We start from the raw sequence: 72,089 nt of genomic DNA, 5'->3' as shown, positions 1-72,089 counted from the left end.
ATTTCTCTCGGTTTTTTTCTCTCTCTTCCACTCTCCCTAAAAATCAATGGAAAAATATCCTTGGGTGAGGATTAAAAAAGAGAGAAAAGAAAATTGAGAACAAGGAGGTCTGAGGAAGAGGGCCAGCTGGAGGGGAGGATACACAGAGGATGGGAACCATTCTCCAGGGTGCAGGCTATATCCTAAATCAGCAACCATTAAATGCCAACACGGAAGTATAAAGGTCTGGCCTGCTCACTCCAATTCGGGACAACCCTGAAGGGCCACCCAGCCTCAATGCTCCCTGTGGGATTAGCTAAGGCATTTTTAAAATCACTATACGTAGTTGAACTTCTTCCACTACCCAATCCTGCCTCCTTCACTCCTCCAGTCAGCACTCAACAAATCATCTGCATTCAACTTCCATCTCAGATTCTGTTTCCTAGAGACCCCACCTGAGACAATGGCCACGTGGGTTTTCATAACTGCCATTTTTACTCACAGAGCTCCATACCATTTTTAGTCTGACAGGCAGGCTAGTGTAAGTTAAGCTAATAGGGAACATGAAAAAAGTCAGGAGCTATTATTTGGCCTGCCACCTAATAATTCAGTGGCCAATTTTGCATGAGACACGGGCCCTGTCTATCATTGAAGTTCAAGGTCAGCGTTTGCCCAGGTGGGCTGTAGTCTGACACCAAGTCTTCTCTGCAGCCACCTCCTCCATTTCCTACCCCACTCCCAATGCCTGGCAAGTCAGGGCTGTATTAAGAGGTGGTAAGAAGGAACAGAAAAGAGAATGTAAGAAACAGCAGCAATCAGAGGTTAACAAGAAAGCAGCTAATTGGCCATACCAGGTATGAAGCCCAGGCTCTGTGCAAATGTTCTTCCACCCCGCTTCCTTCCATGAGCCTGCACGGAATGGGACTCCCGGGGAAATCCTCGTGCAGACTTCTTCTGCTCCAGTGCATTCCACCTCCATAATTTAAAATGTTTAATTAGCCACCTTGTGTTTAGGAATATATCAGGACGGAAACCTAAAAGGCCTGTCCTGTGGGTCAAAGCCTCTTCTCTCTGCCCTAATAACGTCAAGCGTTGATTGCGTGCGCTCCTGCCTCCCTGTCTGCGGAAGCGAGTGCTCTTTGTGGGGAACTCTGCTGCTTGATGTCCCAGAGGAGCTGGGATAGTTAATGGCCTCGTTCACTGATACACTGGTGTCCTGTGTGGTGCTGGGTTTTCTTTAGGCGTCTTCAGAGAGCCCTGAACAACAATGGTCGCCCTCTTTGTTGGACCTTTCTTATCCTGCGCTTGGACTCATTTGCTCTGATTTGGTTCAGAGAGTTCACTTTATTTCCTCTCTCCCTTGCTCCCATCTCTGCAGATCTGTCTCTTTTTTTAGCTGCCTGACACTGCTTTGGGGCTAAGTAAATGCAGGGCCAAACTTGGGGATTAAATGTTGCAGTGACTTGTTTCAATTTTTTCCATTTTAAATTTTAGGCTCCCTTAGTTGAGTTGCAAAGTGAAACATACATCCCATGGGAAGTTAGCAACTTTAAGATTGGAGAAAGGATGTGAAACTCAAATTCTTATAGCTTCTTACTAAAATTAATCCTATCTAATAAAGAGGGAATATGCTAATTGACCCTCATGCCATCGCAAAGATGGCTGCACCCACAGCCAATAAGGAGGGAATATGCTAATTGACTGCCCTGCCCTCAAAGATGGCGACTCCCATGGCCACAGGTTGGCGGCGCCCAGTCCCCTCAGCCCTACCGGGGCTGCAGGCGCCCGGCCGCTCCGTGTGCCTGCCTCCAGAGTTCCCCAGTCCCTTCAACCCCCCGTGCAGGGTCAGCCCAAGGCACAGGCAAGCCTTGGATGGCAGCTGCTGAGCTGCCCAGGGCCACCCAAGGCTCAGGTAACCAGAGCCGGCTGAGGCTTGCACTGCTGGCAGTGGCAGCAGCAGAGGTGTGATGGGGCATCGCCTTCTCCTGATCACCAGGTCACCTCCTGCCCCTGAGGGCTCCCGGACAGTGAGAGAGGGCAGGCTGGGCTGAGGGACCCCCCCCCCTCCAGCACATGAATTTTCATGCACCAGGCCTCTAGTAATAATAATAATTCTTCACTTGGATAAAGCTAGCGAGGCTGGACATGCCAGTCCCACCCTGCCCCCAGCTTTGCCCAGCTCTAAGGACTGATGATTTTCAACAGGAAGGTCCAACAAGAGCCAGTTCCTTAGCCAATCCAAACATGCTGAGAAGTTTATCTAGGGTCCCACTCCCAGCAGGCATGAGAGTTAGAATTCAGTTCTTATGCTTGATGGTTGTTGCTCAAGGAGTTGCAGTTTTTCTTGAGGACTTTTTTGTGTGTGCATACAGCAAGGAGCTTTTGTGCTGCTTCATGAACTTTTCTTCTTGGTTTGGAGCTTCCATGAACCCAGGCCCCTAGTTCAACACCATGACCATCTGCTTAACCCTTTCTCCCTGCGGAGATGCATGCTGTTTTTACACACACCCGCATCCCTGCTACCCCAGCTTGAAGCTGCTCTGCTTGAATCCACATGAACTCCACCCCTTCTTAGAAGGCACTGTGATTATCCAGGTGCTAAGGAATATTCTCTCCACCCAGAGACATCATTTACCAGTTAGACTATTTGAATAGTAATGCTATCCTGGGTGATGCCCAAACTTCCCATGTTCCCAATTCATTATCTTTGCAGGCTCGTCTTCTTCCTGAGAGGCCAATGCTATAGCTGGATCTTTCCTCTGATCCTGAACCCCATCAATTCCAGCTTATTTTTATTTCCCCAACTATGCACCATTGAGGGCCTGGGATTAATTGCAGCAAATCCACAGTTGGCTTGCACAGAAACTTCAATAGGGAGAAAACTTAAAAAACATGCTCCCATGCAAATCTTAATTAGGCTTGTGTTTTTCAGTTAGACACCAGATGGGTTGTTATGTTAGGACATGACTACAATGCTTCATATGTATACTAGAGGCCCAATGCACGAAATTCGTGTGGGGAAAGGGGTCCCTCAGCCCGGCCTGCACTCTCTCGCAATCCAGGACCCCTTGCTCCTAACCACCCACCTGCTCACTCCTAACCGCCTGCCTGCTCACTCCTTACCACTTGGCTGGCTGCTCCTTAGAGCTGCCACAGAGGTGGGAGAGGCTCCCGCCACCGCCACTGCGCTCGCCAGCCATGAGCCTGGCTTCTGGCTGAGTGGCGCTCCCGCTGTGGGAGCGCACTGATGACAAAGGGGCAGCTCCTGCATTGAGCGTCTGCCCCCTGGTGGTCAGTGTGCGTCATAGTAACCGGTTGTGTCACCGTAAGGGTTGCTGGGCTTTTATTATATGGATTTTTTCCCACCCCAAAACCTTTTGAAATGAGAAATCATGTCACATGAAATGCCTACTTGCCCCCCAAAAGCCATTGAAATGTGCCTTGGAAAAGAGTAGCTTAACCTGAGCAACTCAGGTAAAAGTCATCTTTATTCTCTTTTCTCTTGTGAAAGCTGAACCTCAGAGAAGTTTCATGCCTTAATTTTCTGCCAATAAAGATCTTAAAGTTCTTGGGGATATTAATTTGACTAACGTACTAACCACTTCTGAAGGCTGACTCTCTAATTTCAGAACCCAGGGATTAAAAAATAAGAGAGATATTTGCTCATTTTCAAAACCAGCAAAATGAGGGAGTTAAATTTTCATACTGTGACCCATGTGAAACCTAAGGGTCCCTTTCTGTCAGTTATCTACATACATGTGCCTTGGATTTTGTGAAAACCTCTTGTTCCATATTTACCCAACTGCAGAATGCAATTAGGGTTCAATACTTCCCTGTGGAGAAAAGAAATGAAGAAAATAGCATCTTTTAAAAGTTGAGATATGTTTGTGTAAGAACTAAATATTGCTTGAGGATCTAGTCCAAATGAATAGATAGTTTTGAATCCTAAATGAAATTCGGAACTTCTCATCTACTATCTGACATTATTCGATTGTGACTATATTAGTTGGCTATTGCTGCTATAACAAATGACCACAAACGTAGGCTTCAAATAATACACGTTTTTACCTATCCGTCTCACTGGGCTCAAGTCCAGGTCAGAGGGCTGTGTTCCTTCAGGAGGCTCTCAAGAGAACCTATCTTCTTGCCTTTTCTATAAGTTGCCTGCATTCCTTGGCTCATGACCCCCTTCCATCCTCAAATCCAACAATAACAGGTCTAATCTTTCTTGCAACCTACAGCTGACACTGACTGTCCTGTCCCCCTCTTTCATTTGTGAGTACTCTTGTGATTACATCAGGGTACCACATAATCCAGGATCACCTCTCATCTCAAGATCCCCAATCACATCTGCAAAGTCCCATTTTCCAGATAAGGTAACATGTGCCCCAGTCCCCAGGAGTAAGAGGCATGTTGGTGGTGGTAGGACATTATACTGCCTACTACAACGGTATTGAAGCATAAACAACTTTACATATTTTTTGTTAAATATCTTCATTTTTTAACCTCACCCAAGGATATGTTTATTGATTTGAGAGAGAGAGAGAGAGAGAGGAGAGAGAGAGAGAGAGAGAGAGATCAGTTGAAACATCAAGCAGTTTCCTCCCAAATGTGTCCCAACTAGGGACTGAACCTGCAACTTAGGCATGCTCCCTGACTGGGAATCGAAACCCACAACCTTTTAGCTCCAACCAACTTAGCCACCCAGCCAGGGCTTCCTTCATTTTATGTCAGAAATCAACTCCTGAGGAAGTTTTAAGGATTGGTCAAGGTTATTCTAGAGGACCCTCTACCACTCTCCATTGCTTAGTCACGACTCATTCAATTTCTTGAGGAAAGAGTAATGTTTTTTGGATCTGAGACACAGAGATGACTACATACATTTGTCACCTTCACTTTGCCAAGTCTCCATTTTATTTAATTCTGTAGAGACTTGGCATAGTGCCTTTGGAAACTGGCCACACCCTAAAATACTGCCAATTTGGGACTTGATGAGAAAGATTATGAGATGGTTGCTCGAAATAGTGCCGCTTGACTGAAGATGTATGACAGCATCATCAGCAAATAATAAGAAAAGAGGAGATTTTTAAAAACAGTCTTCGTGTTGGGGCTGTTTAAAGCAAGGTGTGCACCCTCCCAGCACTGCTCTAGCATGGCCATTCTCATTTTGGTCCACATTGCAGGTTTGAATCTATGGCAGCGCTATACCAGTTGATACAATGCAGCCAGCCGCTGCCCCCGTGTGTTACAGATGTCCCGTAGCTTACCATGGAGGATCAGGACTTAATTCATTTACCCTGGCTCCTCCGTGCCTTTCCCTGCCAACACAGCTGCAGCACAGCTCCTCCATCTAGAAGCCTGGCAGCCTTCCCAGCTGGCTGCTACCTGCCAACACTTTTCTGAAGACCAGCCAGAGGAGGGAAGAACAGGAGGGCAGGGGCCGAGGAAGAAGAGAAGGGAAGATGCAAATCTAATTGCATTGGCTTCAGCCCCCTTAGATCTCCATGCTCCCAGAGGTGGTGACACACTTGAATTCAGCAGCCTTCACTCTGTTGCTTGTAAAAGGCCTACTGAGATGTGGGCATGCTTTGCTGGGGTCTGAGCCTCCAGGATTGCCCTGATCTTCCTTCCTTTGCAGTTATGCAGAAACGAACACCCCGCTGGCTAGAATGGTGGCCTCCCGTGCAGAAGAGCACTGAGCTGCCGTTCTGATGTCTCTTCACTAATAGGCTAATTATTCAATTGTGTGCTTTTTTTCTCATTTCCATAGTGTGCTACAACTAGGGTGAGGCCCCTCACTAATGTCAAACTGTACAGCCTTCCCACATGATAGCTGCTGCACTTTTCCTATTAATTGATCTATAAAATGTGTGACCAAAAGCATCTGAGTTCAGTAAGTTTTGGATAAATTTGTGTTTTATTCACCACAAAGTATCTATTAACATTTAAAAACCAGTGAAGACGAAGATTCCTGCAGTACCTGGTGCAAAGTCTGTGCCCTGTGATATGAATGGGATGAGTAAGACAGTGCTTGCTATGACTACAGACTCATGGGCCTCTTTACCAGAACTTGACAAGCTCAAGAGGAGGTGGCTCAGGAGGGGGGCACCACCGAGGGAAATGGAGACTGAACTTGCCCCGTTGTGTGTGCTGGGTGTCAGCTCTCAACAGGAATGTATACGCCCCAAGGGAAAGAGGAGACTTGTTCAGAGCTGGCCCACCCACAGGAACACACAGTGTTTAGATCCCTCCTTTCACGGTTCAGAATCCTTCCAAACAAACAAAGCTAGCCTGTAGTTTGGGGCTTCAGTTACACCCTTTCGGTTTATATTACAAACCTGACAAGGAAAAGTGACCCTACTGCAGCTGCAGCTAAGAGGGGAACCATCCAAGGAGACAAGACACCAGCCAGGACAGCCAGCTCTAGCCCACACCAGGGGCCTCCCCTGGGAGAGTGGTTTCAAGCTCTCTGCTCTCCTGCAAACAGGTTACAGTCCCGAAGAGGTGTCTGAAGAGAGAACTGGATAGAAACCAGTGATAAAATATTTGGAGACCCATCGGGTATGGTGATACATTCCAGTGTCTCAGAATGGACAACTTGCCAGAGCTCTTCAGAAGGGACCATCCCTGACTCCCACCCTAATGAGGAGGCATTGACCCTGAGGGTTCCAAGGTGGCTAGGGTGATCATGCAGGGACTCAAGGCAGAGGCACTTAGCCACGGGTAAGAAAGCATTTCAATATTTAACAACTTCAAAAGCAATACCCCAGCCTATTGGCTGTTAAAGTCTGTAATCAAGAACTCTAAAGGGCTTTGGAGCCATGGGGAGACTCTATTGATAGAATCCCATTTCTCCATTTCTCTCTTACTGTTGCTATAGCAAATTCAAGCCTAAACTCTTTTTTCTTGAGAGGATGAGACTTCTGGATAAAAGCATCTTTTCCCGAGGTGAAAAGGGAAATTACTATGTCCCAGCCCCTGGGTTCCACGTTTTACATCCATGGTTTTGCATCCCCTCACAGCCACCACCAGGTGAGTATTTATTGTTCCCATCTTACAGACAAGGAGCCAGGTCCCCAGGTCACCTGGATCCATCTAATAAAGGGTGGATCCAGATTCCACCCAGATCTACCTGCCTCCTGAGCTGCTGCCCTTCCTTCCCACCACATCACACAATGTTAAAGGTTTCCTTGTTGCCTCTGGTGGGATACAGTTATCCAGGTAGGCATTAGTGCTCTATATTCTGTCAAACAGGTCCATTGTATTCTCTTTAAAATCCCCCTCCCCCCAAAAAATCAACTGTTTTTATACAACAATATTCATTTTATTTTCATTTACTAACTCAACTAGCAACTCACTAATCAACCTAATCACACTGAAGTTACCAATGTTCAGGGAGCAATAAATAACACCACACTTAACTTCATTGAAACATGTGCTTGCTGTACACAACAAGGCCTTTTAACTCTTTTACTTAGGGCTCTTTATTATCAAAGGAAGACAGAGTTCAATTAAAAACACATACATATTTACATACACATGGACATTCCCCAAAAGATAAGAGCTGCAGTAATTCTGAAAGAGTTCCTTAGATTTTCCTCTAAAGCATTTTCTATGGAAATCAATTTCAGGGACTTGTTCATGTGAGCAATTGCCTCGCGATAGAGATTAGGTCCTTTCATGAAACCTTTCCAACTTCATTGCTCCTCTGCCTTTTTATCTTCTACTGTTTGTCGATAACGTGGTGTTGTAAATACCCATCAAATACAAATCAATAATGATGAAATTAATTGGGAGCAGACATTTACCTAACATCTGATACACACCAGATTGCTAAATGACGGGCCAATGAGCAAAGCCTTTCTGGTGGGGAGTGAGCGCTTATGGAGCAAAATGATTTGCTGCTGACCCAGCATCCTACTCCCTAGGTGATGTGTCCAAATTTTATCCTTCACAGCGTAGAGGCAAAAGACCATCACCACCTTTCAGGGGCTGTAGGTGGGAACCACATGAATGAAAATGAGCTTTGTAGGTATTAAATGCACTCTACATGCAAAAAGACAAAAAAAAAAAAAGAGAGAGTAACATTCCATTGAGTCCAAAGAAGGAGCAGAATGGTCTATTGCAAATATTTTAGGATTTGACTCAATAGCTGATGGACTCTAGTTCTTGTGTCCTGGACAAAGATTTAAACCATTGTAGGCCCTGGATTGAAGTATTTTATCCGGACTTCTCATGAACATGTAACTCTTTAGTTCCCCCTCAATCTTGTCAAGCATATTGTGTTTTAAAAGATATCCCTACTTTCTGCTTCAACACCTTGTTAATGTAATTTTATTTTTAAATGTATTATATAATATCTAAGACATTTTTTAAAAGATGAGGATAAATACAATTGATACCCATGTATACATCACTGAGCTCACAAAATAAAACACTGGGAACACAGTTAAATTCACTTTATGCGCCATGACTTCTCAATAGAGCCTGTAACTTCCTAAGAAGTTATTTCCTGAGAGGTGCTTTGTAGAGACTTAGAAATGGCCCTCATGTCTCTGGCCTCTGTATCGTTAGAGTCAGAGGTGACTATGTGATTTTCGAGGTTGTGGGTGAGCCATGCAATGCCTGGACCTTTTGAGCACTTCTCCTCTGGCCTTGTCAGATGGAGGTGCGCATGACTGCCTCTTGCAGAGTCCGTGAGAGGGCCCAAAGCCCTTGACCACAGTTCTGCACCTGAGTGGCCAGAGACGTCAAGGGGAGCAGGCCAAGCTCCTGAACTTGAGGAGCATTTGACTCATTGAGGAAGAAGGGGTGCCACTCCTGAAGCCTCGGCCCTACAGGGACAACTGTGTACTGCAGGGTGGCCTGGGCCTGGGCCGGGCTGGGGCTGCGGGCAGGTCCATCGGTCCCTCCACAGCCTCTTCTGAGCAGGGCATCTCCTGCAGCTGTGGGACTGTCCTGGCTGAAGCTGTGAGCCAGTGCCTTCGTGGGTCATTTTTAGTGAGGAGAGAACTCAGAATATTAACTGTCTTTTATATTATTCTGCGGACATTAGCCTTCTGTAAAAAAAAAAAAAAACAAAACAAAAACAAAAACCCCCACTTTTCTTATTTTTAAAATCATTGGGCCTTAAAAAGTGCAGAGAATGTGCAATCATTTGCCCTGTTGCTCCTGTTTATTGCAGCCAAATAAACATATTCCCCACACTTATTTACGTTGCAGACCAGTGTTTGTTTTTTTCTTACATGGGAATCTTATTAAGGCAATAAATCAATGTTAACCTGGGTTTTAAATTGTCCCAATATGTTTGGAGAATTTGCTGGTTTAATTTTCCCATTTTTTATTTTCAGTTAACTAATTTAGTTTTGCCAATCGGGATACCACAATCATAACAGGTGGATTTATCTTGAAACAAGGAAGCCCGACATACATCGCTGCCAAAACAAAAGAGGAAACCCCAACGTTTCGTCTTGTAACGAGGCGGCAAAGGGGCACAGGTGCAGAAGGTACCATCCCGAGCATGGCAAAGGGCCTGAGCCTGGGTTCTGGGAAGTAGCACCACCCGCCGGCAAGTCATCCTGAATATCCGGTTCTGTATTTTCTCCACATCTCCTTTGACCGAAAGTCTTCGGTGCATCTGTTAGGGACTGTTTGTGGCCCCCACCAAATTCACAGGTTGTAGCTCTAACCCCAACATGAACATATTTGGAAACAGGGCCTTTATGGAAGTAATTAACGTTAAATGAGGTCATAAGGGTAGGTCCCCGGTCCAACAGGATTAGTATCCTTGTAAGAGGAGACACCATCAGCAAGCTCTAGCTCTCTCTCTCCCTTCCTCCTGACCCCTCCCCCTCTGCCTCCCTCTTTCTCTTTCTCTCCTCACACACGCAAGGAAAGGTCACATGAGCACCCAGGGAGATGGTGGCCACCTGCAAGCCAAGAAAAGAGACCTCAGAATTAAACCTCTTTTGCAACCGCCTTGACTTTGGACTTCCCAGCCTCCAGAACTTTGAAAAAAACCAACTTCTGTTGTGTAAGTCATCTAGTCTAAGGTAGTTTGTTTGGCATCCCAAACAGACCAAGACAATCTCCTGGCAGTGTTTTCCGAGCGACACTGTGAACTGTGACAATTAATTGCTGGTGTTCTCCCTCCTCCCCCGAGTGCTTGGAGTTCCAGCAAGATCTCAGCTGTCACCTCTAAGGGGCTACAGTACCACTCAGCTGTAAAAGAGCCCCAAACCCCACCTATGATTGGGGACCAGATACCAAGGAAAGCATTTTCCAGCCACCAATCCTCAGGGGGATGCATATGGAGGCATGAACGCGTGTGTCTGCTGGGAAGGGGTGACCTTTGCAAAGGACCAGCACTGTCCTCAGCCCCCTGGCTGCATTGGACTTGTCCTTCACCCTGAAGCGTGCACCTGGGGTTGAGAGTGTGGGCCTCTGGAAAATGCTGGCTCAGTGAAAGCTGTTTGGGAAGCTGTTCTGTGTAGTGGAAAGAGCATTGGCTTTGGAGTCACACAAAGCTGGGTTCAAATTCCAGCTTTTTACTGCATTAATCAAAATAGTGCAAGCAAGGGCTTCATTAGCTCATGCAACTGAAAAATCCAGGGAGCTGCTTTGCTTTCGGGCACAGCAACATCCAGGCACTCAAAAGATGTCATTGGACATCTGTGCTCTCTCTCTCTCCACTTGGACTATTTCTCTGTTGGCCTCACTCGGAGAAGTCTTCCTCAGCAGCTCTGGGCCCACGTGACCCTCAGCACTGAGGACGGAAGGGTGGAGGAAGGGGAGAGCCTCTTTGCTGAGGGGCACAACAAAGATGTTGGTGAGGTTGCTGATGGGCCTGTTCTGAGTCACATGTACACCTCTAGGTGTGTGGGTTGGAGGGTCGGTCCCATGTGAACCTGGGAAAGATAGTGCTATGACTTAGAAAGGAAGAAATAATATGAAATGTGTTCCCAGCATAGCTCAGGGCACAGAAAGGAGGTGTAGTCACTGATAACTCCCTCCCTTCTTCCTTTTCCTGCCCTGGTCCTCTCTTGGAGACCTAGGGAAGGTCAGGGGATTGGGATGGTATTGAAGATGTTGTGTTGTGTCAGGCTGAGAACTTCAGAGCCCACGCAGTGAGGTTGGAGATACTTAGAGAAAGGTTGGAGTACTGAACTAATTTTTCTCATGACTGCCCTACTCATGTATTCATTTATTTATTATTCAGTGGCTTATTGTTAGTGATTCCTTATATATTATCTTTGTATTTTATCTATAATAATAAAAGCATAATATGCTAATTAGACCGGATGTCCTTTCGGATGACTTTCTGGACACAGCTGGGGCTGTGAGGGCCGAGCCCCTTGCACGAATTTTGTACATCAGGCCTCTAGTATAACCATAAATCCAAATGAGAAAAATTTAAACAAGATGTCTTCTTTTGTTTATCAGATCAGTAAAGTTTTAAAAGTCTGGGAGTACAGCGTTAGCCAAAATATGAGTGGAAAAGGCAGGTTCATTTATATAGCGGTGGTGATGGATATAAATTGGCTCCATCCTGGTAGAAGACAGTTTGGCAGTATCTGTTCCGGTTAAGATATGCATCGTCCCTGACCCAGCAAGTCCCCTTCTAGGAATTTCTCCTGCAGAAACACTTGCAGATGTGCACTAAGATTATTATTCGAGAATTTTATTCATTACTGTTCCTATTCAGGAATATTGGAAACAACCCAAATGCATATCAATGGCAGATTAAACAATCCTGATGATACTTCCATATAATGGGATACTGTGGTGGCGTCAAAAGAGCGAAGCAGCTCTGCACGTGCGGACATGGAAAGATGTCCGCTGTGGGGAGCCAGGCTTGAAATACAGAAAAGGCAAAGTGAAAGGGGCATTGTGCCTGCTCTTTTTCAATTTATATATACTATAAAGATCTATAATCACACCCACTGAGAAAATATCTGCGTGAGTATAAAGGAAGCAGTGTTTATCTCTGGGGTTACAGGGGCCTTTACTGTTTCATGGCATACACTTGCCACTTTAATTACAGGCATGTGTTACTTTTACTATCATAGATAACAACAGTGATTCTTAAAAGAAGAAAAATATATTGAACATAGAAAAGGTGCTGCATACTCATTTTTAAAAACTACCGATACCAGCCCTAACTGGTTGGCTCAGTGGATAGAACATCGGCCTGTGGACTGAAAGGTCCCAGGTTCGATTCTTGGTCAAGGGCCTGTGTTGGAAGCCGCCCATTGTCTTCACTAGCAGAGAGGTGCTGACAAGCAACCCGGAAGGCTGGAGACCGTGAGCTCTGAAAGGTCAGAGCTCTGCACCCACTGTCTAGTTGAGACAAAGGGAGCTGAAGCAACTTCCACCTTTTAGTTTTATGTAAATCCTTGCTGATTGGCTATTATTGGAATTGCCTGACTAAGGGCTATGGGTGTATCCCAAAACCTGAATAAAAGGGATAGCAAGGCCAGAGCAAAGCGGAGTCCTTCCTCTTGAGCTGGGCTCCCGCCTGGCCCCCAATTCCCAAATTTTTATTTTCTTGTCTAGTCTCTTTCATTTGTGTGCGGCCTCCTCCAGAACCCGAACCCTGAACCTGAACCCTGAACCACGCGGGATGTGGCTGGGGGGGGTGGGGGAGACACTCACAGGCATGTACCTTGGTTGTGGGCACATCCCCAGTAGGAGGTGTGCAGAAGGCAGCTGATCAATGTTTCTCTCTCATCGATGTTTCTAACTTTCTATCCCTCTCCCTTCCTCTCTGTAAAATATTTTTTAAAAACCTGCCAATACTAGAGAGCTTATGATGCAACTCTGAAAATCAGGGTGTTTCTCTGAACATATTTGCAGGCCAGTGTCTATATTTGGGGAAGAGAAGGCTCTTTACCGCTTCAGGTGTGTATATTCTAACTGTGCAAGGCCACTGTACATCATTAAAGTATACTTTTTCCATTGATCAGCGAAGTAGTAGCCTAATAGCTCATTTCCTAATATTTTAACTAGAAAAGCCCATAGCTAAGATGCTGACATGAACAAAATTTAGAAAGTGACAAGCCTCACTGTATTTTACATTAATTAGAAGGGGGGAGATGTGGGGGAAGGGGAAAAGGGAGTTGGGAGGAGGAAAAAAGCATTCGGATGCTCTATTCAGGAAATGATATTCCTTTTCCCCTCCATTGTTGAAAATACAGTTTGTAAGCCTTTAGCTACAAGATGCTTATAGATTCTTTCATACTCTCTCTCTTTTCAATTTAACTTTTCAGGCACCAAAGTTTCGTGAATTCTTACAAGTTCTAAAACTCCTAGATGACATGGAAACTATTCTGCTGTTATAAAATGGTTTATTGTGCCCTCTCCTGGATTTCTTTTTTTTTTTTTCAATTCTCAGGCTGGTACCTGACCTTGGCTGCTCAGAGAAAATGTACATTTGCACCTAGAAAATGTAGCCAGAGCTGGGTTCCCACCGTGCTAATTGCCCGTCAGGTTTAGGATAGAAGAGGTGGGGATTCCCATTCACACTCTTGTCTGGTTAGTCCACAGTCCTGACAGGGACCACGTTGGTGATCAATTCCAGCTTTCCTGTTCACAGTGAAGGGGTGTAGGCTGGGAGTGAATGGCTTGTTCACTGCCACCCAGCACAGGCAGCAAAACCCAGGCCTGCTGACTGCCGTTCTAGCTAGCAACCCCACTTTGTTCTTTCCATGGGTTTGTCGTGAAAGTTCTTCAAACGAAGTCTGATGCTTTTATTTTGGTGGAAATGGCTCGGGTGCTTGATTCGAATGATGAAATGCCTATTTCCCTTTCAGCGCATGCTCAATCCAGCAGGTCTTCTTGTGATCATATTCGGCACAGTTTCTGCCCATCAAGCCCTAGCCCCCTTCCTGGAATAAAGCATGGCTTTAGCTCCAGGGGCTGCCGGAGCCTCCTGCCCCTGCCATGCTGCTGCCGGGGGTACCAGCATTGGCCGGATCACAGGCCCATCATCTCAATGCACTTCGGTGTTCAACCTGGGGAGGAAATCTGACCTGCTCTTGGGGGCAGGCTGCCAGCTTCCTGGAGAAACAGTGGACACTGCCATCACCTGGAGCTGAGCTGCAACATCAGAGCTGGGAGGGGAGGGCCTCTGCAGTAGATGGAGGTCAGGGGCTTAAGGCCCCGGGTCTCCGCCCTCAGAGGCAGCGAGCTGGAAGCCTCCACACTTTGGGCCCCTTTCTAGTCATTGGCTTATGAATGTCATCAATTCCATGAGTAGGTAAGACAGTCACAACACAATAACCCTGGAAATGGCCTGAGATTGTCAGCTCATAATGAAAGATCAATAGACTAGAGATTTTCTCAAATGAACAACATCCTAAGGTTCACATGCTATTTCCAATAACCAGTTGTAAAAGGGAAATGAAGTGCTAAACCGTCAATATGAAAAACACATTTTATCAATCACAGTAGAGGAAAGAATGAATCCGCTTTCTAGGCTCTCTCTAGTAAATAATATTACAAAATTGTTGATGTATGTAGAGGGGATCAAAGAGCGCCCAGCTAAAATAGGAAACAAGGAACTAGAGAGGATGTCAGCTGTTAATGAATACATTGTGCTGTTTTTCTGGATGTTGCAATGTTTGGTATTTGTCACTGTTTTAGATATTTCACTCTAAATAAATATTCATTTTGCTACCTACATTCATACTCTTTTACTTAAAGAGGCACCTCCCCCCAAATTGCATATCCATCATCTCCCCTCAAAACCTGGATCAGCTTTGCATGCCCTTCTTGCTCTCATTCCTTGCTGCATATGTGTGTGCCATGCTGGCCAGGCATCGTCAACATTATCATTATCTCCTTTGCAACTGTCTATTGCTGCTGACTTTTCAAAGAGCTGTCGCATCTATAATCTTGGATCCCTAGTTTAGTGATCCAAGATGACTAGTAGCATCTCTTAGTTACTTAAACTCTTTGTGCTTTAGTTTTCTCATCTGTAAAATGGAGATAATCCCAGTACCTACTTTATAGGATTGTTGTGAGGGTTAAATGACTTAATGTATATAATGTACTCTGAACTGTGCCTGGCACAAAGCAAGCACTATGTATGTGAGAGCTTGCTATTATTTTTTCTTTGCTCATTTATATGCACTTCACAATACACAGTAGACTAGGCATCAGGCTTTCTCCACCCTCTTCTCCTTCCTCCCCCTCAATATAATTATGTTGGAAAATTGGGGAAGGCAGAGAGGTTGGCAATAGTAGGATTTGTGATAAAAGACAGGAAAATCATCATATAGGAAGTCAACAGATCAAGTAAAAATTCATAAATCCAGAAATCACCATAGATGTATGTTATCTAGAAATACAGACAAATACCAGAAGCAATAGTTAAAAGATTTGAAAGCTGTGGCCCCTGAGGAGGGCAGGAGGGCTGGAAATTACTGATTTTCACCATAAACTTTGACTCTTAACTATGTGCATGTGTAACTTTGATTTTTAAAATTTTTAATGTTACAAATGTAAATATTTGACTAAAAATACACTTTTAACGCATTCTTTTGATTGGAAGAGCTGGGGTTTTCTTTCTTTTTTTTTTTTTCTGAAGTGATAACAATGCTCTTGGTTACTCTTTGTCGTCATTTTCATCCGAAAAATTAATAAGCAGAAAATTGCAACAAAAAGGAAGAGGGTTTAGGTAAGTTATAAGTAAGCTTTCCCTTGTGCAAACCTGTGTTTAATCGGGCTGCAGCTGGCGCTAATTTATTCTCTTCACTATCTCATTTTGGTCTTGTGTGTGCATTTGCATGTGTTTGTGTTTTAAGCATCTCACAATTTGAAGCTTTTATTTAATGGCATGAATTGGGGTACAACTGGAACTGTTCACGAGAAGCTTATCCTAAAGAAGAATTTACTTTTTTGTTACGGCTGTTTTTGTACACCTGGGAGCTACTGACTGTAATTGGAATACAGCTGGGATGAACTAGCTTGGGGGTTACTATCTGATCATATTTGATCTTATTTTCCCTGTATATAGTTCTCTCCATTCATTCCCTCCCTCTCCCCAGTATTTGATGCACCGTGTGAGAGTGGGGATGGGGAGGGCTGGGAGGAAAGAAGCCCTGATCTGCTGGTGAATTTGCACACTGGTTCATTGGTCATGAAATCCATGCGTGAGCCTCTCTCTGGAAAAGGCAGCATTCTGGACGCAAAGTAGAAAGGCAATTGGCTTTTTTAGTTTGAAAAATGAAGACTACCACCCAGGCATATTTTTCTTATGCCTCAGAGTATTTCTGCTGTATCTGCTGGATACCAATTGCATTTCATTATCATCTAACAACTGGCATCAGTCATGGTCCCATCTCTCTGAGGCTCACGGGAGGAGCAATGAGCAGGACATTTTGTTGTTGATTTTTTTCAGTCTAGGTACAAGGAGATGATTTCCTTTCATCTGAATTGCAAGTCATACTTGCAGCCAAGATTAATCACTTGGTGAACATTCTGAACTATTCTTTTTCCTTGTTCAGATTTTTTAGAGCTACTATCTGGCTTTAAAAAAAAAGTAATAGCTAAAAATATATTTAAAAATTTTAAATTTAAAAGTAATAACATTTAAAAAAAATTTTAAGTAACAGAGCCCACTGCCAGCTGTTTTGTAAGGCAAACCTGGAGATTTTGAGTTTTATTACATCATATCACAAGATACTACTAAATTATTCAGAGACTCACCACTGAAGCATTGAAAGTAACTGTTTAAAAACAAAGCACGGTTGAACCTTGAAAACATTATGCTAAATGAAATAAACCAGGTACAAAAGGACAGATATTGTGTGATTCCACCCTATATGAGGGACCTGGAATAGTCAGATCCTTAGAGACAGAAGGTGGGAAGGTGGCTGCCAGGGATTGGGGGCAGGAGGTGAGTGGGGAATTCTTGTTTATTGGGTCAGAGTTTCTGTCTGGGATGATGAAAAATTCTGGAAGTAGATGGGGAGGTGGCTGCACATCACTGTGAATGTACCTAATGCCACTGAACTGTACACCTGAAAATAGTTCATTTTATGTTGTATATTTTACCACATTAAAAAAATATATAAAAAGCAGTGTTTCCTGTGACGCCAGTACATTCCGAATTATATAAATAGACACATTATGCAACTTGGTAAAGTCAGAGATATTTACTCCCCGACCCCTAGCCACCAGTCAGACCTTTTGGCCTTTTTTTCCCATATTTGTTCCTCAACAAGAATAAGCAAGGGAGAATACATTTAACCTTATAAGTACTGCTGATTATTGGCCTAATCCCTGGCCCTCTTGGAACATGAGGTTAATTACAGCATAATCAACATTTAAGTTTGGGGATCATCTGTAGATTTCAAGTTTCTCTCATCCCACTTATCCTCAGTGATGGTGGAATTATACTTGGATGTGCGGTAACTCAGTGCTGTCATTGTTACTCTCCCCTAATTGGGACCAGCCTTCCCGGCAGCTGCAGAAAGAATTTCTGTGTTAGCTCCGCCAAGGGGGAGCAGTGGGAATTCCATAGGATTAGAGCTGGAATTTGGAGCCCGGTGCAGAGGCTGGGATGCTGCAGGTGGACACTTGGGCTATTTGTTACATAAATGCTTCCACGGCACAGCTAACGCCTGCCTGTGTTTTCTCATCTCTGAACAACCTCCTTCCGGTAGTGCTCATACGTAGGAACTGCTGGGAACACCTTCCCCATCTCCCTCTCGTAGGGCAGCATCCCGGGAGGTCCGCTGGGCAGTCACTGAGGTGAGCTCAGTTCCCATTCGTCCTTTCGGGACTGGGCACCTGCTCTGTAGTGATCTACTGACCACCGGGAGATGAGCAGTCAGAAGTTCAATACGTTTTACACTTTCCTCCCTTTAATATACTTAAAATCATGCCTACCACCCAGAAGAATCTTTTGTTTCAACTCTTCTTAATATGTCAAAGTTCATGGACAGGTAATAAGTTACTGTGTCTTTGTCTCTCTGATGAAAGCATAATTATAAGGCCTTTAGCCCAGTATCCGGTCATGCTAGATGTCATGGCCAGGGCTATTCCATTTTCTGCATGTATATAAATACCTTGCACTCTACCCATTCATAGATTATTCTAAATAAGAGCATTTGGGGGGCGGGGTTAGGGAAGGCTTAAAACTCAGAATTATGTTAAGTATATTATTCTCTAAAATAGGCTTTATCATAGATGCCATCATTGAGCAAAGAATTTTTAAATGATTGGAATACCTAGAAAAGTTGAGAGAAAAATGCGGTTGTTTTCTAATGTTAAGAAAAAATACCACAAGTCCAAAACCTGAGAATATGGAAAGGGGTGACTGTATGCTATGTCACACTGGAGCAATGTCCAATGGGCCCACCTAAGGATTACTTCATTCTCTAGGGGTTGATATGTACCTTTGCATGACTTCTTATTCACTAGTGATTTGTGAATGTTACATTGTAGTAACCTTAAAGCAATGCCAGTGATTCTTATCTGAGAGCAATACAAATGAATTTTGCCCACAAAGACATTATTTTTGCCTGGTAAAGAAGATTATAGCCCAAAGGTTTAAGTTTTATTGCCCTGTGTGACATTAACCAATTGTGTGTGTAATTCAGTCATTTATTCCAGTGTGGTTTCTTTCAACAACTACAAATACATCCGTTTCTCCCATATTCCTTTGAGCCAGTTTTGGTCCTTCAATGAGATAAGTAGGTCTTTAGAGTGTGCTCACTTTACTTGTTTTTATCCTCACCCAAAGATATGTTTATTGATTTTGGAAAAGAGAGAGAAAGAGAGAGAACACAACTTTGTAAAAAAGAAACATTGATTGGTTGCCTCCCAACTGGGGATAGAGCCCGAAACCTCTTTGATATGCGGGACGATGCCCAACCAACAGAGCCACACGGACCAGCGTGCTCACTTTGCTTTTCTATGACAGTCATGTTTCTTTGTGACGTTTTGACATGGATCTGCTTCTCAAAGCCTAAGAAGGCAAGTAACCAATGGTCAATGACCACGCTGGTGAGAAGCCACCTTTTTCTCAGTGAACATCGGAGACCAAGAAAGGAGTTTCCATGACACAGCAATGTTACTTGTTTTCCCGCATGGCCAAAGTCCAGGTGGGTTTAAGATTGCCGACAACTTGCCTAGGCATTGACCTGAAACTAAGTTCACTTGGGAAAGATGGTTGTGCGAGCAGGAGAGGAGGTGTGGGGGGAGGGGAAGCAAAGTGAAAAGAACATCCTGTGGGGGATGACTTTGCTAAGTTCAGATTGTGAAGGGCCAGAGTGCTCCCTAAGTGTTACAAATGCGAACCCAAGAAGGTATGAGTCACACTGCGTGACCTCAAATACCGGAACCCTGTGAAAAACTCCACCTCGAATACAATGGAAAGGAACATTGTATATTTAAAGGGGGGTGGGGGGGGTGCCTCACAGAGCCATGTCATGATGAGATTCACCTCCCAGTGGCTATTTCTGGTTGTGAAAGGCAACCCTCCCTAGACCTAAACTCGGAGGCGAAGAGAAAAATGGTCCGTGTAATAAAGTAAAAGTTTTCCCACAGCGTCTCTAGAGGGAGGAAGTGTGTGGTCCCTGAGGGACCTGGCGACGTGAGAAAAGATCAGTTTCCACGAGAGAACAGGCCTGGGACTGCAGAGGCAGATCTTCCCCTGGAGACGATGATCTTGAAGAAAAGTCACGTCCAGTATTTGATTAAGATTTTCCTGCTGCTCTATATTGCCCTCCGCCTTTCAGTAGAAATCTGTTACCTTAAGCAACAGTCCTGTGGAAGGCGTGCTTTGGGGCATGGAGGAGCAGCTGAGTTCTCAGGGGAGGATGAGAGGGGACAGAAGCCGAGATGGGCAGGAGGAGGAATTCACTCGGAGAGGTCACAGAAGGAAGTCACTGCTCTCCTCTCCTCCCAGCTCCCAAAAAGCTCTAGAAATGGGAGGAAGCATGCCGGATTCCCTACGTTTATGTGCAAGGGGCTCAATTCATTTTTCTTAATTAGAAGAAAGAATGACTCCAGAATCCTAGAGAATTTGGGCATCCAGTTTCTGTCAGTATACCTATAAAAAAATCTGGAGTAAAATGAGCCATCAAGAGTGGATTAAATAGAAAAACCAATCAGAAAGGATATATGCACCCCTATGTTCATAGCAGCACAATTTACAATAGCTAAGATTTGGAAACAGCCTAGGTGCCCGTCAGCAGATGAGTGGATCGGAAAACTGTGGTACATCTACACAATGGAATACTATGCTGCCATAAAAAAGAAGGAATTCTCATCATTTGCAGCAACCTGGATGGAATTGGAGAACATTATGCTAAGTGAAATAAGCCAGTCAATGAAAGAAAAATACCACATGATCTCACTCATTTAGGGATAGTAAAGAACATTATAAAGTGGTGAACAAAAAGATAGATACAGAGACAGTAAAGCATCAAACAGACTTTCAAAGTACAGGGGGAAAGTTTGGGAAAGGTGGGGGAGTTATGAAATCAAACGAAGGACTTGTATGCATGCATATAAGCATAAACAATGGACGCAAAACTCTGGAGGGGGAGGGCATGTGTGGGTGTGGGGTGGGGGGGGTAATAGTAAGATATGTACACATATAATACCTCAATAAAAACATTTAAAAAAAAAAAAAAGAGTGGATTAAAGTCATCAAACGCAACCCAGTTGCAGTCTCAGTCCGTGAGTAAGTCACACGTCTGTCTAACATGTTCTTGCTAGTTCGGGGCAGGGACGCAGCGAGTTTGGATCTGCAAGAAAAAGACCAGCTCACTAAGATAAAACAAGGCCAGGGTCTGAGAAGGGCCCTGGTTGAAAAGCCCTGATGCTGGAGCTTTCTTGGCTTCATGATCTGTTAGCCCCTGGACTCCAGGTACTTTGAAAGGAGAATTTAAGGAAATGACCGCGATGTCTAACCTCTCAAGTCGAGATCATATGTAGAAAAGGAAAGCGTGAATCGTTGTCAGAGCAGTTCAAACGCAGGGTTTCTGATAGAAGGTGCTGGAGCCTGGTCCTGGTGGTTATTTTGGCCGACGTGGTGCTGCTCGAGGGATGGTTCCCCACAAATCAGCAAGGGCTTTGCTGGGACCTGGGCCGCCACCACTGCTCCGAAGAGGCTGATTGAAAGCCAGGGACCCCCGAGGAGAGGCCACCAATAGCTGTCACACAGCAGGGTTTCCAGGTAACCCTTCTCCTCAGCTTCCCAAACAGATTTGCGGATTTAGCGGTAATCCTTTTGTTTCCACTGTTTGGCCTGAAATCCATTAGCTTGGGTGGTCCAGAATCCATTTTGTTAAAAATTCTACATGTATCCTTTCCTTGTATCAGTAATAGATTTTAGAGGGATTTTTTTTTTGTTACTGTTGGTTTTGCTTTTTATTTTTAGTTAGAAAAGAATAAGGTGCTGGCAGCAGGCTAAACGGGGATAAAAAGGCATTCACACAGCTTTTTAGGAATAAACGCCTGAAGACACTCCAGATTCAGAAATTATATGGTTCTATTTTTATACGACTAATAAAACAGTCCTTGTGCCATATAGAAACATGTCTGATGCTATATGTTTTTCAAAGCACATGTAGGCAGTTGATTTCATCAGCTCTTCGGAAGAATCCCATGAGGGAGTATTATCTTCCCTTTCTCGTCTCTCTTTCCCCACCAACCCACCCACCCACCCACAGTCCTCACCCTGAAATGTCATGATGCTAACACAGAAATCCAGCCTGGTGACGAGATCCCCAAATTGGCAAAGCAGCCAGTGGGGAAACAGATTGGATCTCAGGTTTCCGGACCCTTGGTCCAGAGATCTTTCCTTGTTTATCTGTAAATAAACTCTCCCATTAATTTCTTTCACTAATTAACTGGAGTTGCTGTCATGCCATTATTCCTTACTCCTATTTGCCCTGACCTATGATTCTGGTGGCTCTAAAATTATTAGATCCTGGGTCCTGGCTCTACCAGGAGCCAAGGACATTGTGTTGGGCCTAGTGGGAGCCACTGCTAAAGGGGTAAATGAATGACTGGCTGAACTTCCTGCTCTGGGGAGCTCTGTCCATTGTGCCCACATGCTCTGTTCTGGCTTTTCTCCTTCTCTGGCTACTCAGTCTTGTTGACAGGTCCATCCCTCTCCACCCGAGCCCCTATTTCCCCCTCTCTTAGGGAGAGGGTTCAATCACGCCCTCTCCTTCAAATGTCATCTCCATGCCAATACCTTTGAACCCATTTCTACCCCAGACCTCTCTGAGCCCCGACCCTTAAATCTAACCATGTATTTCATATTTCTACCAGGATGTCTCAAATTCCCAACATGCCCAGACAGAACTCAAGATCTTCCCTCCTCCCCGAACTTGTTTTCCTCCAGGGTTTCCTATCACACCTTCCATTGCACAAGTCAGAAACCTGTAAACCATCCTTGGAACTGCTCTCTTTGCCACACTCTTGAGCCTATTCATTGCCAAGTCCTGCTGGTTTTGCTTGCTGAGTACCTGGTGATTTTGACAGCTTCCCTCCACTCCATCAGCATCTCCCTGGTCTATGCTGCTATCTATCACCTGGACTTGCGATAGAAGGCCTCCTACCTGTTCTTCTCAAATCCATTTTTAGTTCTCTCTTATTCATTCTTTTTACCAAAGGCTCTTCAAACCACTCATCTGATTCCATTGAGCATCACCATACCACCGCTCTCTCTCTATGCTATGGCCATACAGGCTGTCCTTTAGTTTCCTGCAATGAGCCACACTCCACGCCTTTTTAAAAATCCTCACCCAAGATATATTTAGAGAGAATTGAAGGGAGGGAGGGAGAGGAGAGAAAGAGAGAGAGAGAGAGAGAGAGAGAGAGAGAGAGAGAGAGAGAGAAACATCAGTGTGAGAGAGACATATAGATTGGTTGCCTCCCACACATGTCCCAGCCAGGGTCGGAGATCAAACCTGCAACCCAAATACATGCTCTTGACTGGGAATCAAACATTGGACCCTTAGGTCCACAGGCACATGCTCTAACCACTGAGCAGCTGGCCAGGGCTCTCCCCACCTCTTTTTGCTCTCTCCTTCCACAACCCCTACCTTTGCAGGGCCTCTACTCATAGTCTTCTCTATATCTGGGGGACTCCTAACCCCAAAAAAACCTTAACCTACTTAACCTTCATGCCTCATCTCTAACATTTCCTCAAACGCATGTCATGTTCCTTTTTTAGATACTCACATAGACTCATGCTCTGGGCACATGTGTCTCAGTTTTGTAATTACATTTCTTCATTCAGGCCACAACCCTTTGCTGAGTGCCTCCTGGGCACTGCTCTAGGCACTTGAGATCCATCAGGGAACTAACCAAACAAAACTCCCTGATCCCATGGAGCTTATGTTCTATGGGTAAGTCTATGAATAATTATAAATTCATTTCTGCTTATCTTTTTAATGTCTGTCTTACACAGGGCTCCATGTTCAATGAGAGTTGGCATCCTGTCTGTTCTTGCTGACAAGTACCATCAGCTCTCAGCACAGTGCTAGTTCCCAGCAAATGCTCAAACATTTGGAAATTAATGGATATTTACACTAGTTAATTAATAAATGAATGAATGAATGTTCTTTTAATACTGTAACTTGGCTTACACTGAACTTATGATATTTTAATATTTGATAAATATTGTGATACATGAGCTGAAAGAAAAGGCCATGTGGAATCGCCAAGACAATCTGTCTCCCGCTTACACATTAACCTTTAAAAGACATGAACAGCCATTCCCTTCTCCCCCAGCTTTTAAGTGGCACCTGAAGAACTAGCTGAACTTTGCTGCCATCTTTTGGCCAAAGTTAATACACACAGATGAAAGCTACATCCCATCATATTTCAAGTTCTGAGTATCTATGAAAAGTCCCACCACCGAGTTCTATCTTTGCCTAAAGATGCAAGAACATGTTGCCAGATAAGAGGAAATGTATGGCCACAGCAGTGCCTATCTCTATTATAACTGTGTTTGCAAAGCTATTTCCTGCCCTCTCTCTTCTACATCCCAGCACCACGGTAAATGCATATACATGTTTTATTTATGCGAACGGTGAATGAATTACAGTTTTATATCAGAAGTGGTGGGGCACAGACACAGAGATATTAGCTATTATTGTTATTGTTAACATTATCAGTATTATAGAGAGCCTCCCCTGCAAAGCAGTTGAGCTAAAGCAGACTAGCACTGCTCTGCTGTGAGCTCCTCCATGAAAGAGGACGGGAGGACACCCACCCCAACTCAATGTCAGATTCTCCCTATTCCTCTCTCCCATTCTCTCTCTCTCTCTCTCTCTCTCTCTCTCTCTCTCTCTCTCTCTCTCTCCCTCCCTTTCTCCTCCCTATTAAAACTACTTTTTGCTTCTTTCCCAAGGAAGAGGAACAGGAGCCACCATGTGGTTGTTGAGAAGCAATTTGGTTTGGGAGCCTCAGTGTTAGATTTCCCAGGCCTCCTTGGAAGACGATGCGTAATTTTGCCCAATGCCCAAACCACTCAAAATGCAACCCTTTTTACTTGTTTCAAGGTGCAACCTTTCTAGAAACTGGTGAAGGAGAGTCCTCTACTTCTCCTGCTGAGGATAGAGCTTCAAGAATGCTCCCTTTCTCCTGGAAGGGGTCCTGAGTGACCTCTGGCTGCCTCGGCGCACACTCTGCCATCCAGGGGAGGGAGACGCAGCGTCCCTTCAATAACACTAGGATCCCAAGGACTCACAGCTTCTGCATGTCCATGTGAAAGTTCCCGGTTGTTGATGGTGGTGCTAGACCAAGGTTATTAAGAGATGTTGCCTAGGGAGGGGGACCTGGCGACCTGTCCTGTGTGGTCTCCCCGGCTCATTTCCATAGTTGAAGAAAGATGAGCCTGTGATGTTTTCTAATCCTTTGAGTCCATCTGCCCAGAACCTGGGGTGTGCATGTATGCGTGTGCATGCATGTGTGTACATGTGCGTTTGCGTGTGCATGTGCATGTGTGTGTGGCTTTTCCCCATCATTTTTTTCTCCGCTCTGTAACTGTGGGTCACTAGTGCCTGGATGGGCCCCATTCAAAGTAAGTTGTACTTTTTAATATTGGGTGTTATTTTATTTGTTTTATTTCCTTTTTTTCCCCCCAATTGCTGCATGTTCAGAGTCTTTAAATGTGATTTTAAAACAATTTTTAAGCCATTGAGGAGAAAGATAAGACATGTCTTCAGGATTGATGGTAGGCGTTTGGCCCAGTTTATCAGTGCTTGGTCTGGGACAATGGAGAGACATGTTTCCAGCCACGTGTTTCAGGCAGTGATCCTTTTCTCCCATTCCCTGGGGTGGGAGGGTGGATGCAGTTGGTGCTTTTTAAAATTCTCTTGTTTTGTTTCTGTAAGCTTTCCCCCGGGTATCCTGGAAGGGACCTCTTCATCACCACTTTGTGGGTGGCTGTATCCAAAGTCTAAATAACGGGCCAGATAATGTGGAGTAACCTTTCCTGAATTCATGGAAGGGAAGGGCTCGTGAACCACAACTGAACTTCTTATGTAAAAAGCTGGCTGGGGAGAAGGCTCAATTTTAATCAAATTTCATATTCTCTAACCACAAACTGAGCTAGCTGCAAAGGCTATTTTGATTATAAAGTGAGGGTCCCCATACAGCCCACCATCCAGCGCAGCATCCTCGGAGTTGATGCTTGTTCCTTGTGTGTCTTCACGAGTCCCTCTCTGGTGCTGAGTTGGATTTGAATTCCTGGTGAGAGGCCTCAGCATGTCCTTGGGCTGGGCTGGGCCAGTAAACAGATGCCTGAAGTGTTTCTGTATCATCACGGTCAATAGTTCAGTGAAATTTTGTACATGGTTTGGTAACGTTGGCATACATGATGCCCCTGCAAGTTCCTGTTCCCCTTTGGTGGGGGGGGGGGGGGGGGGGATTTTCCAGTTCCAAGTGAACTGTGCACTTGCAAAGCTCTGAGCAGTAGGACCCCTTTGCCTTCCCTGCCTCTGTGTGAAAGAAGATGCCTGCCAGCAATTTCCTGGGCTGACAGATTAGGCTCGAAGCCTCTGAGCACAAGGGGAAACAGGAGAGCTGGCTGGATCAGGCCGGTCATTTGGGAAGACTAACGTTGGCTATGAGGCTCCTACTGAAGACATCACGTGGTTATTGAAGAAACCTTTGTGTCGCTCAGTAAGCTAAATGGGAGTTTTATGCAGGGAACAAGGAACTATTCATTTCTCCAAGGTTTAACTTTTCAGAGGAGCCCTCAAAATAGAGGGCCCTTCACTTTTGAGAACACTAAAGCCTTTTGGTGACTTTGGTGAAAAGGGCATGAAATAACTGATGAAGGCAAACGTGTTGCAGGTGGGAAATAATGGCTCCTGGAACGGAATGCCTGGGGAACATCTGGTGTCCCTGTATCGTGCATGAACGTCTATCTCCCTCGGTTAATAGAGTGCAACTGTAGACCCAACCAAGCCTCTCCCTACATCGGAATAAAGGTGAAAATACTGATGTTGAGGTCCCAGCCCCAGAGAGCCTGATATAATTTCCTGGGTTTGAATGGTTCCGAACACCTTCTAGTACTGACTCATACAGATTCTCAGCAACTGGCCTATAATCTAAAACTAAACGTTGATCATTGAATATTTACGTGGCATTTGTTTGGACTTTGGGACCATTTGCCTCCATTCCTATATGTTTGCTTATTTTTGTTTGTTTGTTTTGGTTTTTTATTTATTTATTATTGTTTAAAGTATCCTATATAATAAAAGGCTATTATGCAAATAGACCGAATGGCAGAACACCAGAACAACCAAACAACCGGTCGCTATGACATGCGCTGACCAATAGGGGGTGCATGCGGAACATGACGGGCATCGGCCATGGCAGGATGGTGGAGCAGGTAAGCAGGACACCAGACCAAGGTGGGGTTCTGGTTGCTGTCATTGGGGCGAGCCTCTGGTGGTTACTGAAAATTCTTTGCTCCCGGGCACCGCGGTCCTGCCCAGTGCTTGCACCTGCTGCTAGTGCTGGCCCTGCTCGCACCCACTGCCAGCACTGGAGCCGCTGCTTGCACCCACTGCTGACACCCAACGTTGATCCTGATTGCTCGGTGCCATCAGTGGGTGCAAGCAGCAGCTGCTGGCCTGATTGCCCCTGAGGGCTTCTCCACCTCCCCATGCTCCTGAGGGGCAATCAGGGCAGCAGCTGCCACTCACACCCGCTGCTGGCGCAGGCCCCAATGGCTCCACGCTGAGAGCAGGTGCAAGTGGGGCCAGGGCCGGGAGTGGGGCTGCCGGCAGACAGGGAACTGGGGGCCATGGCAGGAGGGGCTGGGTGGGGGCATGGAGGATGGGCCAAGACCCGCCCCTGGGCCCACCACAGCCTTGCAGCCCACAGTTCCTTTCAAGGTGCACGAATTCGTGCACTGGGCCCCTAGTTACATATAGTATTACATATAGTAGTACATATAGTAGTACATATAGTAGTAATATATCCCCTTTTTGTTTGTTTATTTTTGCTTAAAAGTGAAATCTCAGGCCCTTTCCCTATCAGGGACCTGTTCTGTGCTTTCTCCTGCTCTCTCAGAACACCCTCTGCGTGGGGTGCTCCTGAAGGGTGCCTATGCTCTCACTTTCCTGTCTTGTCTTCAGAGGAATTTGGCTGAGTTCCTACGAGCAACACCATGGGCAGTTTGAATGGCTCCCCCGGCCTTTTACTCAAAGGCCATGTTCTCTGCTGACAGTGTAACAGGTCCCCGAGACAGAAAGCAGGATCTGGAACCCTGTCCTGCTCCAGGTAAATGCCCTGCCCTCATGGGCAGATCACCCCAAACCACTGCCGCCGCCTTCTTCTTCCTACTTCTCCTCCTCTTCCTCCCCTTCCTCCTCCTCCCCTTCCTCCTCCTCCCTCCTCTCTCTCTTTCTCTCTCTTTCTCTCTCTCTCGTCCCTGTTGTCAAAAGGGAATCTTACTGTGAGGATGTTTGAGCTCCAGGGCTGCATCTGCCAGTTATGGATCCTATAGGCCACAACCAGTTCACGTCCTCGTGTACATTCCTTACTATGCCATTTCTATCTCATCTATAGCCTGTTGTGAGCTACCCCTCCAAGGTCTAAGTGTCTTTCATGTGTTACGCAGGACGGTTTTGGAATTTCTGGTCTTCGAATTATTCTGGTGTCCTTTTTTAGGAGATTACATCTTAACCAATGATCAACAGTAGACCATTGTCTTTCAGAAGGGGAGCAATGGGCAGCTGCATTCACTGTGTCTTTCATGAAAATTCTATTTCCTATTGATTGTTGAGAGCCTGCACTGTTTTAAGTGTTCACACCTCTCAGCATTGGTAAATCCAGGGATTTAATAAATCCAGAGATTCCCATTTACCATGGCCAATTAAACAGGGAAAAGGGCACTGTTTTTGGTACCCTAGTCACCTGGATGACAGCCAAGAAGTTTTGTCATTCATAGTATTCATTTTTTAATTTTTTTAAATTGATTTCAGAGAGGAAGGGAGAGGAAAAGAGAGATAGAAACATCAATGCTGAGAGAAAATCATTGACCGGCTGCCACCCGCACACCCCACACTAGGGATTGAGCCTTCAACCTGAGCATGTGGTCTGACCAGAAATCGAACTGTGACCTCCTGATTCATAGGTTGATGCTCAACCATGGAGCCATGCCAGCTGGGCTATAATATTCATTTTAATTAAGCATGTAAGTATTGGAGTAATCACCACTTATCAACAGAATCTTGTTAGCAATGTTTTTATCGAGCTTATGTCTCTTTTCACTGCATCCCCAATCTTCCTGCAACAGTCACTTTAAGCCCTTCTTCCAGTAGTTGAGCTCCTTGCAACGAGTCTCTGTATCCAGAAGTCCCCTGTATGGTGCGTTAGCTCCCCCTACTGGCTCACTGGTTATCACCATGGCCATAAACAATATAGCAAGGCAGTTCTAGGTTTATACTCCTGTGGGAAAAACAACTATGCTCTATTTTAAGTTAGTGGGTCAGATCCAAGAAGATAGAAGACATGCTTCACACACATTTCTTCCTGTTACATATCTCAGTCCCTCCGCTGTCTCAAACCACAGATGCTCATCTGGTCACTCCAACACTGACATTGCTTTGGTCCCTTCATCTCTATTAGGGTCCCTTTCTTCCTCATGTCAATACTCCCACCTCTGCCTCTCCTCTGCAAGGTGCCTATGGGAACAAATGTCAATAGCAAACTTGAATCGATGGAAAGACCAGACGCCAACGCCAATTGGGTACATTTGGAACCCCATGGGCCATGTGGCCGTCAGGATAGACAGTGAAGGCATCTAGGCGGGCAGAGGTCAGTTTTCAGGTCCGCAAATCCTCACAAGGGGGAGTGCATACTTGGGCTAAAAATATCCTTGTGATTGAGTATCAATTTGATGAGATTGGAGAGTTCTGCAGATTAACTCATCTGGGCAGATGCCAGCAACCACTCATCTAGCTCTGATGTGTCTCAGGAACCTCAGCGTTCCTAACAAACAATATGAACACAGAGCCCAGAGGTTGCCACAGACTCCTCAGTCTCTCCGGCCAGAGCTGTCTAATTCCATTCTTAAACCACAGAACTGCAGTAAGAGTCTGTACTCAAGCATGTCTGAATTGTATTAACCGGCTCTGAGGTGAGCCATGGGCTCTAGCTTACGATCTGTAGAGACCTATTCGGAAAAGGCCTATACTCTCACCTGCTTTCTGTTCTCAGCCTCAGTTTTCACCTCCCACTAACTGAATAGGATATACTTGGCTCTCCAGGACAACCCAGAGTCTCTGCTCTGAGCCTGTAGGGATACGCACTGTCTACCAGAAGGGCCTTCCCTCCAACTCAGAGAGGACCCCAGAGCTCCCAGCTTCACAGACAGACGCTATGCCGGCTCCCATCTATGCGTCTCCTTTCCCTATAGGGTCATACTACCATGTGAGATAAGACTTTACACTGTGTGTGGTGCTCCATGGTGGCCAAAGATTGCCCCAGAAGTGGTCCCATTTCCCCGTATCTCCAGCACTGCAAATGAGGACAGGCCTGTGTGAGCCATTGCACTGGGAGCCCAGAGAAGAGGAGTTATTAAAAGGGTAATGTGAGCTTAGAGGGGAGACAGATCTGTCCTCATCCAAACTTTTCCCCTGAGTCATAGTGCTGTGACCTTGGGCAAATTACTTAACCTCCCTGTCTCCGTTTCATTCGTGACATGGAGATGATAACGGATTGCAACATTGTGGTGAGGATTGAACAAGAGAAAGTGTTTGAAACACGGGAACATAGACAGCACTCGGGAAATGGCAGCTACATTATCACCATCACGATTATCCCGAAGTCAAGCCCTGGCCCAGCCAGGAACATTCACTGTTGCAGTCCGGCTTGCCCCATATGTTTGGGAGGAAGGATGGAGTGTTAAACTCGAAGAAGAGTTACCCAAGTTAGTTTTGTTTTCCTCTCCACATTTTCAAACATTTTCTTCAGAACATCATTGCATGGATGCCAGTATTGGGACTCAAGAGTGACAGGTTCGCCTCTGCCAGTAGCCATTTACAGGAGCTTCCCAGGGCCTCCGTTTTCTTAGCTGGAAAATGGGAATTTATATACTATTCTCTTCCTTTTTTGGTTAGTCCTCACCTGAGGGCATTTTTCCATTGATTTTTTTTTTTGTTTTGTTTTGTTTGAGAGAGAGAGAGTGAGAGAGAGAGAGAGAGAGAGTAGAAGGAAGGGGGAGAGAAGCACCGATGTGAGCGAGACACATCGCTTAGTTGCCTCCTGCACATGCCCCAACTGGGGCCAGGGATCGAGCCTGCATTAGAGGCCCTTGACTGGAATCGAACCCATGACCCTTCAGTCCTCAGGCAATGCTCTGTCCACTGAGCCAAACCAGCAAAATTGTTCAAAGAGTCGATGAGGTGGGGTACATGAAGTTCTTCATATAGCATCTGGTATATTGCAGGAGTACAATTTCTACCTTTTGCCTCTAGGCTTCAACACCTTTATTTGTGTTAAAAAAGAAACAAAAAGGTGTGGACAGTTGGGACTAGTTTTTCTTCCAGTTTTTTCAGCTCTAGTGTCCTGTGACTTGCAACACTCTGTCCTGGCACATATGTCAGTCCCCAAATCACAGACGAGGATCTGGGAGACAAGCTCCTCACTGAAGGTTTGAAGCCCTGGGCTCTTGGCCCCGTGGCGCTAAATTCTCCTGCCCTACCTGTCTGTGCCGCCTCACACTGCAGTCGGGGGCTATTCTTCCTAATTTCCTTCTATACGCTCTGTAGCTCTCCTGTACCTCTTGAAACCTACATGTTTACGTTTATTGGCCTGGCCTCGTTGCATAACACATTCTTTAAAAAGCTGTACTGTGTTTTGTATCCACGCCATGAAGGCCATGATCTGATTTGCTTCCCAAACCAAATCCTCAGGTGATCTTCCCACAGTGTATACCATGTCCTCCCACTCAGCTCATGAATTAAAAATTGAGGTGTTGCTCTCAGGTTCTCACTTCCCTTCACCGCCTATATCCAAGCCAACCAACATGTCCTGTTGATTCCACCTTGAACACATATCCAAACATGCCAGTTCTGGCCATTTCCACCACTGCGGCATGGGAGTGAGCCACCCTCACTCTGATGGAGGTTGAATGTAATAGCCTACCACCTGATCTCCCAGCTTCCTCCTTCGCTCACGCACAATTTGTGCTCCACATCGGAAGCAGAGTGAGCTTTTAAAGAATGTGACTCAAATGCTTGATGTCCTTCAATGTTCTTTCCTTCAGTTTTTTAAGGCCCTGTATGACCTGGCCGTGACCTATATTTGCAACTTTATTCCAGACCATTCTCTCCATTGGCCATGCCCCAGCCACTCTGCCCATCTTTCTGTTCCTTAAATACCCGAGCTTATTTCTGTCCTAAGATTCTCGCTGTAGCCATTGCCTCTGCCTGGTGCACCATCTCCTGATCTTCATGTGACTGGCTATCTTCACATCCAGATCAAGGGGTAAATATCACCTTTTTAGGGAGACCATTCTGGATACCCAATGTGAATGTCCACTTAATCACTCCTGATCCTGTCACTTCAATTTTCTGCAGAGCAAGCATGGCTAAAATTTTTCTTATTTAAACTTTAATTATCTGTTTCTCCCATTACAATGTACGCTCCTTGAAGTTAGGATTCTGACTTATCTTCTTAGCTGCTATAACTGGGGAGCCTAGAACTGTGCATGGCCCAGAGTAGTAAATAAATTACTAAGCGAATGAATTCAAATGCTTTCTGCTTTGTTTTACATCAATATGTAGTATATCACACCACTAGAGGGCAGTAAATCACCTAATTGGAATGAGAAAATCGGTACCTTTTATACCACTTTCCAAGATAAACTTGATTTTAATCATTAATATAACATACTTTTAAGAAAAACACTCCAATTATCAAGAAAAGGAGGGGGTGGGGGAAAAAACATTCTCTAGATTTCCAAATCAGCCACCAGTTACAAGCCACCGCGGGGGTGGGGGTGGGGGGGGGGAGTTTATTCCTTGAATACAAACAGTGGAAAAGTTTTAAACAGACTTCCTGTTTAAAGATGCTATTCAGATGTAAATAAAACCCCATTATGTGATATGACAAAGTATTAACTTCAGTGATATGGAATTGTTTTGGAAGTCAGAGAGAAATTAAGCAGTACCATATTTTCTCCATCTTTTATACACACACACACACACACACACACACACACACACACACACACACATTCCTTGGTCACTATTCTTATTTTTGCTTTTGAAAGTTTGAATCCTAGTCAGCCTGATGGAAGAAGAGATTTTATTTTATTTTTTAAATATATTTTTATTGATTTCAGAGAGGAAGGGAGAGGGAGAGAGATAGAAACACCAATGATGAGAGAGAATCTTGATTGGCTGCCTCCTGCATGCCCCCTACTGGGGATCAAGCCCGCAACCCGGGCATGTGCCCTGACTGGGAATTGAACCCGTGACCTCCTGGTTCATAGGTCAACGCTCAACCACTGAGCCACACCGGTTAGACAGGAGTTGTTTTTTTTTCTACTTTTTATAATTCCATTTCATTTTGAGTTTTTAGTTCTAAGCTTTTCTTGTAAAGAAAGCAACATGGTACGGCCAGGATATGCCTTCAAGCAATGAGACACCAAAGTCTTCCTTTGACGGGTCCACCCTGTGGCCAGAATAACCTGACAACTAAAGTCCTATGATAAGGACAAGGCTTCCATTTCTTGAGGCTGCTGCAATTCCTGTCATTTGAGGCACAGAAAACGGTGGATCACACAGCTGGCTTGTCTGTTCAATGACAAGAGGAAGGAGGACACAGCTTTCAGTGGGCTCAAGGTGGCAGTGTAGAAATGCTTAAAATGAATTACACTCTGAGTCAACTCTTCAGTGAAGGACTCATTTGGTGGTGGGTTAGTTGTAAGGACGGTTCCCAAAACACATTAAGTCAGCCACCATGACAACTGGAACACTCTACTGGAATCCACAAGTTTCTAGTTGCCCTATGTTTAGAAGTGAGAAATGACTTAGAGGAAAAATTCAAGCCTAGGTAGGTAAAACCTACTTTTTTATACTGTTGCTGATGCAACCTAGTGAGACAGAAAGGCTTCTGAAGTGGGAGTGCTAATGGCTGTGGGAGTGGGGGTTGGTCAGATAAAGCTGGGACAAATGGATTTCCAGGGATTCACTGGAGGAGGGGAGGAGCCTAAGCTTTTCTAGTCACTTAGTATCAATGAAAGTGGTTTAGTACACAAACCACGTGTGCTGTGAGGAGGGAATAATCAAGATCAGCTTGTTTGCTTCTTTAAATCCTTTTGAGTAGGGCAGAATCTATTGAATCATCAGATCTATTATAATATACCACAGGCCCAGTGCACGAAATTGTGCATGGGTGTGGTCCCTAGGCCTGGCCAGCGATCAAAGCATGAGCCTCTGGCATGGAAGGGCAGGTCCCAGCTGACCTCTGGGCCCTGGGCAGCACCTGGGCCCTGGGCAGCACCTGGGCCCCTGAGCCCCTGTGCACCCACACGCCCCCCTCCGCCTGAATCATTGGGCCCCCGCCCAGCTCCCTCAGCACCTGGGAGCTGGGTGGCGGCCCGCCCCCCACCACTGCCATGGTCACTATTTACAGGGCAATAGGTGGGGCAATTGGGCCCTGCTCACACCCACCTTGGCCTGGTGCCACCCACTCACCTGCTCTACCATCCCACTGAGGTCCCACTCTCGTCTGGGCCCATTGGGGCCAGCAGCTCGTTGCCAGCACCACATCGCCAACACCTGCCATGTTCCACACCGCCCCCTGGTGGTCAGCATACATCATAGCAAGTAGTCGAACTCCCAGTGGAGGGGGCAATTTGCATATTAGGCTTTTATTATATAGGATTGTCGGTAACTCAGCAAGAAGTATGTGAAAAACAGGAGAATGAGCCCCCTGTGATCTTCTTCACTAAGGGAAGAGAACATTATCTTCTACCTTCATGCTCTAATTTTCCACCACAAAAGATGCATTATATATTCATTCAGCAAACACTCCTTTGTTGAGCACCTGCAAAATAGTTACTACATTCAAGAAGTCAAGTGGAAATGGAGTTATGAGAGATATCAACAAAACTTTATGGAGAATTCAGAGGAAGAATACATTAAGCTCTCTGTAAAAGGAAATCAAGTAATATTTCATGGAGCAAAACTTTGACCTTAAAAGATGAATAGGATTTTTAAGTTGATGGATTTGAGTGATAAAAGAGCGCATCCCAAACCAAAGGGACAGAGTAAGCAAAGATATGAAGGAGCGATAATTCAGTGTATAGGATATAGAAAGAGTATAGGCAAAGTACGGGAAGTAGTCCGTGATAAGGCTTTAAAAGCAGTGTTTCTGAACCCAGGGAGATTTTGCTACTCAGAGGACATTTGGCGATGTCTGGAGACATTTTTATTTTTCACAACTAACTAGGGGGATGTTACTGGCATCTAGTGGGTAGAAGCCAGAGATACTGCTAAATATTCTACACTGCACAGGACAGCTTGCCACAACATCTACCCAGCCCCAAATGTCAATAACTGCCAGCATTGGGAAACGCTGTTTTTAAGGAAGGTTGGTCTTGGTCAAGGGGCACCTTAAATGTCAGGTGAATGGGATGGAATTTATTTGGTAGGCAAAGAGATTCAGAAGTGGGGGGACACATGTGGGGTTTTAAGTATGGGTATAAATGTATCAATTATTGTGATTTAGAGGAGTTACATGGGTAAAAATGTTCAGGCTTTCCCCTCCCTCAACTCTGTTTGCACTACGTGGCTAGCCAGCCTCTGCTGTGCTAGAGGGTAATAGGTGGAAATGCAGACCTGGAGAAACCCAGATAAACTAAAAAAATTTTTATATGTAGGGACTCAAAACCTCCAAGAGAAGAAATGATGCAAGAGATGGGGATGAGAAAGGTGAGAGAGAAGAGTAAGGACAAAAATCAGCACAAATTGACGTGATGAGGAGGGAATACTGAATTATGGGCAGGTACTAAAATAAAAACCTTGCCTCTGCCCTTGACGAGCTCTTACAGTTTCCTAAAGATTATACATAACCAAGTCTCTCATTCACAAGAAAAAAATATATGTGTTTTCATAAGACTGCCATTTCTCAGAACCTTCAATGATAAATATAAACTAGGTGGCTTCAACTAAAGGGAAGAAGTCATCTTGGGCTGCTTTGCTTGTGGGTTTTTCTTACGTTGAGCTTGAAAGAAAAACCTGATGGAGATATCCAAGTCTAGTATCAAGTTATTTCTGTCTTTTGGGCTGGAGATGGATGTGACACAGCTGACTACACCTAGTCAGTTGCCCCTTGTTGGAGGTGGGTCATCGCAAACATGGCCAATGGGAAGCTGCAGTGGAGACACTTAAGGCTGCAAGAATATCAGCTCTTCATGTCACAGTCAGCTGCTCTGGTCTGTGAGCCTCTGCCAACTTTGTGGCTAATAAGCTTTTGGCTCAGTGATGACGCAATGGTGCCAATGACAAAGATAAACAAGGTCCTCTGCCAGGAGCAAAAGCTGAAATCTTTCTGGTAATTACAACCTGATATGTGCATGGCCGCAGGATCGTGGGCCATCTTCACCACAGCAATTTACTATCTATCTGTAATGACTGAAGGGATTTTATACTATACTAGAGGCCCGGTGCACGGAATTCGTGCATGGGGGGGAGGGGGGGTCCCTTCAGCCCAGCCTGCACCCTCTCCAATCCGGGACCCCTCGGGGGATGTCCGACTGCTGGTTTAGGCCCAACACCGGGGATAGGGCCTAAACCGGCAGTCGGACATCCCTCTCACAATCCTGGACCGCTGGATCCTAATTGCTCACCTGCCTGCCTACCTGGTCACCCCTAACTGCTCCCCCCTGCTGGCCTGATCACCCCTCACTGCCTCTGCGTCCCGACCTGATTGCCCGTAACTGCCCCCCCCCCCCAGCCTGGTTGCCCCTAACTGCCCCCTGCTGCCAGCCAGGTCACCCCCAACTGCCCCCTCACTGCAAGCTTGGTTGCTCCTAACTGCTCCTCCCCACTGGCCTGGTCACCCCTCTCTGCCCCCCCTGCCAACCTAATCGCCCCCATCTGCTCCCCCTGCCAGCCTGGTCACCCCTCACGTCTTCCCCCCCCCCCCGCCCCTGCGCCAGCTTGGTCACCCCACACAGCCTACTTATTTGGTCATCCCTCACTAACCATCCTGCTGGCCTGGTTGTAGGCAGCCATCTTGTGAGGGTGTGAGGGTCAATTTGCATATTACATCTTTATTATATAGGATGTTGGCTGCCATGGGTGCTGCATTGTAATGAATTTGTCAAGGCAGAATGGCCATTCCCTTCTTGTAATTTCCCAGAGCAAATGGAGTTGGAAAGGAATAAACGTTAGGAAGAACACCCATGGAGCTCAGCCTTTCTCAGTAGTGGTCAATCAGAGATGCACCAAATTAAGAAAAGTTGGTGATGAGGGCATTTTTTTAAAGGGTGGGAGAAACTTTGCTTCTCTATTTTATTTGGAAGATTTCTGTATTTATCTAGAAATGGTTTTGAATGCTACTTACAGCAAGCTCAATAATGAAGGTTTATTATTTTATTCCATGATAAGAAGTGCTACATGGATGTATTTTGTGATTACAACTTCTGAGATGCATCAAGAAGATAGGCTATTTCTATGTTTTCTGTCCCTCATTCTTAGCATGTTACCTTTTTCATTTTTGCTTGTTGCTTCATGTGCCGCCAGCCTCTTCTACCAAGAAAGGAGCCCGGTTGACATGGCTCAGTGGTTGAGCATAGACCTGTGAACAATGAGGTCATGGTTCAATTCCTGGTCAGGGCACACGCCTGAGTTGCCGGCTCAATCCCCATTGTGGAGCATGCAGGAGGCAGCCGATCAATGATTCTCTCTCATCATTGATGTTTCTATCCCTCGCTACCTCTCCCTACAGATCATGGGCCAGAATTGGGTCATGTGGCCCCTCCAACCTTTAAGGGAAGCTGGGCAAATGAATGTCTGTCAAAGAAGACCATTGTCATGACAGTTTAGACCAGCCATGTTCATCTCCTAGAGCTGGGCTGTCTATTCTCACAAATAAATGGGGTTCCATTAGTAAGAAAGGAGGGGACGTATTGGGTAGATAACAGTGTTTCTCAGGACCCCTTGCTGTGACAGACTCAATGGTCTGCAGATGTGGTTTTTACCTGGTGTGGGATAGAAATACAATGGGCTCCATCACTCTTTGCACATATTCCTGCAGCCTTGAACACCTTCTTCTCCTTCCCTCCCTCTTCTGAACTAACCTCTCCTTCTGTGCACAAGGAGATTCCTAGTAATTCCTGCTCATCCTTTAGGTTCTACAGAAATCATCTTCATGAGACCTTCCCTGGACCCACATTCCAGTGTTAGACACATCTATGCCTGCTCCCTCAACAAACTCTACCCTGGCCTGTATCACACTGAATCATAGCTGTCTCTTTTCTTATCTCTCTTCACCTGAAAGCCAGATTGGGTTTCTTGAAAAGTTTTATCCGTATATGTCATATTCTATTCCCAAGACTGAGCCCAGAGGCTGACACAGACCAGCTGAATCAAAGAGAACTCCAAACAAAGTTTTGTTACATGTTATAATTCCTTGAGAAATGGTGTTGCTGGATAAAGCACACACAGAAAACTTTGCTGTGTGGGATGGTAAAAGAGCATTCTTTTCAAGGAAGAAGCGCCCTATCTCAAAGAGAAGACAATCCAGTCTGGCTTTTCTACTTTTGTCTGCCGTCTTCTAGAACCAGCAGACATCCTCAGTCCCTTCACCAATACCAGCTCTCCAAATGTATGCGGAGGAGGGAGAGTGCTCTCATCCATGGGCCATCTCTGAGAAGGCAAAAACAGCCTGAGCTTTGGAGGTCTGAATGTTGGCAAAGCCATGGTCACACTCTACTAAAGAGCAACATTGAGTCAACCTGTTAATGAACCTCGTTGATCATCAGGTTGCTCATTGGTAGAATGAGAATAACAGTTCAGAGGTTGTTTTAAGTATTAAATGATGCTACAGATATAATGTGCACAGCACATGGTAGATGCTCAAGAAAGTATTATGAATGTCTTATATCTTCAATGATACATATACTTTTATCAGATCAAAGTTTTCTTTTTGCAGATGTTTTCACTTCCCTAGAATCAGAATGTTCTATATCACACAATGAAGTTTGGAAATGTTTTAGCTCTATATCATGCACATATCTAGACAGCTCTATATAAAAAAGAAAACCTGGTGATAATTATATCCCTAGGTTAAAGGAAAGGTCTTAGGAAATCCCCATAGCAACCATTGTATTTTTTTACATGTAAATCTTTTAACTTTATTTTTATTGTTTCCACTATTACAAATGTCCCCATTTCTCCTCCTTTGTCCACTTCCACCCAACTCCTGCCACCCCCACCCTTCCCTCTGGCCAACACCACACTATTGTCTGTGCCCGTGGGCTATGCATATATGTTCTTTGGCTAATCCCTTCACCTACTTTCATCCAGGCCCCACTCTCTCCTCCCCTCTGACAGCAGTCAGTCTGTTCCACGTATACATGCCTCTGTTTCTGCTTTATCAGTTTATTTTATTCATTAAAGTCCACATATGAGATGATATAGTATTTGTCTTTCTCTGACAAGCTTATTTCACTTAGCATAATATTCTCCAGGTCCATCCATGCTGTCACAAAAGGTAATATATAGTAAAGTTATATATGTTCTAAATGTATGTAAAATATTCATAATTAACCCTCATTCATTCTTTCATTGAGATATATATATCTCACATACCATTAAAATTCACCCTTTAAAGTTTAAAGCATACAATTCAGTAGATTTATTATATTCTGAGTTGCAACCATTATCACTAACTGCAGGATATTTTCATCATCCCCAAAAGAACCCATGTACCCATTAGCTATCACTCCTCAGACTCCCCTCCCCCAAGCCCTTGTAACCACTCATCTCCTTTCTGTTTCTATGGGTTTGCCCATTTCAGATATTTCTTATAAATGGAATCATAAATATAAGAATGTGAGGTTTGATTCCTAGACTTTCAATTCTATTCTGTTGACCTATGTATCAGTCAGGGAAACAGAACTAGTAGAACACACACACACACACACACACACACACACACACACACACACACACAGATTTATTGCAGAGTTGGCTTATGCGATTGTGGCAAGTCTGAAATTCACAGGGCAGACTGTGAGAAAGGGCAGGCCAAAACTATCAGGCACAAGTTGAAGCTGCTACACACAGGCAGAATTTCTTCAGGGAAGCCTATATTCTTCTCCTAAGACCTTCCCACTGATTGAATCAGGCCCATCAGATTATCTAGGATAATCTTCCCTTCTTAAAGTAAACTGATTATAGACTTTAGACACATTTCACAAAATACCTAGACAGCAACACCTGGATTATTTTTGACTGACTAACAGGGGACAGTAGCCTAGCCAAGCTGATACATGAAACTGACCATCACAGCCCACATCTCAATGCCACCATGGCATGGTCTTGGTAGTACAGCTTTGTGATGTATTGCAATCAGGAAGTGTTTCCTAACTTTGTTCTTCTTTTTTCAAAATTGTTTTGGCTATACTGGGTTCTTTGCATTTCCACATGAATTTCAGAATCATCTTGTCAACTTCTGCACCCACATTCATTTTACATTAAGATAAATTAATGAATCAGTAACTTTGAAATCTAATCCATGTGACTTAAGGAAGTGGGCCAAGACGTTCTGCTTTCTCTCTGAGGATCATTTCATGTAGTTGTTTTATACAAGCACCAGTGCATTCCACCTGCCAATGTGAAAGAGTGAAAAGACACCATGGGCATCAATGGATTAATATGACATCCATTAAGTAATTTCAGTTCTCACATACCATAACTTAGTCTCTCTCTCTCTCTCTCTCTCTCTCTCTCTCTCTCTCTCTCTCTCTCTCTTTTTCTGATGGTTAAAGAGAAAAAGTGGCATGTTCCACATTTGTTACTTCATGCGATTATTGGTGACAAAACAAATGGTATTATCACTTTCGTCTAGAGGGTGAAATATCCTCTCAAAATCATTTTGTTCGGTTACCATGAATTTCTTAAATCTTGACAAAGATCCAAGCCCTGTGAAGTGACTGTGGCTGGAGAGATGAATAAATGTGGTTTCTGCCCTTAGGAAGCTTGGGGCAACTATCAAAGCAAGCACAGCACAGACACAAAGAAGAAACCAGAGCCAACCCATCTTGCTCTTTGGCCAATGGCCCATTTCTTTACCCAAGTATCAAATATGTATTCCCTGCCCCCATTGACTGGGCCATTTTCTAGTCATGGGGTTGACTATTTCTTTCTTAAATTTCTTTTTTTTTTTTTTTTTTTTTTTTTTTTTATTTTTCTATTACAATTGACTTTTTCTCAAAAACAAGCCAAGCTGGTAGGGAGTCGTTGGGAAGTCTTGTGCTCCTTCAGGACAAGAGGGTAAGCAGAAGGCCCTGATAACTAACTGCAGCTTGGCCCAGGTCCTCCTCCCTACTCGGCCATTTGGTTTTCTAGGAAGGTTTCTCAACTCCCAGGCAACCTGAAGTGATTTGTGAAACAACAGGTACTGTTAATGGCCACTTGCTTAGAAAAATTCCGAATTAGCAGTTGGCCCTTTTGAGGCTTACTTTGAGGGCTCCTCATCTTCTCTGGTCACTGGCTTTGAGAGTTCTTGCAAGGAATGGAGCTAAAAGCTCTTAGAAATGGAAGAAATAAGGCTGCACTTTACAGACAAGCTCTCTTCCTTCTTTTCTCTTTTTAATCCAATAATCAGATCCCTGGGAAAGCAATATGATATTGAGGTTAGGGGTTGAGAAGTTGTGTCCTCTGCTATTCAAAACTGCACCCACAGTTGATGTGGGGTCTGGGGAAAAAAAGGTGGTTTTTGAGTTTTGTTTGAAGACACTATGTTCCTTATGCCATTGTGTGAATAAGGAAGTTTTTAAAGGACCACTGAAAACACACCATTTATAGAACAATGCTCATTAAGGTTAAGCACTTTAGTATAAAAGGATGGTTTTGGTTTTGTTTTTCTCAAAATAAAGATGGTCTGGGCATAGATGTTGATTATTCTTGAGATTCTCCAACCAATGAGGCAGAACCTGGCACCCTCCCCTGACCAGGCCAGTTTAAAATCAGCATGAATGCTGTGTAATCTAACCAACAGGATTGATCAGGTCAGGTATTAAGGGCTAAATGGATTAAACAAAAGACATTTCCCTTGTAACAAGAAGGAAAAACTTCAAAGGTGGGATTTGTTCTTGTTATGACAAAGAAAGTGGATTTGCAAACTGCCTTGAGGAACACCCCTCTGTGACTTTCAATTTGCTTTCCTCCTCTTCTCTTTTCCCCCTGGCTCCTGGAGCCCTCCTCAGGGTAAGAACTTCAGGTTAAGAAGATCAGATTGAGAATGATTTTATTTTGTTTGTTTTTAAAGACCAGGCACAAGCCCTGATCAAATGACACCCATGTCAGGGCACCTTCTAGTTCCCATTGCTCAGCCGTGTAACAGTGGCAGTGAGCAGGTGACACAGGGAGCACTGTTCAGATCCCTCCAGCAGAGTAGACAGACTGAACTCTCCAATCTCGATCTTGCATTTGGCATCAAAATCCCAAGAAGAGACATGCAAACAAGAAGCAGGGTATCCTAATGAGTTAAAGAGACCTATACTCCAGGAGAGGGATTACCACACCTCAGTGCATAGACTTACTGTCCTGTCTCAGAATTGGCCACATTGGGCTTTATTCTTAATACCCTGATGCAATGTTATAATAACTTATTGTAATAGCACATATGTAAACATAGCTTATCTACTGGGAGTTCAAAGCATTTTGTATTCTCGGTAAGATATATGTGCATATATATTCACATACGTATGTATATATAACCAATGTATTCATCAGTTGTTGCACTCAAACATCATTCATTGCCTCTATTAGTGGGAATGACCAGACCAGTTAGAGCATAGGTTGCCCATATTTGTGGTCTGTGGCAGTCTGTATTTGTAGGTCATGCATCTGCGACCATCCAGGGGTCAGCAAGTGTCCCTGCTGACTTTGATTTGGCTCCATCCCATGTCTAGAGTTAGACTGGCTGCAGGTTGATCTAGGCTGGTGTGACTGGGATGAGTCAGCCCTTGTCAGGCTGGTCTCGGCACGGTCCCGTGGTAGTGGCAGAAGTGCAAGGGAGAGCAAACCAATGCACAACCCCATTTCAAGCCTCTGGTTGGGTCCTGTCTACTAACATTGCATTGACCAAAGCAAGTCACACGGCTGAGTTCAGTGTCAAGGTACATAGCGATTCTTAAGCTCTTAGACAGTCTAACACTATTTACAACCTTGGTTAAATTTCAACTTAAAATCACAAGTTTAAATCAATTTCTGAATCACACATTTTAACACTGGAATTACAAAACTGACCCATTACTCTAATAGGATAGATTCTCTTAAATATCACAAGTAGTAATATGTATCAAGTATCCACAGATTCCTTTCCACTCAAAGATACTGAAATTACACAGTTGAGTCTCTTAACACTTATACATTTCATTCTACCTTCCCAGAGTTAAAAGACTTGAGTTATCTCAAACCATGTCGTGGATTGAGATTACTTAATGAGACAGAGGTCCCAGGCAGGACAGAGACAGGATTCTTGTCAGCAGTCTGGATGATATTTCTTCAAACACCTGATTGGAAAACGTTCAGAGTTGAAGCTGGTAGGACTTTGGAAAACTATGAAAGCATCTGAGCTCCAACCTGCAAAGGCGGCTTCAAAGTCTGTTTATCAAACCAAATGATGATGGCTTCAAATGCTACACAGACTTATTTTCAGAGTTATTGGAAGGTACCCCTCACTTGAGGACATTCCTGTTTCAGTTCTGCCTAAAATCATTTCCAAATGGAATTGTCATTCTGGCAGGAACACACCCATATTACCACTCTGTACCGTGGCAAACAAGTGTGTCCTCAAATCATCATTCTAGGGTCTGTGAGATGACAGTAATGATGTGTCTTTCAGGGACTGGCAGAGGGACTCATCCCAACAATGTCTTGCATCCAGAATTGGTTCTTCATCATCTAAATTAGACTTAACCTATTTAGGTTAAATCTGGTGAGCATTCTTCTCCTGCCCCCTGGATGAGAGAGAAGACCGCCTATAGATCTCACATCTCTAATTCCTCTGATTGGGCTGCCAGTAATGAAATGAGAGAGAAGCTCCCTGAATCATTTTTAATCTGAGCCTTTTCTCTGAGGAAAGGTCCCTGAGGAGTTAATATGTCGCTAAGTAATTACTAATAGATCTCCATTGCTTAGCAAGAATTCTACACCAAAGGCAGGGTAATTCTATTAGAAAATGAAACCACAATATTGTACAGTTCTGAGGCTTCTAAATGTGTATTTAATTATCCAGGTAATGTAATTATGCAATCAGTTCTAATCTGATATCAAGAGTAAGTTCTTGGTGTTGTGTTGTGGGTTATTTTTTTTTTGGGGGGGGGGCAAGGTTTTGTGAAAGGGCCATGCAATTAATATGACACACTTAATTACTGAAATGTAAAGATATCGTTGCAAGAATATTTCACCATCCAAGCATGTACACTGCAGTAGCTGCTTAGATCTTTGCCATTACTAATGTATTTGTGGCTTCTTATCTTATAATGACCCATGGTAATAATTAGCCCCATGATAGAACAAAGACATTAGCACTGTTTTGCAAAGCTCAATTCTGCACATGATTCCACAGAACAGAGAAACAACAAGGACTTCGATTCCCTTAAGTGCTCATAGGAAATGTTTTAAAAATCTATCATGAAAATCTACTGAAGCATACAATTTCAAATATGTGCCTTACTAGAAAAAGAAAAAAATCAAACATATGTAATTAAACTTGTATATTATAAGATAATATATAATTACATAGATAATTATATAGATAAATTAAATTTATATATGCAATCGTATAAATAAGATTCTTCTCTTATAGCCTACTAGAGGCCCAGTGCATGATTGAATCATGCACGTGTAGGGTCCCCTACACGCTTTTGCTTTCAATCGCGGGGGAGCTGGGTGCCTGTCTGCTGGTGCACCAGGCCTTTCAGAAGCCTCTGGTGCGGCGAAGGCTTCTGAAAGGCCTGGTGCCTGAGTGGACAGGCACCCAGCTCCCACACTTTTGCTTTCTATCGCGGGGGAGCTGGGTGCCTGTCTGCTGGTGCACCAGGCCTTTCAGAAGCTTCTGAAAGGCCTGGTGCCTGAGCGGACAGGCACCCAGCTCCCCCGCTTTTGATGGTCCGCGGTGGGACGTGAGCTCGCTGCCCCAGAGGCCCCTTCTGTGCCGCAGCACAGCCATGGCGCAGACGCTGAGCTCCAGCCGCTGCTGGCGACGCGAGCTCAGCGTCCTGCCGGCCCAATCGGCCACCCCGGCCACCCCGAGTCCCGCCCCCCCACCCCCCCGCGCCTCCTGGCCAATCGCGGGCATAGTGAAGGTACGGTCAGTTTGCATATTTGTCTATTATTAGGTAGGATAATCACTTATAAATACAGACTTCAAAAGGTTCCTTAAACAGTAGCCTTGATTCTTAAGGCTAATATCTACTCTACCACAATAGTTATTTAAAGTCCTTTTTTTTTTTTCAGGCACACCTCTACCACATAAACAAAGTCCCCTATGTGCTTTATTTCACTTTATTTTCTTTAATATTTTAGGTGTTTGCACAATGGTCCCCTGAGAAAGAGCATAGTAGCTTAAAGAAACAGGTAGCGCAGACAAGAACGTATGTGCCAATACATTCACCTTTTTGTAAGCCTTCCTTTGTCTTTCTTGAACTGAGAAATTTTCCAAAGCCTTCCGTTATCACTTTTGAAATTAAGTGAGCTTACTAAAAATGCCATTTCAAGTCAGATATTCTTCTCCGTTGTTTCTCCTTGCTTGTTTATCCCTTTGGCCAATAGCTGTGCAAATGATTTTTCCCCCAGCACGGGTAGAAGTTTGATGTGTGGTTGTCATTATTTAACATTGTTTGAAATCTTGTTCCTGGAGGACAAGTATTCAAGATAAGTGAGCTGGAAGCGTCGGGAGAGTGTGTGTCCTTTGCTGATGGGGAAGCCAAAGGATGGAGCAGTGCAGTGTCTGGGTTGGAACCAGAATGCATCTTCTTTAGAGTCAGGAGAGGAACTTGCTGGCATCATGGTTGGGAATGAATTAGTTTTCTATTGCTGGGAAGCAATGACCACAAACTTAATGGTTTCAAGCTACATACATTTATTGTCTTCTATTCATCTGGGTGCATCAGGCTGAAATCAAAGTGTCAGCTGAAGCCACAGTTCTCATCAGGGGCCCAAGGTCCTTTTGTGGACATAAACCATTTCCTTGTGGTTGTAGGAGTGAGGTCTTTGTTTTTCTGTTTCTCAGCTTCCAGAGGCGGCTGCAGGTCTTCAGCACGTGGCCCCCACAGGCAGCATAATCTGGACGTTTTCTTTCCTCCACACCATCTGGAGTGCATCTCTGTCTTCCTCTCCTGTGACCGGCCAGAGAAAACTATCTGCGTGTGAGGGGCTCATATGGTTAAATCAGGCCCACTTGAGTAATCTCCCTATCTTAAGGTCAATTGATGTGGAACTTCAATTACATTTGCAAAACCCCTTCAAAATAATAACTATATTAGTGCTTGATTGAATGACTGGGAGAAGGAGCATGTATACCGGGGGCTGGGAAACTTGGGGACTATTTTAGAGTTCTGCTCCTCCCTCCCTACCCAGGGACCCTTTGATATTGCTGTGGTACCTGAAACTTCCTCATGAGAAAGTCATTCCTTTGGGCGTAAGCTTTATATTTCCAAGACTATGTTGTAAAATAAAAGCGAATACTCCCTTGACTTCTGAAATACCATTGTTGAGCCCCTGCTATTTGCCAGGTACTATCTATTATCCTATTCTTCTCAGTAATCCTGTGAGAACAGTGTTATTATCCCCATTTTATAAATGGGGAAACTGAGGATCAGTGAGATAAAAATATGTGCAGTCACACCACTGTTTATGGATGGGGTTGATGCTCAAATTTATGGCTGACACCAAATTGATTTTTATCGCCATACCACTTTACCTCTCTATCAGCCAGAGTGCTGATGGAAAACAAATATCAGCTGAAACCGGTTTGGCTCAGTGGATAGAGCGTCGGCCTGCGGACCGAAAGGTCCCAGGTTCGATTCCGGTCAAGGGCATGTACCTTGGTTGCGGGCACATCCCCAGTAGGGGGTGTGCAAGAGGCAGCTGATCGATGTTTCTAACTCTCTATCCCTCTCTCTTCCTCTCTGTAAAAAATCAATAAAATATATTTAAAAAAAAAAAGAAAAGAAAACAAATATCACACTCAAAGAGGTGCAGTCAAAAAGAGCTTAGTTAGGGGATGCTTCATAGAGGTATGGGTAGAATTAATAGGATTGACAAGAGGAGGGAGCAGCATGAGCCCTGGAGCATGTGTGGCCAGGAGACTGAAGCCAGGAGTCCACTTTGCTGACTGCCATCGGCCTCTCAGAGTGTGTGCACATTCCCACCCCAAGTATGAGAGGCTGGTATTTAAAATGTGTGTTTTTGTACATCCTGGCTCCTAAACCAAACCAACAACTTCCTCTGGTGCTCAACCAAAGATATAGCAATTCCTGTTCCAATCCTAATGAGACTGGCTGGTCTTATTCAGAAACAAGTATGTTGGAATCTATAGATTTTAAGAAGCCAATCCCTCTGTACAATATGATTCTACCATAGCAATTGCACATATTCTGCAAAGGGAGAGCATCCCTTCATTGAATTGAATGAAGTATTCTCAACCATTCTGTTCCTTCAACATTACATCAATATTTATTAAGTGCCTTCCATGCATCAGAACTACATGAGCAAGACGTGTGCCACTTCTAAAGGGCAGAAGCCATTTGGGTCCAGGCAGTCTGGCTTTATGTCCCACGTCTCCCTTCTCCCTGTCCAGCGCCTTCCCTAGTCACACTTCCCCTTCAGGATCTAGTGATTCATGCTTTCAATTCCTGCTTGACAGCTGTCACTAGCAGAAGCACAAATCATTTCATTGCCTCTCTTGGGAATATTTGCCTCCTGTCTGCCAGCAGGGAGGGCATGCTTCCCAGGTCAAGGAACCTTCCCCTTGACTCCTCAGATCCAATGGTATCTGCAGCTGCCCACCGGCCTGCACACAAGTTGTGGCCTGCTGAAGCAAGTCTTAAGTGTTTCCAAAAAAGGTAAGCCAAAAGAAACTCAAATAGACCCAAAAAGTGTCTTGCCTGAGCAGCGAAAAGGAGGAAGCAGGACTCATCTCTCCTCCTCCGAGAGGCCATAATGCTTTCAGGCCTCAAAGAATGCCCCAATTTATACAATTCACTACTACTACAGCATTAAGCCTGAATGGCATTTGGCGGCAGATAAAGTCTCTCTGTGTCACACAGCAGAGGGCTGTGTAGCCCGATCTTGTTTAGAATTACATTTAAAACCTGGAAATCAAATGATATGTCCAGATAACTTCTGTGGTAAACCCCTAACCAGTTATGCTTCAGGTTAAGCCTCTGCATTTCTAAACAACATGCCTTTATTCTCTCCAGGCCAATACTCGGACCTTCCTGCAGGCAATATCAAGTAGCAAGAGGCTGAATGTACCCTCTGTGAGAGCATTAAAGGATAAGGGCCAAGAGGCAGGGCCTCTCCGCTGAGCAAATCTCCATTTTTGATATATCTCCTCAACACACACACATCAAATTGGCTCATTCCTCTTTGTTTCTTGAGTTATTTTTTTTTAATTAAAACAAGTAAACAAACCTAAAAAAATCCACCACTCCATAAAAATAGAACTCTTGGTTTTCTGAATCCCTTTCCTCCATCTCTCACTTGCCCGAATCTCTTCTGGTCATTGAATGGCGTCCCCTTGCAGTATCTTGTTTCACAAAATCGCAAAGTGTCAGCGCACCAGGAAAATGGACAGACTCTCTTGGTGGCTCTTTGGGGCAAGAAAATAATCCAATCCTGACAACAGAGATAGAAAAAGGACAAAACTTGTTTGTGTTATTTAATCCTCATTTTATCGCTGAGAAAATTAAGGCCTACAAGAGAATGCAATGTCTTAAGCAAGCTTGACAATATGGCCATGATGTTGATGGGGGTTGTGCTACTGTCTGTCCCTTGTGAATGAATCCCGTTTCCTCTGGACATCCTTCTGGCCTTCCCTTCTGCCTCCCACAGAGGAACCTTTTCCATTAGGCCCATGTGCTCACGGTCACACTGGGCACCAGAGGAGTCTGTAAGCATTGACATCGGTTTCCTCGGGCTGTGGGATCAGCTTCCATTAAAGATCAGAGCTCATAAATGAGTTGCTAAGACTTTCTGCTGCACATGCTCCCCCAAAACACTGTCTGATGCAGAGAAGGGGAAGGCTAGGCTCCGACACTGAGCATGTTTCAGTCTACCAGGGCAGGGACGTGGCCTCTGTGGACTTCCACCAGGCATCATCTTCTTACTTTACAAGTAAGGATTTTTTTCCCCCCTTCGGGTGGAAAAATGTTTCAGTAGATTCTCTTGCTAAAAGAGTCATTTAAATATTACTGGTCACGTCACATTGTAGTTGTTTGAAAATAATTATATCCATATCACAGACAGTAAATAATAGATGTGCGTTCACTGACGTTTTATTCATGTTCTGTTTTAATGTGGCAAACTTAGAAGTCATTTAATCTCCCGGTAAATTAAAGTGGTGGGGGGTTCTCCGCACAGAAGACTGCGAGTCATTAATTCCGGGCAGTCTTCCTCTTGTACAATTAGTCACTGTTTGCAGCTGGAAATGTTTTATTAATTTTCCGTAGCAGTTGATTTTCCACAGTTTTCTCAGTTTAAATTAAGCAGTAAGAGCTGCTGTTTCTTCTTAAATAAATTTTCTTTCCACAAAAATACATGCCTCTGGCTATGTCAATTTTCCCATTTGATTAAAGTGCCAGCAGGCAATTAATAACTTAATGCATTTTAAAGTACTTTTGGAAAAAGTAATTTGAATAGCCAAACTTGTGCATTTAAATTGATTGTTGCAGAAGATTTAATGGGCAATTGAAAATCCTAGAACCTTGGAAAGGACGAATGCAGCCCAGCAGCCATGTCTGGGGGACTGTAGGGTGGTTGCCATAAAAGGCCCACAGCTGGCACTCACATTTTGGCGGGGGGGGGGGGGGGGAAGGGGGGAGGAGGGGGGCAGGTGATTACCACTTTTCAGGAGGTTGAAGGAAGAAAGACAACCTCAAAAGGGTCTTCATGGGGGTGTATGGAAGACTCTAGGCTACGATGGTGTGGTCTGAGTGGGAAAGCCATTTAAAAAGCAATAAGACAACCTGGGTAAATCTCACAGACATTATGCTAAGTGAAAGAAGCCAGGTACAAAAGGACAAATCTTGTATGATTCCATTTATGAGGTGCCTAGAGTAGTCAAATGCATGTAGACAGAGGGTGGAATAGTGGTTGCCAGGAGTTTGGGGAGGGGAGAATGGGAAGTTAGCATTTAATGAATGCAGACTTTCTGTTAGGGGTGATAAAAAAGTTCTGAAGTTAGACAGTGGTATTGGGTGTGCAACATGATACTTAAGACTCAAAGGAGTTAAAAGGGTAAATTTGATTATATATAATATAAATATATATTACCACATTTTTTTTAAAAGAAATGTAGCTTTTTCCCAAGTTCAAGATGTGGAGGCAAGGATGTGCAAATTTTTGTTATTTTCCTGGGTCTTTCAGGAAGAATCATGACCAACTGTACTGACAACACAGGAGCCAAAATTCTGTATGTTATCTGTGAAGTGGATCGAGGAATGGCCCAAAGACTTCCCTGAACTGCTGTGGGTGACATGGTGATGGCCATAGTCAAGAAAGCAAACCAGAGTTTGGAAAGAAGGCACACCCAGCTAACTCAACCACAAAAGTCACCTTGAAGAAACACTGTTTCTTTATTTTGACCATTGGGTGGGGATCATACTAAATGGTAGTAAACAACAGAGGTGAGATGAAAGGTTCTGCAATCATAGAACCAGTTGCAAAGGTGTCTGCAGACTTGTGTCCAAAGCTGAGGCATTGCATCATTCTCCAATGGGTTTGTTTAAGAACACCTCACTCCATTAAACAATTATTTGCTCCCCTACTCCTGCAAAAAAAGAAAAAAAGTAATGACGACATTCAGAGCAAATGGGTTTCCTTTTTTTCTTTCTTTCTTTCTTTTTTTTAAGAAAACATGCTCCAGTGTTATCTATAGTGGAATTTGAGCTCCCACTGGTGAGTTGTATGCCTCCCGAGGTTCGGTTAGGATTGTTCCCAAACCTGTTTGCACCAGGCTATTTTAATTATGCAATTTAATTAAATATTATGTAAGCCAATGAAATGTGAGCTCACAAAGAGTTGTTTCTATGAAACCCAAGTTGAATGCCTTAGTAAAACTTGATAAAACTGAGCCATAAAAGAAATATTGCAGATGTACTAGGTGTGGACAAAGTCAAATGAGAGCCTGGGGGAAAATTGTAAAAATAAAAAAGCATTCTGAACTGAGGTTGCTTTACAGTTGTTTTTACATTTTTACTTCACTTGATAAAAACTAAAACTGGAAACCAAGGATGAGGCACTCTGGACATCTTCTAAGCCTAGATGACCAGAAACTCCAGCGGACTCGGACCCAAATCAATTGCATTGGATAAAATAACATTCACCGAATTTCAAGCATCCAAAGCAGGGAGCCAATAATCATTTTAATGGCAAAGTCAATGGACTGGTAGTAGCTGCCTAGTGCTGTGTTGACAGGTACCCTGACGTTACATCTGGACTTAGCATGCATGCAAAGAATACATTTTCCATGGGTGTGAAAGGGAAACAATGAAAAAGGTGCCACATATTCACCATGACTGATCTAGAAAAAAGATAAACACAAATGAAAAACCAAACATTCTAACTGCTGGTTATTATTTTTAACTCTTTGCCAGATCTAAGCTCAAGTCTGCTTTTATTCCCACAAAATGGCATGAGTCATCCAGTGCACCCTTCTTGTTTCAACCCTAGCACCAGCTCCTCATGGTCACAAGTGACACGTGACAATGGACAGAGACAGCAGGGGAGTAAGGGTATGTATGGGAGTGGGGTGGGGGGGCAATGGGAGGATATGGACACACATGTAATACCTTAATCAATAAAAAAAAATTGGGAAAAAAAGAAAGAGGCATTCTCTAGATGGACACTCTGCCATCTTTTGTATGCCATCTCATGTTCCAAAATGGCTTCTCAAGTCCTAGCCATGATGTGTACCTTCCAAGCAGAAGGAAGAGTCAAAGAATAGTATACCTCCTTCCATGAAAAAAATTAATCTAGACACTGCTCTTACACCCAATCAAAAAATTAACTCAAAATGGATCACAGATCTAAACAGAAGATAGAGAACTATAGAAGATAGCATAAGAGAAAACCTATATGACTTTGGGTATGGTGATGCCTTTTTAGATACAATACCATGATCCATGAAAGAAATAAGCTGGACTTTATTAAAATTAAAGGCCTCTGCTCTGTGAAAGACAATACCAAGAGAATGAGAAGATAAGCTACCAAAAAGTGGGAGGAAATATTTGCAAAAGACCAATCTGATAAAGGACTGTTATCCAAAATATACAAATAACTCTTAAAACTTAAGAAAAAAACCTGATTTAAAAATGGGCAAAAACTTTAATAGACATGCCATCAAAGAAGATATAGTGATGATACAAGCATATGAAAAGATGCTCCACATCATATGTCATCAGGGAAATGTAAATTAATACAATGAGATACCACTACACATCTATTAGAATGGCCAAAATCCAGAACACTGACAACACTAATGCTAGCAAGGATGTGGAGCATCAAGAACTCTTATTTATTGCTGGTGGAAATGCAAAATAATAAAGCCACTTTGGGAGAGTTTCTACAAAATTATACATACTATTACCATACAATCCAGCAGTTTCTTTGCGATAATTTTGTTTAGGGAGTGCTAAAGGCTGCTCTTACCACTATCACCTCCCCACCAGATGGGAAATGTTCTGTCTTTTCCCAAGAGGCAAGTTTATAACCCTCTGGCAAGTTTATCTTATTCTGCTTCCTAGGGGAGTCCCAAACCATCCCATATCCTTCTACTCCATCTCCAGAAAATTTCTAGACCAAGAATCAACTCATCATTCAACCCTAAAACAGAAAAGAATGCAAATTTCTAAGTATTTTTTGAAAAATGTTTAGAACTAAAGTCATAATAATAGATAATATGTAGAATTTAGTAGGGTTACCATTTTCTTTCTGCCATTTTTGGAGTGTATTTGGTGGGGTGTTTTCTTTTTTTCTTTTTCCCCTTCCTTCCTTCCTTCCTTCCTTCCTTCCTTCCTTCCTTCCTTCCTTCCTTTGGTCATTACAAAAGGGATTCAAAGTTAGTGAATAATTTCTGACAAATGCAAAAGCTCTAAGTCTCTGGAACTTTGGTTGCTGATATAGAATGCCCCGTGCTTTGGGCAACAGGACACAGCTATCTGCTGCAGGCTCTGGCATCAGGCATCCTCCAATGCCCAGGTCCCTACCCCAGTGCCAGCCAAGGGTGCTTCGGGACAGCACCTCCTCTCTGCCTTTCCTAAGCTTTTTTCCTTCTGCGTTGTGCCCCTGCCAGTTCCCCCTGAGCTCACTTGCATTGATTCCTGAAATCATCAATATACAAGCTTTTTTTCTTTACTGCTTCAAATATTAAGCATGGGTAACTTCTGAAAAGTTAAATGGAAAAGGTGAGTTAACAGGCTATTGGATATATAATGTTCTTTACTCTTGGTTGAGGGAGAGAGCATTCTAAGCAATAATTTTAAATCCTTTCCAATGAGTACCTTGAAGAAATGAAAAGGAGTAAAAAAAAGGCAAACGCAGTGGAGAGCATTGAAAACTAAGCTTAAATAACAAATAATTTATTCTATAAAATCATACAAAGTACTGGAAAGAATTCTACACAGTCAATTTGTTTCCCCATGTAGCAGCTGAAGAGGTAAACAAAAATGTTGAATTCTATATTAGAGAACTAATATAGATTTGGGGGTGGCATTAAATACTTGAAGATGATGAATCATTGCCGCAAATGGATTGGCAAAGAGGTTTAAACGATTTTTAGTGGTATGAAAACTTAATAAAATGAAAACATTGGGTTTTGCGCAAGTGATAAGCTTCTCCCCCACTTCTGCCAAAAGAAATGAACACTTTCCAATATTTATAGAGACCACCAAGCACTGTGGTTAAACCGGACTCTGGAGCCAGACTGCCCAAGTTTGAATTGCAATTCTGTCACTCTGAGATATACATCTTTGGGTACATCAACTAAATGCTCTGCCTTGGTTTCCTCATCTGTAAAATAGGGACAATAGGTCAGTCACTCATGTGAGTGCTTAGGATATATAATGTTCTTTACTCTTGGTTGAGGGAGAGAGAATTCTAAGCAATAATTTTAAATCCTTTCCAATGAGTACAAGGCCAGCACACAGGACACTATGTATCAGCTATTTCTATTTGCTACACATGCATTCTTGGCTTGTTGGGTAGCGCCATCTTTGGGACTGTGAGCTCTGGAGGAAATACATCTGTCAGCATGCTGAATGCCTTAGTCTTCACAGAGGGATGCTTGCATCCCATGGTTCCTCATTCTTTAAAAAAATTTTTTTTGTTAATTGACTTCAAAGAAGAAAGGAGAGGGAGAGAGATATAGAAACATCAATGGTGAGAGAGAATCATCGATTGGCCACCTCCTACATGCCCCACACCAGGGATTGAGCCCACAACCTGGGCATATGTCCCACTGGGAATTGAACCATGACCTCCTGGTTCATAGGTCTACACTCAACCACTGAGCCATGCCAGCTGGGTGGTTCCTCATTCTTGGAGTGTAGGGAGGGGAGTGTCTTCCCATCTCACTCCCACTGCTCAGGGTGCTCCTATCTGTGGTAAGAGGCCCAGTGGTCATCGGTTCTATCCTCAGGACTTCACTCAACAAATATTTATTGAGTACCTGCTATGTGCCCAGTGAGGTGTTAGTAACACTGAGATTGGTAGGCACTACTTCCTCTGGAGACCAAGTGAGACACAGTGAGAAGCAAACGAATGGACATGGCACAAAACGGACGCCATGAGAGCCACAGGATGCACCAGCCAGGCTTGGGAAGGATCGGGAAAGATTTTATCCAGAAGGTGTCACTTAACTGAATGTTGAAGACTTGTGGGCTTCTCCAGATAGACAAGAACAGATGAGGCCGAAGAAACGAAGCACCAAAGTGCCCAGTTGGGGAACAGCAAGTCACGTTCTATGGATCTTACCCTGGTCTTGGGTGAACCCTCTGGCAAGGCTGTGACGAGCCCATATGAGCTCTTTCTAGTGAAGAGGACAGAGTTCTATGGATGAGTGAGAATAGGCAGGACCGGCCCCCATTGCTCTCTGGCTCTCATAACTCTTGTGGTCCTGCACTCTGGCTCTCGTAACTCTTGGTTATACCAACTGTTGTTTTTCTCCTCAAGGTCAAGGACTGCATGTGCTTTCTCTCTATGTATCCTCTGGGATAGCATATCAAATTGAGGTTCTCAGACTTCATCAGCATCATAAGGGGAACATTTTTAAAATGCAGCTCTCTTTGCACATCCAGCTCTGCTGAATTAAAGTTCTGGGGTGAGTGCTGGAATCTTCATTTTTAATCAGATAGGGCAGGGCAGAAACAGACTTTTAAAACACATTCCCCAGGTAACTCTGATGTGTATCATAGTAGAAGAAACCATTGCTGAAGGCCTAACAAAGAGCCTGGCATATTACTTACTAAATTTTTTTTTTAGTAAGTAGATATCTAGGAGGGTAATAGGGTGTAGATAGAGCAGAGGAATGGAAAGCCGCTGGGGGTGACAACGGGCAGCTACTTCCATCAAAAAAAGCACTGACATCCTGGGATTGGGGAGGGGATGGGTACAATGACGCGGGCCCTTCTGAATATTCTGCTCCCCAATATAGCCTCTCAGGACAATCCTTGACTCAGAGCCCTCCTCTGCCCCTTTCCCCAGCTTTTTCTTGTCCTTGTTTTCCACAGGGTAACTTTTCCCTAATTGCTTCTCCAGGAAGGGTTAGCCACACATTTAGGCTAGCTACCCTTGTAGCCCCGGTGAGTACAGCGCTGGCATCACTACAAGCTCACGGTTTGTTGGGGTTTGCTATACTCTGGTTTCGCATGCTCCTCTCCACTCCTCTTTTTAAAAATAGAAACGTTTTTCCTTTAGACCTCTGCAGACCAGCTGATGAAGCAGCCAACATTTTCAACAGGTGATAACAGACAAATGTATCGAAAATGCCAGGTAAATAGATCCAGATGAATATAGTGCAAACTCCAGGTAAGAGCCATGTAAGCACAGTCCTTCCAAAGCCATGGGGTTCAGCCTGGGCTGCACACTGGAATCCTCTGGGGAGTTTTAAGAGTCCTCCTGCCTGGTTCCATGTCAAGAGATTCTGAGGTATTGGTCTGGGTGCAGTCTGGGCATTGGGGATTTTTTAAAAGCTCCTGTGGGAATTCTGATGTGCCGTCTGAGTTGAGAATGACTGATCTAGAGATGCCATCTACTGAGAAGTTCTAATGGTAATCTTCAAGCATCCCGACAAGTCAGTCCGTGGAAGGGTAGTTAGGGCAGGAGGGCATCAAACCATATCATTAGGGCCCAGAGCTGGATTCAAGGGTGGCTCAGCAAAACAGGCGCTCAAAACCCTGCTGTAGCAGCTTCAGAACTGGAAGGAGATGGAGAAAACTACACTTACTAGAACACTTTTCAGGCTGGAAAGAATTCTTTGATAAATCGTTTGAAGTTTAAAACAATCAAAACCCCAAATGGCATGCTAGGAGGGGCATTTGAGGGTTTCCAAACTAAGAAGAATGAGCTTGGTTAACCACAGCTGTGTTTTGTTGGATGGGAATTAAGGAATTTTGCAGCCAAGGCCGAATTGTTGACACCAGCCGTTGGTGTTCTCCAACCTTCCCACCGTAAGCCTTCAGCCTTTTCTACATATTGAACCTCAATGTAAAGAATATCAGTTTGAAAGGAATCCAAGTTAAGTCCTCTTGTCTCGGTCTGGACCTGCCCATCTGCTCCTCTACCTCCATGTAAGAAAGCCCCTGGGCCAGACCTCCCCGCTGCAAAAACAGACAGACAGACGTCCAGCCCAGACTGCCGGTGATAATGAAGGGGAAGCTCAGAAGGATGCGTTCTCAGACAGCGTTTTTATTACAACGATGATAAAACCTGTAGCCAATTTAGGTTAGGTTTTCTAAATTGTGTGCCTATTAAATGTTTTCCCGACATGTTTTCTATTTTAAATATTCCTTACTAATGCTGATACTTAAACAACTTTTAAAAATGCATATTAAGTCAATGCTTAACCTTTCTCAAGAGATACAGAAGTGTCATCATTTGCAGCAACCTGGATGGAATTGGAGAACATAATGCTAAGTGAAATAAGCCAGTCAATGAAAGAAAAATACCACATGATCTCACTCATTTATGGATAGTAAAGAACATTATAAAGTGATGAACAAAAAGATAGATACAGAGACAGTAAAGCATCAAACAGACTTTCAAACTACAGGAGGAAAGTTAGGGAGAGGTGGGGGAGTTATGAAATCAAACAAAGGACTTGTATGCATGCATATAAGCATAAACAATGGACACAAAACTCTGGGGGGTGAGGGCATGAATGGGTGTAGGGTGGGGGAGGGTAATGGTAAGATCTCCACATATAATACCTCAATAAAAAAATAAATAAATAAATAAATAAATAAATAAGAGATACAGAAGTGAAAGGATAGGTTACCTGACAAGGGATCTTGAGCAGAAAGGAGCATCTTTCTGGCATTTAGTCAGATGACAAGGCAATAAACAGCTAGAATCCCCAGTGAAGAGCCGACGTTCTCCTAGCTGCCATCTGAAGTAGGCCTGGGGCCTCGGTGCAACCACACAGCTCAGTGCATGTTCAATATCATGACCCAATTTGCCTGGGGTGCTGACAAAGTGGTGTCTCTTCTCTCTAGGAGTTTATAGCCCTAATGGAGAGAAGGTACCTTTTCCCATACAGTACCAAGCAGTTACATAGCAAACTATATCTCTAGCACAGATTACAGAACATATGCCTATATTTTAACTCAGTTATCTCATTGGCAAATTGGATAATTAACCACATGGTTGTTGCGAAGTGAAATAACTATCTGTCATTGAAATGAAATATTTAAGCACCTGAACACAAGAAGTGTTATTTCTTTTCCATATATTAATCAATGAGAGAGAGAACTTAAATATCACCAGGTCTAGTATCGTCATGTTAAAGGTAATGAAAGTGAGCCCTGGAGAGGTTAAATGAATTGCCCAAAGTCACACAGCTACAGAGAGGCAGAGCTAATCACTAAAGGAAGGGACTGTTATTTTTCTTTGGATTTCTCACAAAGTGGTTGCCCAGGCTCTTCAAAATTCCACATTGCCCTCCAAAATGAGTTCCCCAGAACACCACCTGAGGCCGTTTAAATGACAAAACGCTAGTCCCTTACCTAGGTTTAAAGCCACATTCATCTGTTTTCAGTTGAGAAAGCTGCTAATGGCTCTTACCATGCCTTTCCCAGTTGAAGCACAGAACCAAAACATTTGCAGCCTGAGGATTCCCTCCCACTGCTTGTAGATCAAACACAAACAGAAACAGTGGGAGGCCAGGCCATCTCTAACTGAGAGAATCAATATCAATGAAACAGACAAAATCCCAAAATCTCAAAATAATGAAAACAAAGATATCCAAGTAATAAAATCTGCTAGAATCACAAAGACAACACAACTCCGATCTCAGCTGCTCGAAGAAAGTGTCCATTAACAAGGGATTAACACAAGGGAAGTACACAACCAGTCAATAGGAAATGAAAACATTTCACACAGTCTAGTTGCATTTGAGCCTACCCTAGGATTAGGGGTGCGGGTGTGTTGAGATGCTATGGTTCTGACTGGAGAGAGAGTCTCCGGAACCCTTCAGCCAGATAGATACCATATTAAAGAAACATCCAAAACTGCTATTTGTTGTACTGAAAATTTGGAACTGAGAAGCCAGAAGATGAGGCAAAGCACTGATTAACTGCTCTTTGCTAGCTTTGTCTGTTGTAATTTTCAAATTAAAATTTGAAAGAAAGCCTTGGAAAGAATGTCTTGATCACTGTAGTATCTTTTAAAATATGCATTTTAGTCAAAGTTCCCAAATGTAAGAGCTTTAAGGAAGGGAGGAAAGGCCAAACAAAACAATAACAACAAAAAACACCCAAAAAACTATAGAATAAAATGTTATTAGCTTATCATAAAATGAGTAAAATGCCATTTCCATGCCCCATGTGAAGACAATGTGGCCATATTTCAAAATAAAATCATATTTTGGATGAAATTGGAGGCAAATATAGAAAATTAATATAGTTGACCAGTGGGCATAAATTATTACAATAATTATACTCTTATAATGTCAGTGATATTCTAGTTAATAGCCAAGTAGCCCAGAGAGTTGAATTAAAAGTATGCTATTTATCTGATAAAACTTAAAAAGTAAAACTTTCTTTTTGCTTATTTTATTTGTAGTTATAACTACATCCATTTGATCAGCATATCTGTAACCAAGTGCAATGATTTCAGATAAAGTGGATCTAGTGTGTGTGTTTGTTAATCATTAGCAATTCCCAAGAAGATTCCTAATTTAAGAAACTGCCTTGGCCTGTGAGCACTCTGGTCTCAATCCAGAAGTGGCTTAGCGTGAAAATGTGCGTTACACCCTGGAAATGTGTTACAAAAAAGAGACCGGAGGAGAGGGAATGGCCAGACTTTGAATCCCTCATAAATGTTGAGCCAAAATGGGTTCAGACCATGTTTACTAGTAATAGAAAGTCTTACCAGTGATCACCAGTAGCTCATATTTCACACATGACAGATCAAGACAAACACTTGATCTACCAAGGGACACATTAAAATGAGACTATCTCATAAAAACTCTGACTAAGCCATAGGGTTTCCTTATGATGGACTTGTCACTATCCTAGAAGGAAAGTCATATTTATGATGGCTTCACCCATTCCTTCCAGCGCTCTGCAAGAGGTCTGGTTCATCAACGGCTGTCTAAAAGAGTCTTTCTTCCACCGCTATTACGTATACACGTGTGTGTATACACAGGCTCACAAAAATGATTTGTTTTCTAACTACTAAAATATTCCCCATTTCATCTATTAGCATCCCATGTCTCCTAGGGAAAAACATTATTTCAGCAAAAAGCAAAACTTAGTCCCAATAATTTGCTACTTTAAATGCAAAGGATTTGAGGCAGGTGTTTGGGGCTAAAAACATATTAGCAAAGACTTAGAAGAATAGACAAGAATACTTTTGGAATTGTTTTCTATATCTAGCTGTCGGGAAATCTTTTCATGTAGATGGTCTCCAAATCTTCTACAAACATCATGTAGCAATGTAGCAAGGCCTAGCATCCTGCCTTTTTTTTTTTTTTAATTTCCCTAAGCAGAGACTATTTTCATGTTCAACTGATCAGCAGCCAAGTGTGCTGCATTCACCATCATCCATGAGGAATTATAAGGTGACCCTCACCTATGGCGTTTGCAGCACGGTATCTGTGAAGATGTGGGAGAGAGATTGGCTCAACATGGGAAACTAGTGGAACCTGAAGTGGTAGGAGGAAGTGACTCAGAAGTAGGAGATGCTTGGTGCATGGAACGAGAAGATAGCAGTGAAGAAGAGGAAAAAATGTGAGGAGAAAATAGAGCGGTGCTCTGACATGATGGTCAGCGAGCACAGGAGAGAACAAATGAAGAGATGGAAGCCATGAAAGTGGAAGATGAGGGGACACTCTGGGAAGGAATCAGAGTCTGAGGATGAGGAAGATAATGAAGATGAGATGGAGCCTCGCCTTAAACCAGCCTTCATTTGAAAGAAGGACTGAGTAATAGTTCAAGAACATGAGGCTGAAGCAATGAAACAGAAGGAGTTGGAGCAGAAGACAAAACACATGGCTGAGGAGAGGCGCAAGTACACACTCAAGATTGTAGAAGAGGAGACCAAGAAAGAGCTGGGGGAGAAAAAGAGATCCCTGGATGCACTGAATACTGATGATAAAAATGAGAAGAAATATGAGGCACGGAAACTTCCAGAGATGAAGAGAATCAAAAGGGACAGAGGAGATTGAGAAACAGAAAGCAGAAACTGAATGCATGTGAAACCTGACTGAAGAAGAGAGGCCAGCTGAGCTTCGGACAAATGGCAGTTATTACCAACAAAGCTGCTAAGGGCAAATATAAGTTCTTACAGAAGTATTATCACCGGGGTGCCTTCTTCATGGCTGAAAATGAAGAGATTCAGCACACCTACCCTGGAGGATCATCTCAACAAAACTCTTCTTCCCAAAGTCATGCAGATCAAGAACTCTGGGCACTCTGGTCCCAAACACACCCACCTTGTGCATCAGGACACCACCTCCTCGGACAGCTGAGGGCCAAGAGAGTGCCCAGAACATGAAGTTCTTTGAACAAAAGGCAGCTGGGGTACAAGATGTATTTGAGTGGCCATCTGCCAAAAAGTGGAAAACTACTTAAAGTTCAACTACTTATTCTTCTGGCGGTGGGACATGCGGGAAAGTCTCAGCATCTGGGCCTTGAATTCTTTTACCATTATTTACATGGCCCATGTATCTAGCCTTTTGGACCTGCTGCCATACTTGGGACTCTGGGCAACCCAGTCTTTGAATGTGCTTTGTGAAGTTTGGACTCATGCTTAGAAACCCACAGAAAAGCACCATCCAGCTAGGATTATTCCCACTTAAATCTATTTCTGAGAAATCTTAAGATTTCATCACTGCTCTGGCTTCCCAAATTCACTTGGGTTGCTTTTCCCAGCCCCTTAGCTTGGGTCAGAAACAAGCGCATGTATGTGAACAGTGTGTTTTTTTCTACCTTACAGGAAATCTAAGCTCATTGAAACTTGTATTTTTGGCTGGAGTCCATTTTTCTAAGTGAACATACATTTTTAATCCATTTATGAAAAGAAAAAAAAAAAAGTGGAAGTCTCCCCTATCTACAGGCTGGTGACTAAACTACCATTAGAACTTAATTTCCTCATCAGTTTTTTACTCATATTTTTCAGCCTGGAGAAATTTCAGAATTTCCCAACAGAAGACACAGAAGCATGGGGAGAAGATCCTCTTCCAGAGGAAGAGGGGGACAGCATCCAAAATAAATTCCTTCCACTTCAGCACAGCCTAAGGCCATTGCCCAGGAAATTATCAATTTAAATAACAAGGAAGAAGGGAGTGAATATTTATCAAGTGTCTACCTCACAAGTGCTTTGCTGGGAACCTTATATAAAAGCAATCTTAACTATCCTTTTTAAAATAACCGTGTACTAGGCATTGTACTAATTGTCTTACCTATGTGTGGGGGGTTTTCCAGTTTATTCCCATGACAATGTGATCAGCATGTAGGTAGTTATCTCCATCCTATATAATAAAAGGCTAATATGCAAATCGACCAAATGAAGGACCGACACAGGAGCTGCCCCCTGGTGGTCAGTGCACTCCCACAGGGGGAGTGCTGCTCAGCCAGAAGCTGAGCTCACAGCTGGCAAGCCCAGAGGCGGTGGTAGGAGCCTCTCCTGCCTCCACAACAGCGCTAAGGATGTCTGACTGATGGCTTAGGCCTGCTCCTGGCGGGGAGCGGACTGTGAGAGGGCGCAGTCAGTGCTGAGGGACCCTGCCCCCGAGTGCATGAATTTCATGCACCAGGCCTCTAGTTTTACAGAAGAGGAAATGGAAGCCCAGAGAAGCTAAGTAATTTGGCCAAGGTCACACAGCTAGTTATTCTAATTCCAGCTAGAACTAGAGACTGGAGCTGCCAGACTGCGATATGGCTGTTTGCTCTTTTCCATATGCACCACAATGGCTCTCAACAGGCAAAGCTCTCCATGGGAAAGATCGCCATTTTCTATTACTCTTCATATGCCCAGCTCTAGTCCATTCCTCACTCATAGTAGGCACTCAGTAAGTGAATAAAAGTAGAGAAAAGACTGGAGAAGAGTAGGTATGGTGTGTTAATATATTGCAAAGAAGCAAGAGAGGGGAAATAAGAAACAAGTGGGTGTCCTTCATAATTCAGAGTGACACCATGTTGCACCATTTCTGGTCGGCTGCATTTAATGATGCCCAATTTACATGGTCAGAAAGCAAGTCAACTGCAGCGACCATCATTTTGTGAGCCTGGTTGGACTCTTCTTACCTGCTGATTTCCATTAAATGCTGTTTAGAAAAATAATTATGTGACTTTGCCCTGTTGGCTTTAAGTATAAATAGTCAGTTTGGCTGCTAAAATATAATAGTCAAGGAGTGCAGAGAGACAAGCAAATTTTTTTTTAAGATGCTTTAACTGAAGACAGGAGATACTAGATGGTTTCTCATTGCAATCTGCCACATGTGCGCTGCTCACTCTGCTGGAGGGGCTGTGCCATCCATGTCACAGAGCCATCAGTCATGGATTATGGCTGCAAGGGGTGCCCGGTTTAATCTCATTTTTGAATGAATTAATATTATTAGTTCTGACAAATTAATGGTATTAAATGTGCAAGGTGAGTATGAATAATGTCTACATCTACCTATTACTAAATGTGCCTCATTCTTGTGTAAGAAAGCTTATTGAACCAAGTCTGTGGAATCAATCCTCTATTCTAAATTCTAAAATACCTCCTTAGAAGCCTTAAAAAGATGGCGTACTACACCTGTGAACAAGTGTTTAAAGATAGAGATTTATACTTCAGTCCATGTTGAAAGTGGCTACAAAACAGTCCACCACCAGAGAAAGCTATGACACTGTGGTAGTTGATTACACAGCCTTAGAAATGTCATCATAAGTATATTGTACCCAAGAAAATCTATCTTCTATAAAAGCTTTGAGCCTCCCCACCCGCCCTTCCACCTTCCAATAAATAAGTCATTGCTAAGGTTTACCCAGTTCCTTGGCATTAAAAATGAAGATTAAAAAAAGACCAAATGCTTCCGTGTATCTTAATTTGAAACCATGTTTATATCCTAATCCAAATCTAAATGAAATATGTTGTTAGAGTCCCGTGTCAGCAAAACTAAACTTTATGTCTGTGGCTGAAGTTTTGGGAAGATGATGATCAAATGTGAATGAGCCCAGGTGATTGTTTTGTCTGAATGATATTTTTAGTTATTAATTTAAGGGATCTATGGCTGTGAACCTGCTCATTTTAAATCCTGGACACTGCGGCACACATTGTGGCATACAGCCATGTTACCTTTATTCTCTGCTTTTAAAAAAACCCAGATTTAAAAAAATAAAAACATTGATTTCAAAAATAACAAGACTAGCCGAAACCGGTTTGGCTCAGTGGATAGAGCATCGGTCTGCGGACTGAAGAGTCCCAGGTTCGATTCCGGTCAAGGGCATGTACATTAGTTGCGGGCACATCCCCGGTGGGGGGTGTGCAGGAGGCAGCTGGTTGATGTTTCTCTCTCATCGATGTTTCTAGCTCTCTGTCCCTCTCCCTTCCTCTCTGTAAAAAATCAATAAAATATATATTTAAAAAATAAAAATAAAAAAATAACAAGATTTTGTTCAGGTAATAGGTAGAGATTCCCTGAAAGGTAAATTTTTCCCCCAGATTTATGGCAATCCTGTTATCCTCTGGGGATTAGCAGTTCTGGCCAATGAGCTGTAAGAAGAGGATAAAGCTTTTGAATACTAGTGTCAAGCACAATGCCTGGTACTTGATAACTACTTACTGCATTCATGAGATGTATTCAATCTAGATATTCTTAATGGGCATTTAACAGGAAGATGTTCTATACACCTGTGCCTTTAATAACTCTTACACTTTTTCCTAAAATGTACATAAACGTACTCAGGTGACCATATCATTCCCCTCCTTGATTCCTATTAATTTCTTATTTAAAAATTCTAGCATTTTTCACTTTATTAAAGCCTTTTGCCAATAATCTATAGAAGTGCTGTCCCAATCCTATCTAATAAAACAGTAATATGCAAATCATCACTCCACTACACTCACAAGCCACGCCCACCAGCCACGCCCACCAGCCAATCAGAAAGCGGATATGCAAATATACCTAACCAAGATGGCTGCAGCCTCGGAGAGTGGTGGTTGTTGGAACTGGGATATTGGAGCCGAAGATCAGAGGGGAAGATTGGAACCAGCTGGGGTCCCCTGCAGGCGATTGGAGCCAGCTGGGGGTTCCTGCCCAGGGCCCAGCCTCAGCCAGAGGCTTTCGGCATTGGCTGGGGGTGGAGCTAGGCCATTGGAACCAGCTGGGGTCCCCTGCGGTGATTGGAGCCAGCTGGGGGTCCCTGACCAGGGCCCAAGCCTCAGCCAGAGGCTTGCAGCCTTGGCTGGGGGTGGAGCCCCGAGATGGGAGACAGCTGGGGGTCCCTGCCCAGGGCCTGAGCCTCAAACAGAGGCTTGAGGCCTTGGCCAGGGGCAGAGCCTGGCAATTGAGCCAGCTGGGGGTCCCCTGCCAAGGGCTGGAGGCTTTAGGCCTTGGCAGGGGCGGAGCCAGAGATCACAGGAGATAGGTGTGAACTACAGAGGAAATACCTTTTCTGACCGCTCATTGGCTAAGCTCCCTGTATGCCACTGGTAATATACTTAGTAACTTGGGTATAAGAATCCAAAAAGGTGATCTAGGGTTTTTCCACCACACTTCTGGGGAAAAAAACGAAGGTCCGCTGCTGGAGGGCTAAGAAATGTCATATCCTGCCCTAGCCGGTTTGGCTCAGTGGATAATGCCTAGGTTTGCCAACCGCAGAGTCCAGGTTAGATTCTGATCAAGGGCATGTACCTAAGTTGCAGGCTCCTCCCTGGCTGGGGCCCAGGTCAGGGCTCATGAAGGAGGCAAGCAATCTAAGTATTCCTCTCACTTTGTTGTTTCTGTCTTTCCCTTTCTCTTTCACATTCTCTAAAAGTCAATGGAAACATATACTCAGGTGAGGATAAAAAACAAAAAAAGAAAGAAAGAAATGTCATATTCTATGAAAGACACATCTTGAAAATGCCTAAAGAAAGTTGTCATTTTTTCTTGGTGAAGGGACTGGAGTCCATGTTGATGAAAACACCTTGGTGGCTGCGGTGACTTGCAGTGGCTCCAGCAGCGAGGTGATGGGGCTGGTGACTTTCCCTGATCAGCCTGGTTGTCTCCCACAAATGGAGGTCAGACTTCGGCTTAGGCTCACTCCTTATGGGGAGTGGGCCTAAGCCGTCAGTAGGACATCCCCTGAGGGCTCCCAGTATGTGAGAGGGGGCAGGCTGGGCCGAGGAGACAACCCCCCCAGTGCCCGAATTTCGTGCACCGGGCCCCTAGTAGTCATATAATGCAAGCCACATACAAAGTTTTAAATGTACTGGAGACCATTGAAACAGATGAAATTAATGTTATGTTTAATCCAATGCCCCTAGATCCTTATTTTAATCGTTTTCATTACATTCAGAAAATAGATGACATTAATTTGTAAGAATCTTCCAAGGGTATGTCTTATCCCTTGAATGACATTTTAACATCCCCTTCTCATATTTTCTTTTTTCTTAAACAGAACATGATTATATTTAATACACAAGTATGATACAACCAAAAAGTAACACACCAGAGTGAAATAATAACAAAAAATGGTTATTTCATTTGCAATGCATGAGAAATGGTTACCATCTTTAGTCATAACCAAGCTCTTAAAAACCAGTAATGCAAGGAAACTGGAAAAAATAAAATGAAATAATACAAGTGATAATTAAGCATTAAGCATATTCGGTGATTTTGCCGAGCAGTGGTGAAAAATAATTTCTCTGCAGGATCACAGTGAGCAGAATAAAGACACTGACACCTAATGTTTTTCAGTTTTGAACAGTGTTGGACAGTCCCTTCTCATATTTTCAAATGGGATCAGGAAAGAAAAAGGATTTCAAAGGTATTTTTTTAAGAGAAGGCTGAGCAATGCATTAAGCTAAATTTTCTCTGCACACATGGAAATGTCATGAATGGAAAAACACACCATGTTTTGATTAGTAGAGAGTCACTTGTGCCATAGTTTGCATTAGTCATTGACCAGTGACAAGGGCATGATCTAGGCAGAAAAATCCTAGCCCCAGGTCCAGCTAGCCTCTCCATTTCCTCTGGTTGGAGAACTAATCAGTTAACTACTCTATAAAACCATGATTCCACAGGTAAGTAGAGACAGCTGGTCATCTGTGTGTGTGTGTGTGTGTGTGTGTGTGTGTGTGTGTGAGTGTCTGTGTGTGTGTGTGTGAGTGTGTGTGTGTGTGTGTGTGTGTGTCCCAAAGCTTCTTTCAAACTCGAGTTTTGCAATTTTTAAACACCTTTTGGGTTGCTCTCTGAAGAGTCTGAGTGTTCCTTTTGTACCAGGATATTTTGTACCCCCAGGTAGGCAGTAATCCCCAACAATGTTTTTAGCTCTAACCAGTATTTAAGTGCTTAATTTATTTTCAAGTTCTATTTGTTTTGCCATGACACTAATTTGTGGTTAGGTTATAATGATAGCTACCACAGTCATTTAAATTGCTGGGAATCTTATTTTGGGGAGGAAAAACCCCTAAAGTCTTATTTTTATTATTTTTGTTTAAGAATTCTCTCAGAATTTTCTTTTCCCAATTCTACCCCATTTTAGGTATTTTAGGAATAACTAACAGTGAACTTGTCTGTGTAAAATTGCCCTGAGCTATTCTTTAAGTTAATTATCACTTCTTTTGGTTTGTTAATGGCTGTTCAATGACACTGTCAGCAAGTGGAATGAACCAAATTACTTTAATTATGGAGTAATTTGCACAGAGTGATGGTAATTAAATCTTGATCAGTTTAAGCGAGTGAATTAATTGCTCTAACTTGGAATGCACACCACAGCAAGAGGAGTTGTTTTGTAGTTTAATTAACACCATCCACTAAAGTCTTATCATATCTAAAATGTAGACAATTAATGATTTTGATATTATTCTCACCTTCACAAGAACTAGGACAGAAAACATGCTGAGAAAAGTAATGTACTAGGGGATGATAGAAAACTTAATATTCTTGTCACTTGTTTAGATATATTGGTTGCAATCTCTACTTTGCCTTCTGGAGAAATGTACAAATAGAAATAGTTCCATATAATTAGCTTCTGGCCCTATTTCATTTCTAGATTCTCTGATCTGTACAATAGTATACATTTCCAAATTTGTTAATGTTTTTCATTTCTACAGCTTGAATTTTATTGTGATTCTTTCCATCATTTACTTCTCTTTGGTTTGGAGGAATCCTGCCCTGTGAAAAGGTGTTTGATAAATTATTAAATTTTATGAAGACCCCAATCATTTGTCCATGTTTGTTCTGTTATCCATTCTGCAGCACTGGAGAATACTTTGTTTTTAGAGAAACTTTCCTGCCAAGAACTAGATCAGTGATGTTCTGCCCTATTAGAATCACCTACAGAACTTTTTAAAATTACCAGTGAGCCCTAGCTGGTTTGGCTCAGTGGATAGAGCTTCGGCCTGAGGAATGAATGGTCCTAGGTTCGATTCCAGTCAAGGGCACATACACAGGTTTCGGGCTCGATCCCCAGTGCGGGGCATGCAGGAGGCAGCTGATCAATGGTTCTCTCTCATCATTGATGTTTCTATCTCTCTCTCCCTCTCCCCTTCTCTCTGAAATCAATAAAAATATATTTTTTAAAAATTACCAATGAGCAGGCCCATGCCAGAATTTGGAGCGGGTAGGACCCAGGCATATGTTTTAAAAGCTCCTTAGGTGATTCTAATGTGCATCACAGGTTGTGAACCACTGGTTTAGAGAGTCTTTACATCCATCCCATTAACTCTCAGAGAATTATCATAAAATTTTAGGTAGGGACTGTCTGGCTGGTTCAAATGGTCAGGACAGAGTATGGGGATTGAGACTTGCACCTCCTCTTCAGACCCTCAGCTGGTTCTGTTCCTTAAGAGCCAATTCTTCATAAGTGTTCCACAACCGTGCTCTAGAATAAAGCAAGTTGATAGATATCAGTTTACAAACTAGAGAAGCAAAGAGGCAAAAGAAATGAACATGATTTATTTAGTAATCTTGGGCATTGTCTTATTAAGCTCCAAATAAGAAAAAGACATTGTTCTAAACTCCAGGCCCGTAGACATGTGTGCAGTTGCTTTCAGGGTCATTTAAGTGTCGATGGGTAGTAAGGAAAATAGAATGAAGTCAGGGGTATGACATTTTTCAGTTCATCCCTGATGTGTGTAATAAGTAAGCTTCTCAAGGTCATGTATTGCCAAAGCCAGAATTTGAACCTGGTCTTCTAATTTTAACATTTGGCAGATGTAAAGCCTCTACATACCACACACTCTAGCTCAGAGTTAACACAAGACAATGGGAACTTGACTCAAGAAAGTACATAGGGTCTTAGAAGTGTTTACACGAGTTGACTTGAGAGTTGGATTAAAAAAAAAAAAAAGCCAAGGAAATGGCAGGTGGAGGGAAGAGATATGTTAAAACCAATGGATCAAAACTATTGATAACCTACTCCTAGGCAGAAAAAAAAAAAAGGTAAATTTAGCAAGGGAATGAACAGCAGAAGATTCCCGGAGCAGCTGAGTAAGAGGGAGTTGGGAAGGGCTCATGACAGGATTGGGGCTTTTGCTGGGTCTTTCTAAGGAGGGTTTAAGAAAGTGCAGGCCCATTCTGGATTGAGTGCCATCAAAAACAGGGCTGACTCAGTAATCGGGTATTGAATAATTTCGAAGGAAGCATTAAAGTGGGGCTAGCATTGTCAATAGTATAGTCTTCCATGTTAGCTGGGAAACAGACATATTTAGTCATTTTTTAAATTTTAGAATATCCTTGTCTGTGTGTTCCAGACGTGGCTGCAGAGAGGAGCTGTCTGATCCTTGTTCTGGGAGCACAGTATGCTCAGTGGGAACCCACAGGCTAGCTGCCTGGGGTGCTTTTTACTTTCTCAAGGGACCAGGCGCTCGGTGGCCATTTTAAGGAGCTAGGACTTATATGTTAAAAGAGTTTTAAAAAACAGAATAACATAATACAATTTCAGTTTGGAAACACCCCTCACGTGGCTATGTGGCGGATGGTTTTGAATGTGGTGAGACTGGATACAGATGGTCCAATAGAGGAAAGAAAATGCCCTGGGAGTGAGAAAGAAAAGGGCTGCTAAATGACACTCTACGGGCAGAAAGAAAACACTTGTGCTACATAATACTTCAAGGAGAAGCAATACAACGTTATTTGGACAAATCAAGAGTGTCCCTTTATCTCCATTATTTCATTGGGGAAAAAGACTTTAAAGTTTCAGATTTTCCATTTTCTTGAAAACTAAAACCCAGCGTTGACTAAGTTCCTGATGGGCAAATAGAATTTCTTTAGGCACCTGAAACTTGTTTCAGCTCTGGTAATGTCCCTACAGTAGCCTTTTCTTACTTAGGAAGGAAAAAGTTTGCAATACAGGGGTGAGCAACAGTAGGTTTACAGTTGTGAGTACACAAAACAGTTCATTCTTGTATTATTATAATCATAACCTGCATGGCTTTTTTCATATGAATGGTAAACCTACTTTTGCCCACCCCTGTATATTTATCCTGGTACAATTCAAAGCAAATATCCTAGGCAAAGAGATAGGTTAGCCCAGGTTTTCTTGGGAAATGGATTCCATCTACTGGCCCTAGGCCTTGCCTGAATCAGCTGCCAGGCCTGAGCAGCAGATAGGACAGGAACCTGTAAAGTAAGAGGAAAGGGAGAAAATTCTCTTTCATGTCAGGTAGGAGATGGATTGTCAGTAACTGAGCATGAAGGAGAGGGGATCATCTTGTTTTTGAGAAACAGAGCACTAAGTGTGTGGTTGACCTGCTTTTTTAAATCCACGAAATTGTCATTTATTGATGTAAAGACAGATGCACGGAGAACATGTGGTAGAGGGAAAAGAGAAGCAAACCATGATCCCAGTAACAATAAATCATAGTATTACAACTATTAATGGCCATAAGACAGGAATTTTAGACATTTCAGGGGAAAGGATGTGAAGAAATCCAAGAGTCTTTCCTTTTAGTCTTTGGTTTGTTCTTTGGGAGATTGCCTCAAGTCTCTTAATTGTAATCTGACAGTACATTTATATAAATGGCTTTGAGCAGAGTGCTTCTTAACATTTACTTCTACTCCATTTAACAAATGTTTTGTGGAACAGACGTTGGTTTGAGAGCAACATTTTATAAACTCAGATATCTTATTTATCCAGTACTCCTACAAGCCTGTTTTGTAGATTAGTCTTTTCTAAAACTATTTTTAAGTCAAATAAAACCCTCAGAAAGTGAGGATTTTGTTAATTCATGACCTTGTGTTTTAGTAGAGAGAGTGGGCTTTGCAACCCATAAAATGTGTTAATGTAGGGATAGAAATCTTTATATTTCCACTTACACTAGTTCCAATCAACAGAATGGATTAGGCTCTAAATAATCTGACATTAGCATTAAAAACAAACATTTATAAACATGTGTATCCATTACTGTGGTACATTATGTATGAAGCTTTATTGCTTGGTATTAAGACATATCCTGACCCCAAACACATTTAGTAGAAATCATGACTATGTGAAGTTGGGTAGGGAACACGGATTATAATTTACATCACGTTTTCAGTTATTAGCCGAGGGAAGATTAATGGCCATTTAAGAACTGATTAGTGAGACTAAAAATTTTTAGTTTAAGCAGGTTAAAAAGAGGGTACCTTGTGACATAATTTTAACTTTAAGCAGGTTAAAAAGAGGGTACCTTGTGACATATCTTGCTCCCCTGCCTTTAAATGCCTGGCTTCCGTGCTGAAGGACATCTGGCATGAGCAAACAAGGGCATCAATGTTCAGATTACACACCTGAACTAGCACAAAAGGCATGTCAAAGTTTCCCAAAACCATAAACCAGTTCAATTATCAACAATTTGGAAGTGGCATAGCATACAGCTGTATGTGGTTGATTTAAATTTTCCAAAAATACAATTTTACATACTTCAAAATATATTTCCCTTTCCTTCCAATTGCTTACATTTTCCCAGTACCTAATATTACTCAGTGACACATTTCTTTTAAAAATATGTTTTTATTTATTTTAGAGAGGGAGAAAGAGAAACATGAATGTGATAGAGAAACATCAATTGGCTGCCTTCCACGCACCCCCCAACCCGGGATTGAATCCACCACCTGGGCATGTGCCATGACTGGGAATCAAACCAGCAATCTTTCAGTGCACAGGACGACACTCAACCAACTGAGCCACACCAGCCAGGGCAATAACATTTCTGTAACACATTATTTTGGTCCCTGCCATTTCATTCTGGCAAACCTCAAGGGACATATAGATATGCAGTACTTTGTTCTTCCCCCCCATGGAGCTTATA

At 43.4% G+C, this 72,089-nt stretch overlaps 1 pseudogene; it reads left to right on the top strand.

The window, feature by feature from the left end:
- The first annotated feature begins 35,842 nt into the window (after positions 1-35,842).
- On the top strand, positions 35,843-61,237 carry LOC103283924 (microfibrillar-associated protein 1-like; annotated as a pseudogene).
- The last annotated feature ends 10,852 nt before the right edge of the window (positions 61,238-72,089 follow it).

Source organism: Eptesicus fuscus, chromosome 5, assembly GCF_027574615.1.
Source record: "Eptesicus fuscus isolate TK198812 chromosome 5, DD_ASM_mEF_20220401, whole genome shotgun sequence".
Taxonomy (NCBI): Eukaryota; Metazoa; Chordata; class Mammalia; order Chiroptera; family Vespertilionidae; genus Eptesicus; species Eptesicus fuscus.
Note: the sequence above shows the minus strand (reverse complement) of the source record. Positions and strands in the feature narration are given on the sequence as shown.